The sequence below is a fragment of the Corapipo altera genome, unplaced genomic scaffold (genome assembly GCF_003945725.1).
Source record: "Corapipo altera isolate COAL_440 unplaced genomic scaffold, ASM394572v1 23b, whole genome shotgun sequence".
In the NCBI taxonomy this organism is placed as follows: domain Eukaryota; kingdom Metazoa; phylum Chordata; class Aves; order Passeriformes; family Pipridae; genus Corapipo; species Corapipo altera.
In genome coordinates, this window is record NW_020884885.1 from 13,677,705 (window position 1) to 13,749,793 (window position 72,089).

Consider the following 72,089-nt stretch of genomic DNA (forward strand, 5'->3'; position numbering starts at 1 on the left):
AAAATGACTGAGGGTGCACTTAATCCTCTCATCCAAATTATTGATAAAGATATTAAACAGGACTGGCTCCATTACTGCACCCTGGGGAACACCACCTCTGACTGGCATCCAGCTGAATTTATAGAATCACAGAATATGCTGAGTTGGAAGGGACACACAAGGATTATCAAGTCCAACTCTTAGCCCTGCACAGGACTATCCCCGAGAGTCACACCATGTGCCTGAGAGTATCATCCAAATGTTTCTTGAACTCTGTCAGGTTTGATGCTGTGACAACTTCCCTGGGGAGCCTGTTCCAGTACCCAACCACCCTCTGGGTGAAGAACCTTTTTCTAATATCCAGCCTAAACCTCCCCTGACACAGCTTCAGACCATTCCCTTGGGTCCTGTCCCTGGTCACCACAGAGAAGAGATCAGTGTCTGCCCCTCCTTTTTCCCTCACGAGGAAGTTATAGACTGCAATGAGGTCTCTCCTCAGTCTCCTCTTCTCCAGGCTGAACAGACCAAGTGACTTCACCCGCTTCTCATACGGTTTCCCCTCAAGGCCCTTCACCTTCTTCGGACACTCTCTAATAATAGCTGAATATCTTCGTTATATTGCAGTGACCAAACCGGCACACAGTATTCAAGGTTAGGCCACAACATTCACCACTGAGCCAGTTTTTGAGTCACTGAACCGTGCACCCTTCCAAGCCAGGAGCAGCCAGCTTCTCTGGGACAATGCTACAGAAGATGGTGGTAAAGGCTTTAGTAAAGTGCTTGTAGACAATATCCATAGTCTTTCGCTCATCCACTAAGCAGATCACCTTGTCATAGAAGGAGTTCAGATTAATCAAGCAGGACCTGCCTTTCCTAAACCCACTCTGGCTGGGCTTAATCCCGTGGTTGTCCTGCACATACTGTGTGATGGTGCTCAGAATGATCTGCTACATGACATTCCCTGGTGCTGAAGTCAGGCTGACAGGCCTGTAGTTCCCTGGGTTTTTCTTCCAACCCAAATAATCATTCAAATCACTGAAGATGTAACACATAGGTGAGTCAATGTGGCCCTAAAGGAATAACTGTCCATGCAGACCTGCTGAGCCAAATTATCCACAGGGATCTCAAAAGTAACTTCCTTCAAATTGAGGATTTAAGTTAAGGTATACTTGTTAACCAAAGGATTCAGAAAGGGACTCCAATGTGACATACTGCATGTTCACTTTATATCTCTAGTGAATTTTTGTTCCCTCAATGTCTTAGCATAAGCATTCAGATACTTTATTTAATAGGATATTTTCAATTAAGATCTCAGAAAGAATTGAGTGAAGAGCACAGAATTTGACTCAGTAATTGAGATTTATTTAAGACTCTGTTGCTGACAATCAAAACCTGAAGGGACAACATAATACAGAGCAATGAAACAATTACTCTGAATTTATCTGTGCATGCCAGAGGACCATGCCATGAAAATTGTTTCACTTCCATAACACCAAATCAAATTTCCTTTCAGTTCTTTTTTCTTTTTTCCTTTTTTTAACTTTGAGATTTACACAATAGTTCCGGAAAAGAAACATTATGACTAATACTGTAAATATTGAGGAAACGCTATCTCCCTATTAAACTGCCAGTTAAACTGCCTTGCTAGCAGGTACACACAGTGTACAAACACAGTCAGATCATTGTGTCAGATGAAAAGATCAAGATTTAAAACACAACCAGGAAAGGAGTTTTTCCTTACATATATATAGATAGGAATATGTATCAAGTTGCTTTGAAGTTATTAGACACAGTCAAATTGGATTATTCCAACATACAGTACATGGGATTAAACCTTTAACTAGTTTGGAAGATTTAAATGTCTTTTTGGGAATGCTTTCAAAGAAGGAGACAGAAGGAGGTCTCAAGGTTGTTCAGGAGACATCAGAAGGATTTTCCTAAGAGCATGAGCATTTTTTCATATGCCAAATATCATTCTTTTTCACTATTCAAAATTATCTGTAAATCATGTCATAATTAATTGTTCAGAACTTCCCTTCCATTAGGAATGCCTATCGTGAATTACTGCTCAATTTTATTGGATAATGCAAAATCATTGTCAAGGTCTGGTACAGCTCTCATGATTTATTTGGGGGGAAAAAGGGAATTTCTCAGAAGAGTTGAATAGATATAACTCTGCTAGTTCCTTTAGCATTCCAAAACCCAGTTGTTGCTATCCTCAGATAGCAATATGTTAATGGTTTTCCAGATTTTGCCATCATCCTTAAAAAATTGTTTGTATGCAGAAAATGGGCTCTAACACTGTGAGTTCAAATGTTTTACTCCTGAAATGGTGCCCTTATACACTGTCACCCAAAAACATGACTAAAATAAAAAGTCAAATGAAAAGTGTCAAATGTGACTTAAAAGGTACCCATAGTTAAAAGTGCCATTACAATGCTGCAGGCAAAACTCCAAGAAATAGAATTAGCAAACTGATAGCATATATGTATGTGCCTTTGCACGTGCGCACAGTGTACTAAAGCATCCACAGCTGTATGCAGTTCATCCTTAACCAAGTCTCCACTGTACTAGCAATTCTGCAGATGCAATCTAGGTAATTTTAAATTTCTCCTTATCTCTTTCTCATATGCAGGTATGCAAGAAAAAATTAAATCTCTTGCACTAGTGAAATGTAATTCAAATTTCAGTCATGTGAAGGAGAAGAAAATGTCTTCTCTGTGTTGGAGTATAGCATAAAGGAGATCAATAGAACAGAAATCTGGCTGATTTCAGAGTTTCACTGGTATTCAGTATTTCAGTGAGGTATTGAGGCAAGCATTATTAATTTCACATGAGGTGTGGCACAGCCACAGCTTTCAGGATTGATCTGGCATCTCCATGAAGTGCTTTTTGCATATTGCAGTTAATAGCACTATTTCTCTAAATTACTCAGTATTAATAAATATTAATGATTTGCCTCTTCATTGTCATTACAGTAAAAAAAATACATTGTCATATAATTTAGAATTTTATTGATTATAATGCACCTACACAGCTGTGACAAATTTAGGTCAATCATTAAAACTTACATTCAACAATATTTAACACAAGAGAACTTTAAGTACAAATTGCTATATGACAAAAAAAATTACAAATCTATGTCAGATAGAAGGGTGAGGAAAATTCCCATAATGATTACAGGTGAAAACAAAGTGTGGGTAAATTTAAGACATGCTCTTTTTATGCTTTTGTGAAGAAAATGTTTGAACTTTATTTTTGTAAAGGAATCATCAGGAAAAAAAAAACTTCTCTGGTTTTGTTCAAATGAAAGCCTGGTGAGTAACCTATGTGAAGCCGTTAACTGAGAAAGGTACAGATTCTCTGGTAAGTTCTCCTGGTATACTGCCAGCACTCTCTCCTTTCAGCATGAGCTTTGGTGACTGCTTCTTTTGAAGCTTCTGGAAGTCTTTATCCCTGAATATTTTTAGCCCTGGGTTGGTCCAATCACTGGCTGCTGCTATTGTTCGTCCCACAATAACAATAGCAGCACTTGGCAGTGACATGTGATGTTAAGGTGTTTTACTACTGCTATACATACTTCAATTAATTTTCAAAACAGACTTTTAAGTATTTTTTTTTTTTAATAAGAAGATGAGATACAACACACTGAAGTCACATATCCAAAGTTTATTGTCAACTAAGTACTAAAACTCTACAGTTGCTGTCTGTCTATTAGGCTTTTTTTGAGCTATGAGACCTGCTTTGCTAAACTTGCCAAAACCTTTCTGCAGAGATTTATTTTTCCTCGTTTCCCTGGGAAATTTTCTGTGGAAGGTATTGCAGACAACTCAACACTGAAATAATTTTCAGGGTTGAAAACTTCTTCATCCAAATGTCGAACAAGTCTACATGAACTAAGATAAGCAAGTTTGTATCTTATAGGTAAAGACTGAGCTCCAGTGAAAGCAAAGATTTCTGAGGTGAAGACTGAATTTCATTGAAAGCAAAAATTTCACTCTCACTCCGTATTGTGAATGTGCATTTAGTGCTACACTCAGGTGCAGTGTCATGCACCTCAAAATACACTAATTGGGCTGCCAATACATTTAACTGTTGTGTGTTTGCAGGACTCTCATAGATGGACTAGACCTTTGCAGGAATTCAGAAACCACCAGAACCACAATGCTAAATTCAGACCTCAGAAACTGCTGTTGAAGTTGCTTTGTTTGAATCTATTCACCCCTTACCTCCCTTTTCTATCCTGTATTGATTGTTGTTTTCTTTTGAGCTTCTTGAAATCTTTCTTCTCTCTAAAACAGACAGAAAAATTAAAGATGAATGCTTTCATTTAACATTAAATTGCACAATTTCAGAACAGTGAGAGGTTTACATTTTATTTACATACTTTTTTACATTTGTCACCAAAAAGGATGTTGTCAGGAAATATTTTGCCTTCTGTAATGTGGAGACATGCAACAACAATGAGTTGGGAAGGAGTCAAGAGGCCCCTCTCAGGAGACCTCACTTAGAAAAGAACATCAATCTGGATTTTTAGTGAATCTAAAATGCTTCAACCTCTTAAAAAAGATTTTTTGAGAAATTAAAATTCTGGTCTAGTTCAAAAGCAATTATATCAGGTCCTGGCAACAACCAGTCTGGGATCAGTTTCGGCATTCCTTGGAAGCAGCATATTCTCCATTTCCCGCTCAGCTGGATCTATGAGGAACACCACCAGAACATAAGTACCTGTGTTGTTATTTGCAAGTCTATGGAACAAATATTCAGTAATTCTTAAGGTACACATATTGCAGTTTTGACCTTATTCCTACCTAATATTTAATGGCATCTCTTGATTGATCATCTAATATGGATAGGAATAGAATCTCAAATGAAGGATTAAAATAAAATTACTCCCAAAGCAAACATAATCCTAGTCAATATTTTATAAAACCTTGACTTAAGTGATCATTTCATTTGCGTTCCTTTTCATAAAAGAAGATTTACACGACCTATGATGGCACTAACCTTTTCCTTGGATAGGTAGCACATCTCATATATTTAAGTAATTATCTGATAGATCTCTTGAATTATCACCAGGAAAAAAAGCATGAAAACATGTCAAAACTATTTAAAGGGTCCATTACATGCACTTATCTGTCCTTATCTTGTTTTCATTTTTCTATTAATATGATGTTAAGACCATATTAAAATCTTTGGTCATTTCTTGGGAAAAAAAAAAAAGCTTCTCTTGATTTTTTACATTATAAAAGCAGAAGAAACTCACTCCTGCTGCAAATTAAGCATTTCTTTTATTGCACAAAAACTATTAAGGTACTTTAAAACTAAGTAGTAGATTTTGGTCCACTCTTATTCAAAATCTTACTTCTTCCTCTCTGTTCCTCCTAATAATGACGTTTGCTATTCCCTCTCGAGCTAGATTAACTCTCGTACAGAAGGCTTTAGGAAAAGACAGAGGTGGCCAGAGCTTAAGTGGCATCTAAAAGGAGCATTGGTCAAGCACTGGCCCTCTGCACAAGGTTAATTTAGCACATTAAAGTGTATATTACTTAGCTGGAAATAGACAAAGAGTACAAAAGAAATCTTTTGGCTATGTGACTTCATACACCGTGATTTTGCTTGTAGATGTAGGTACTTGTAAAGATCATAGTATGTTCATTTGGGTTTTTTCTTCCTTTCATCTTCTGCTACTGCTTCATGTTAAGAGTAATCTATGTCACACTAGAGAACAGATGAGGTGGAAAACAATTAATAGAATTTAAAACAGAGAGAAAAGTAATTAGGTGAATTGTTTCCACTTAGATTATCAAAAGGAGCTTTGAATATTCAACTCTTTGATTTCTTGCATCTTTTTTGAGGCCTTTGTAATACAGTTTCAAAAGTGCTGTGAGGCCAAAGGTTTTTTGTACTTTCAGGAAAAAAGGTTGGAAAAGAAAGTCTGTGTGTGCATATAGCATGTGTAAGCATTATACAAACTTCCATTATTACATATATAGGCTGGAAAGCAAAGACATTTAATAGAGACAAATTAAATTTTTCAGAATAAGTACGTGTCATAACAGAAGCTCAATTTATTGTGTTTTAATTATGAAAACTGGTTTATTACTTGGAAACAGCAGTGATTCATAAAAAGATCTATCTGGACATGAAATGATGTTTGATTTTACTATTCTTTTCAGTAAATTGGCAGAGAAAAACACTTTTCATTTATAGTTGTAATATAATAATAGTAAATTTATTTTATAATTTTATTTAGAAAACCTAAGCATAGAATCATGTATCTGGTACCTAACCCTTTGGGTTCATTTAAATTAACCAAACATATTTCAATGTGCTAGGTAATTTGACGCATGCACTTTCATCAACAAGGGAAAGTGTCATGTATATGTAATACTGTATTTTCAACCATAGTAGAGAGTCCATTTTTCCAGTAGCTGCTTAATGTTCTCCACCTAAACAGGCACAATTTTCCCCACACAGCTTATTCTGCAGTAACTGTAATGATAGCAAATTTTGTTTTAGCCAACTGTTTCTATATATTGTTTTGAGCTGCAACTTTCTTCTGCTGCACCTCATGTCAAACAGCACCTGCCATACAAACATGTTGCTGTAGTGCTACATTAACAAACCTGATTGGGAATGCAGCCTGAACACAATTTACTCTAAGTTACTCCTATGACCTTGAATGTTTTCTGATTTGGTTTGTACTCTACAGTTCAGCTCCCCTCAATCCTTTTGCAGGTTTTATTTCTTTGGTGAAATTAAATGCAAATTTGACTCTTCATATCTTCCAACAGTCTGAAGATTGCTTAATTTGTTATGTTGTTCCTTAAACTAGGCCATGCTTTTCCCCTCACTTCTTAATGGAAGCTCATAAGGAAAAGAGAGTTTACCAGCCCTTGCACTCTGGGACCAGGAAAGAGGTCAGACCAGCCACCAGCCTAAGCCAAGCCTTTTATTTCTTTTTATATGGCCTAAAGGACTTGCACTAACTGAAAATATAGGGGCAAACCAGTGATTACATGAACTCCCAGGGATGTTATCTCAGAGAAAGACACATAGAGTAGTGACAATCCCACCCAGCACTGAATCTGGGATATTTAAACCTCGGGGGCTTGGACAGGCGTGGCACTTGTTATTGCAACGTTTTTCTTCCAGAGCAACCACTAGCCCCGCTTCTCAGGAGGTGACTGGACATCACCTGAAGTAGAGAATAAATCTTTTGTTTTCCTTTGATTCTGACCTTTGCTTTTGCTTTATTAAACTGCCTTTATCTTGACACACAAAGGGGTTTTTTCCATTTTATTTTCTCCCTCTCTGTCCTGCTGAAGAAGGAGAGTGATAGAGCAGCTTGGTGGGCACCCGGATTTCAGCCAAGGTCAACCCACCACATAGCCTTATGTAACATAGAATTTGTGGCAGTGATTCATGGTTTGAAACTGAGTACCATCTGTGCTCTCGGAAACTCCCCTAGACAAGGTGAAAGGTAAGGCTTAACAGCTGTATCCTCTTTGCTTTCTAAAGTCTATCCAAAGCTGTCCAAATGACAGCAAAATCCTCACACTAATAAGATTGAGTCTTCCATATGTTCCAGTATCAATGAACTCATTGAACAACTGTCCTTAGTCTTGTCATGTCTGTGCTGAACTAATGAAATGAAGTACGGTCCTGTTGCTCTCTCTAAAATACTCTAATCTCAGCCTTCACCCTCTGACTCACTCTGCAATTCACTGCTTGACTGAAGCTCTTCCCACATTCTGCAGACGTCATGCAAGTAGCTCCTGCAAGAGGTAGAGAAGTCCTACTTCATAGGCTGTTCATAGGCTACTTCTATGAACATACTTCAATGACAGCCATTAGTGATTTATATATTTTAATCAGTTCTCTGACCTGCAGAGTTCATAGAGGATATGTTAAATAAATACGATTCACAATTGATCTTTTATTGCTTTATCTCTTTATACAGAAAAAAACTTCAAGGCCAAAATAAATTTTAAAGAACCACAAAGCCCAAAGCTTTCCTTTTATTATCAGTAGTGGTGATTTTAACTTTTATTTTCCATAATTGCATAATAAAAAGAGAATATAGGAGTTGCACATAAAAAAGCAGTAATGTATCTTTCAGGACTTTAAGAGCCATTTTAAGACATGCATTGAAAATTAAGGAAATTAATATTGTTTTCAGGATGTCCAAGAAACAGCAAGACTTTGCCATTAATATTTCTAAGGGCAGTAAGAATGCAGTCTCACGCTGCTAGTTGAAAATGTCAGTGAAGCTTTACTGGTTTTTAGGTTTAAATTTAAACTGTAACTAATTTACTACAAAAAAAAATAGTAAAACCTCAGGAGAAGCAGGTATTTCATATTCTTTCTTCTAGCATATAGCTGCCAGAGCAGCAGCACAGAGTATACTGCTTATTACAGCCAAGGCTGTATTTCCAATGGAGTCTGATATGTTTTGCAACACTGTTTAGGAGTGACTGGTTCAGATTAAACTGTTGTTAGGGGAGATGGACCTGTGGTAAACTAGAAACAACTAAGAAGAAAAAAAAGCAGAACACTGACCTGTTTCTGGACAGAGTCTGCCACCTAATTTCTCCTGCTTTTCTAAAATGCTATTCCAAACACATGGCTGGAAACATCCAAACTTGTCAGTGTATTGGTGCATCCTTGAAATGTATATATGTGAAAAAAAATGGAGTGAAATTATCTGCGGAAGAAGAGTGAATGATGTATTTAATGGGTTCCTGGAGGCTACTATAGGTGGTGCATAGAGGTTTTGTTCTATGCACCTAAAGTATAGGTGGTGCATAAAGGTTTTGTTCTGTGGTCAGGACAGTTGCAAAGAAATGCAACTGATAGGCCAACCTGAAATCTAACCTCTTTTGTCTTTTGTTTTAGATAGCATAATAAAACCAGAGAGTGCTGCAGAAAAAAGAATGTTAGAGAGCCAAAGGATTAGTTGCTAGAAATCTTAATGAAGAATAGAAATGGTGATACAGAAAAAAATCTTGGATCACATCTTGTTAGTGTAAAACTTGTTTTTATAAATAATGTTTGTTATGTTCTAACTTTAAGTTCCCTGATGAAGGAATTTTCTGTCTCTTCCTCCACGTAGCTGCTCTTCAATGGACCAATGCTTGGTCTGTCAAGGAGTCTTTTTGTAATAGAGACAACTTGAACCTTTATCCTCTCTCTTGCTCCCTTTTTTTATTCTGCATGCTCTAAAATTATGCAAGCAGTTAATCCAGATTCATTTTTCCAAAATATTTTCTTCACTTATAAAGGCACACTATACTAAAGGAAGTGAAATACTCCATTGATTAATGACATGTGAAAAAAGGTCTCTGTGTCCACTGGCTTCAATAAACTCTGGAAATAAATCAGGGGAAACCACTGTCTCTAAATCATTAGTCATCAGCATAAGAAGAGCCATGAAACCAGCAGAAATTAAATTGAGGTATACTCCTTAGAGAAGAGATGAACAATCCTACAGTATTAATTGTGAGGTGGATTGTATTGTTTATTTGTTTGTTTACTTCTAAAAATACCTTTTTTTTTAGAGATATGATTAAATAGACTTTGCACATGACCAATAAGGCAGAGTCTACTTTTTTTTTTGAGATTTTTAAACTAGCTCTATGAAAAGAAAACTACAAATTTGAAAATCTTACTTTTTGATACAAAAATAAAATTTTCAAATCATTTGCTCAAGAAAAACTGACTCATAAAAATATGAGTCCTATCAGTATTTTCAATCCAATACAAAATCAAGATGTACTGAAAAAATCTCATGGAAATGGGCTTTTCCTGACAGATTTTCAACTTTTATTTTTTCTCAAAACTGATCTGAATCACACACTGCTTATCCCTTCACCTTTTAGAGGTTTGCATCCATTATCAAGATTATGACTGTGAGGTTTGCATTAGTATAAATCACTCTGCTAGGGGGTTAAGAACTAAAAGAAATACTAAGTGGAAGTGACCTATTTTCTTGTTATTGTTTTAGAACTCAGCCAGTTGGCATGGCCCCAGGTCAGACTCACCACAGACAATCTTTTCATTTGATATCACTGGCTGTGGTACTTCAGAGGAGAGAGAAAGAGAGAGATTTCAACTCCTTCATGCTGCTTTTAAGCTTCTCTAATCATAGAATCATAAAATGATTTAAGTGGGAAAAAATCTTTAGGATCAAGTCCAACCATAAACCCAGAAGCACCAAGTCCACCACTAACCCACATCCATAAGTGCCATCTTAGTGTACTTCAAGTAGGAAAACAGGTTAAGAACAAAATAGTCTAAAAAACCCTCTTTTTGTGTAAAAAGCTAGATTTTGACCAAACAGAAAAAAAAATTCACAGATCTCCCCCCACTTCCTTAACCACTTTTTAAACAAAGAAGTTTCTATATCCACCAAGCTTGTATTTTCATAATTTTTTTTACCCCATCTTGCATTCCTAATTGAGCAGGAAACTGATGCACATAATCTGAAAATTTATGTCAAACACAAAGCTAACATCCTTCCCTGTGAGAGGAGGATTCTTTGCTTACCATGTGCTACCCTGCATCGTGGAGTCCAGCACTGAGAATGTACCATTAGCATCTGACAAGAAGTTTATTCTTTCTGTTCAAAAGAATGTCCGAAGACTGACTAGAACCAGGCTGAGATAAGCACTGGCATCTAAAAGGGGCAATAACTGACAGTCTAATTGTCTCCACCCAATGCTCAGTGTTCCTCCTATTTGGCAATTGATTTGTTTTCTGTCAGATGCATTGATAAGTGAGACTTATTTGTCAGACTTGATGTTTTCCATAGACCTATCTGTTCCTCAAGATGTAGAGGACAAATAACCCATTCTAGGGCTTTGCCAGATCCCAGGCAAGTGCAGGGAGGAGTAGAAAATTACCTTTTCTCTTGCTGAACTGAGATTGAGCACTTCTTTTTCCACGGTAGCCAGCACATTGCATTCAATCTCCTGTAGCACCTACTTCCAGTCCCTGAGTTGTCACAGAAAGGGTTACTGTGTAGAGGAGGAAACAGTATACAATATGAGAGGATAGCTTTTTGGACCTGAAGGAGAACAATTAGTTTAAGGCAGCTTCTTATTGCCTTAAGCCTCCCTGATGCTCTGCTTCCTGCTACAACCAGTGATACTACAAAGCTGTGTGCATGGAATTCAGTGGTACAAAACAAATCCCTTACAGGAAAGAGTAAAGTAAAACAAATTCAGAATGGTAACAGAACAAGTGTAAACATCCATGACATAAGGCTGTTGTTTGTATTCAGAGGGTTGTTAATTGCTTTGTTGAATACCTGAAGGAAAGCCCTGTCTCTACATGATATAAATTGTACAGCTGAACAAAGCATACCCAGCAGTCTAAATCTATAAGAAACTTAGTGAAAAATGATCTGAGAGAAGAAAAAAAGATGATTAATTGGATTTTAAATATAGAGTTCTATAACTATCACCTCTTTTCTTTGATGAATCTTAGCACCAAAATTAATATTGAAAATTCAGGAAGTAATTGATAAACCTTTGTTATATTTAAGTGGTAGTATTTATTCAGATTCATGAGTGAGAGGGAGCATTACATAAAGCTGCAGGTAAACAAGAAAGTCCTCTTGCATAATAGCATACCCTAATAGCAGAACCTGACACACAAGGACAGCAAGCCATCTTTCTCTACACAAGTCTCACTCTACACATCTGGAAAAGGATATATGTGATCTGCAGGCACCAGTCAGCCAGTGGTAACAGCACAGCCAGTGTGTGTCAGGACCCGGTCATTTGCTGCAGGGATGTGTCCCTCTCTTCCACTTCTACCAAAGGGAAGTGGAAGACACTGTCCTGCTTGCCTGTTCAGTTGTTGGAAGGGCATTCTGAGAGACTGGCCCACTGGTCCTTGTGCTTTAGCTCACTTGCTCAGACTTAACCTAGGGCAGCCTTGTTCACACACCTCTTTTACTTGCCAACTGGCAATTTGTGCAAAGCAGAATAGACCCAACAGATGGAGAAAAGTGAAACCACATCAAGAATATTGTCCACAAGAAACTGAGGAATTCAGAACCAATATGGGAGAGTTATGGTAATTGCCCCGAATCTCTTGTGTCTCGGTAAAAAATCTCTTCAGAGGTTTCCTCTCAGAAAGTCTACTTGACGAGTATGTTATCAAAAATAACACTTTGCCACTAGTCTTTCCAGGTGCTGTCTACTCGGGGTTTCCCAAACAAGTGCACTGAAACAGAAAAACCCCTTGTAATCTCATGCTAGTTTGCAAATTTCCGTCTATTCTTTCCTTACTACCTCTACCCTTCCACATACAGAAAAGTCAGAACACAGACAATGCAGCTGGGGAGTTGGACTTGGACCACATTCAGGAGCCTGAGTGTGTTAAGGAGTTTCCCAGAGACCACTGCATTGAGTGACATCTACAATTTTACCTAAGACAAACTCCTGTACTGAAAATATTCTGATACATATGCACACAGTTCTGCTGACAAAAACAGGTCTTATACCTTTCCTCAAGGAAATATTGAAATAATTTCACCTGTATTAGATCAACATCAAGCATAAGAAGGAAAGTCTAACTGAAAAGCTAGTGTAGCTCATCATGCAGGGGAGTGTACATAACTTGAGCTATAAATGCTCTCTAGCAATCACTTTTCTGAAGAAAACAGCAGCAGGACCATTCCCTGGGGGCAAAAAAAGAGCTAAATGCTAAAATCGTTCAGCCTAGGAATACCCTTGCTGCACAACAGAGCCCTGGCACGGGTACATCTCTGGACATCTCGCAGACAGTGGAAAACGAGTATAAACCTTCCATCTCCTCCTGTGCCGGTGGGGATCGGGGTGTCCCGGAGCCCTCGCCCGCAGGATGCTGCATTGGCGGGCACGACGCTGCCGCTGCGGGGTCGGTGCAGGCAACAGTTGCCTGGCAACTCCCTGCTCCAGCCGCATCCTGAGCTGCTCTGCGCGGCTGCTCGCTGCCTCTTCCACCCATCCACCCACCAGCTGTACTTTAAGCAGGAAACAAGTCTTGCCTTATCGACAGTGGAACCCGTTAAAGATTCTCAGTAAACAAAAACTCAAACTAAATCATCTGCAGGAAACAGTCAGGCTAAGACACACTCCTCCATCTCCCATTCCTCCGTTTTGGAGACAGTCATTTGAAGTGGGGCTCCGTGCTGGAACTGTGCTGGCATTTTCTCTGGAAACCAGAGGTGGGCAGCTCTGACCCAGGCCAGATAACTAATTAGAGCCACAACACAAGTAAGGAGCTGGGCTGAAATAACAGGTTGGGTGGATAAGCATGTAGTTGGGATTTAGAGTTAATATCCAATGGAAGAAATTAAATCTTGTTTGAGTGAGCAGGTAGCTGGATCATGATGGGAAAGGAGGAGTTCAGCATATGAGAGCAGACTGGTGAATCATGCTGAGAAATTAATAGATTTTTACTCCACCACAAAAAGGGCTAAACACCTTCCTCTGATGAAATAGGGAGGCAACTGTTGTTAAAAATCTGTTGTTGAAAAAAAAGATAAAAAGAATGCTTAAGAGTTAGGAGGAGCACCATGAAACTGTGATATAATAGCATCATTGAGTGTTGTATAAAGATTTACTATCTACTAGACACGAAGCAGACTGATTTAATACAAACTTCAGTTTCATGTGATAGCTAGCAGATAATGACATATCCTGAGGTACAAGCATCTGAAACCTTTTTCAAATCACTCATGAACCATCTGCATGCACGTCTCTCTGATGGATGTCCTGACTTTGCCGTATTGCAGTTATTCTTTTTTTGTCTTTTATTCCTTTTCCTCATTCCACTTTATTAAAATGAGAGATCAGGTTACCTTTTATGAATTTAGACTTTTACAGTGATTTGAAAAGTTTTAGAAGGAGTGGCTTTCTCATCACTTTTTCAAAAGTAATGTCCTTGGCATGTGGGTGTTTGTAACATCCACACACATACAATCCTCCCCTCGCTCCCACAAAAAGACCAACAAAAGCCAAAACCACAACCCCCAAAAAAACAAAAAAAAAAAAAACAAAAAAATGAAACAAACAAACAAACAAAAGAACAAACAAACAAAAACCCCCCAAAACAACAACAACAAAACAACAACAACAAAGCCATTTCCTATGCAAGCACCTTTGGGACCAAGAATTAAAAATTTTTTTACTATCAACTTTCCAAAAGAAATTGATTGAGATTCTACAGTCCAAGGGGAAATATCATTGCAGAGAGAGGTAAAACATTAGAACATTGGGTGCTGGTGCCCAGAATCATTAGTAGGACCATATACATTGCACTGTCTCATCTGCAGGAGCACCTGTATTAGTGAGATGGTTGAATAATGTAATACTAGATTCTATTGTCCAGGGAGACTAGCTTCTTAGTGCTCTGCATAAATTTTCATCAAGTACTTTTATTGAGGAGAAGGTTATGTTCTGCTGAGTCTCAAAAGCAGAAATATTGGGCAAACTCTCTCAGATGGAGCTGCTGCTACATTCTGCTAAAGTCTGGCACTGTTTACAGCCTTAGTGAACAGTGGGTTCCTGGAAGCTCCTTTCATTGAATCACTATGACATTGGGACAGACCTTTAGTGTCACTTTCCTCACTTTCTAAAATGAGAATAACTATGTTTGTCTTTACCATGGGGCACTAATTAAAGTTAGTTTCTAAAGACCTTTGGTATTGCTGAGTGAATGGTAGAATAAGTTCTCCTTCATTGGATTTATTTGGTATTATTTTCCTCGTTAGTTAGCAAACAGTGAATGACCATGTAATGTGAGAGATCCTGATTCAGCAAGCTCCTTTGGCATTGCAAGGTCTTTAAGATCACAAGAGGTTTTATAGACATGCATGGTCCTATCAATAGGCACAAACACAACAGAGCTGTGACAAGCCAAAATGATATAGTTTCCAATTAGAGCCCAGAAACAATGCTCATCAGATTCTATATAATGATTTCACATGTGACCTTTGGGGACAGTTTGCCGCATGACTGCTGAGGGAATGTTACTCAGGGAAGCTGTGAAATGAATGACAGTACACAGAATAGAAATTGTAATTAGTTCACTGTACATTTCTCTTATGTGAATACCAAAGTTCAGCAATATCCATTAGTTTTACAGGGCCTCAGTTAGTCCTTCAACTGGTCCAGTTAATTACAATCCATATGATTACATTGCTGCTGAGATTTTGTTGATGCAAAATCCTGTGGCTTTTAAAGACTGACCTCAGAAGGAGAGACCATGATTTATTTGCAGGATGTAGATAGCTGTACCCTGCTTAAAAAGCACTTGGGTACTTTGACAACGCTTTTAAAAGAGGTTCTGTGAAGAATTGTAATGGAGCAGAGGATGAGGGAAATAACATAGTCTTACATATCAAGACTGTGAAATACAGACTAAATTGTGAATTAATTGAGGGTTTGGGTGGGTTTTGTGAACTACTTCAAAGCAGTTTATGGTAACTAAAGTTATTCCATTGTGAAGTATTGGTAGCCACATCCCATGTATATCCCACTGAAAAGAAAGTATGTTGTGGCCCCATCATATTTTTAAGTTTTTTCTTGCTGCAGGAGTTTATGTGCCTTCCTTTATGGAAGGAAGGAAGTTGTTGTGCTGCAGGTTGTCTTCAGCAAATGTTCAGTTCACACCACAAGTAGAAGAAGTCACTTGAGACCTTTACGGTGGCCTTTATAGAATCTCTGAATTTCTTCAAAGCTTTTCTAAATCACACTGAACATTGAATATTTTGAAATTCACCTTTATCTGCTTAGCACAGTACTTTAATTTCTCAAGATACTTTTGCAGTGATGTTTACACTAATTCAACCAATTAAGGAAATTTCTGAGGAGTAGATTTTTATATTAATATATTTTTACATCTACAGCACTTCCATTTTGATTTTCCCCTTTCTTTTACAAACCCCTTGCAACCTCAGACTCAAAAATGTCTGAAGTAGATGTGAGATCTTCTTTTACATATCTGCAGTACAGATCCTGATCAGGACATCTAGGCTTTAGCTCAGCGTAATTATTCAGTGGTATAATGTTTTCTTCTAAAGTGGTATTATCTTCTAGGTTGGTGTGGGATCTGAAGCCTGCAGGAGACCCTATTCTCTTATGGAATTTGAATTCCCTCTATTATTCTTCTTTTAAGAACTTCTGTGGTTGTTAGCATTCTGAGACACACCTTCTGTACTTCACTCTCTACAGAAAAGCATTCTTTATAAAAAACACCTTTTATACACTTACATTAGTTCAAAAATGAAGCTGCAATATATTAAATTCAGATTTTAAATTTCCCAGGGAATATAGAGATTTAGGCCTTTTACTGTCATTAGTCAGAGGCAATTTATAGAAGTGCTCTGTTGAGCAGAGATCCTGAGCTAGATGGGCACCTGTGTTTCAATATTAGCTTTTACATATGGAATATATCCCAGGGAATTCTTTCCCTATCCCTCCTGCCTTACACACTACTAGTTTTCTTCTGTTGGAGAAGTGCACAAACCCATTATTTAGCCCTAGAAATAACCATTACATTTTGGCACTTCAGTTACTCCAAGGATCTCACTGCCATCTTTGGGGAATTGCTTTGTAGAAGATCTCTAAACAGAATGCGAGGTTTGCCATTTGCAACAGAAACAGCAGGAAGTGTACCCTTCTCTTCCCAAGTCTGGAATCCAGAATGATAACTGGCAAAATTTAAAGCAGGCTCAGGAAGGCATTTTACCAATGAAAACCTCACACTCCACCCTGATAAATCCGTCATGATTCTTAGGCGAATGGCTTTTAATCCTACTGTATTTGGGGAAAGAAAAAGAAGGTACTACCCAAGTATTTCTTTGTGTAACAGAATAGCTTACTTTGTTTACGTCTCCTATACTTCTGCATGTTATCAGTTTTGCTAAATCTTTAAACAGATGCACTATTTGTGCTGCCATTTCTACTATAGGACAGTACTCTGTTTTTACTTGGTGTATCTTCCCTATAAAGCTGCTGGTGTTGGTGTTACACATGCCTACTGCCTGTGGCAAGACAAACTGTCTTCTCATTTTCATGCTATATACTTCCACATAATTGTGACTCCCATCTGTCCCAGAAAGGATTCCAGAAGTTTGATAAATATTTCAGTAGAACATATTAGCTTAGGGTTGAAGTTCTTTCCAGCCAATGTTCAAGTTCAAAATATTATACTCGAAAGACAGGAGAGGAGAGCAGAGGAAAGTAGAAAAGTATTGCTTCACTTGAGCTGTGTAGGTTCAAACGAATAAACTTTCTGTTGGTCTAAACTGTCTTTGACTGACTGCTAATCTTACTGAATCTGCCATAGATGCTTCATGTTTTGCATTTGAATCTGTTTTCTGGTTTTGATAGTTCTTAATTTGTGAAGATAAGCAACTTTTGTCACTATTCAATCTTTTCAGGAAGATGCTATGCTAGGAACCTCCTATGTAAAGAAAAAGAGTCAAATTGTGATCTAATCAAAGCAGAATGATCTGTGTGTTAGCTGTGTCAGTTATTTCAAGTAGATCCCTCAAATCAGCTGTTGATCAAAATGGAAGAATTTAAGGAAAAAAGAAACTTCATGGAATGTAAGTATTGCATTGTTTCCTGGGAGGCATTGCACTCCCTTGTGGGAGTTCCAGCTACCTGACTCTTGACTATTGGCAGTCAATTACAGTTTTACAGATTAATCTGCTCATAATTTTTTGCTGTACCTGAGCAGAGCAAAAGAATCATTACAAGTTAGGTGACTGGGAATGGATTTTAGAGAGCAAAAATGAGAAGTCACATACAAGTGGAACTGAAGCGGAACAGAGAGAACAAGAGTTCTTTACCTGGCCTAGAAATAGCCAGTACTCCCACAGTACTTTCTTTATGATAGAGTCTATTGTAGTTCCCTATCCAATAAAAAATGAACAGCAAGCATAAGGATCATTGAGCTCTAAACTTTCCCACTAGGTTACATTTAGAGAAACACACAGCATTTGCACAATCCCTCAGAATGTGAATTGTTGACCCATTGGTGATAAAGCTCTATGGCTTACAGGTGGGGCCATAAATTCAGGGAAAATATAGGAACCTGGGTTAAAAAAAAATAGTGCTAAGCATTGTCTACTGAACTGAAGAATGGTTTGGTGATCTGGTGGCCTGCCTCTGAAAATGAATAGTGTCAAAATACTTTGGGAAAGACAGACAATTTTCATACAGCATATTTATGTAGCACTGTAGCAGACAGGAGGTGAAATGAGTAAAATCCAGGGTTCTTCTGATTTGGTCTTGTTTAATAGTCCTGTTTCAGGCTGGAAATTGAACCAGATGACCTCCAAAAGTCTCATTCAACCAGATATTCAGTGACTCAATTAAGCACAGAGACTGGATGAGCATGTCTTTGTTCCTAAGTAGGTCAATTAACTTCTTGCTAAGTTGTGTGAAGTACAACAGCATATTTGCTGTGTTTCTCCTTTATTCATTAAGCACTTTAGAAGGAAAAGAAAAGCTTTTGTGGCAGTCACAGTGACTTTAAGGAAGCTCACAGCCCCAGATCCTACCATAACTCTCTTTTAAAAACCTGCCCAACAAGGAGCATGCGTTCTTCTATAGACTGGTGTTTCTAACTATCTATAAACTCTTTTCTGGTCACCTTATATAAAGTAGTTAATAAGAAAGAAGAAATCCTAGGCTTAACAGGTGTAATAGAGAAGTCAGTGACTGAATAATTACCAAGACAACTATAAATTACATTTCAAAGCAAAAAATGGAAAGAAGATTACATTCCAGTGCCCTGTGTTATATTGGAGCCTATCCTTCAACAAGGCCATCTTTGCACCTACTTTTCCATTAACACCTCTCTGTTTATGTATCGTATATTTGTATACACTGAGTTGTACAGTCATCTGACTTTAAAAATTTCCAAGTTTTCTTGCATAATGTCCAGTTACTCTTTTCTAAAACTTTTATAATCAGCTTAGGTCTGCTAAATGATACTGATTAGACAACCTTAATGTCTGCTGTTATCTTAATTCTCTGTAGAGCAGACTACTTGCTTGAGGGAGGCTATAATAATGTGTCTCTACTTATTTATGCCTACTTGGCTTGCAACCGAAAACTTCCTAAGGTAATAATTTAGAGTCAGATTTTCAAATATTATGCCAACAGATTTGTAAGCTTATGCTTACCACAAGTTTAAAAAATTTACTGAACAGAACAGTGTTAGGGGAAGATCTTCAAAGGTAAAAATGAGTGATAGAAACCAAGATTACAGTGAAAGACTTGATTAGAACTGCTTGATATTAGCTTCTGTTTAAGGCTTTGAAAATCTCTTCGTTAACAGCCTAATTCCAACTGCCAGTTGTTATTTACACTTGTGCCTGTTCCTCTCTGAGTGCTAAAGCAAATGTTCTATGCTGAGATCAAATAAATCAGAAGTGATAATTTTCAGGCGGGGCAGTATGGTTTGTGTAGAGTTAACTCACATGCCTGAAGAGAGATTTACAGTTGTTTCATCAAAATTTTCTTTCATCAAGAATGCAAGTAAAGAACTTGCAAAGAGAATTGCAAAAAGGCTATGTACAGATTGCCTGTTCACTTGCACTGTCAGCACTCCTGGTTCAGTACCCTGTGCCAAACAGATTTGGAAAGGGCAAGTAGCTCTGCACCAGACTGCCCTGCTCACAAAAACTTTCTACTATTAGGAGCTTATTTCCAGCACTCTGTCAAGCAGAAAAAGTAATCCATGCCCAGTTTATCATCCTCTGGAGACATTATAAGTTACCGTCTAAACATTTTCACCATATCTAACACTACACAATCAAGCTGCAACAGCAATGATATCTGAAATGCACAGTAAGTAAGATTCAGTCAGATTGTAGCTGTCTGAGTCCCTACTGCTATTTATAAAATGCACTAACAATAAAATACACAGTAAAGTTCTGATATTTCTCCTCTGACGGTGTATGTACAGCTGCCAATATACCTACTCTAGATTTCCTTTTGTTATTTTTTGCTGTAGTTCTGTTCTGGTGTAACCTTGAAAGGTTCAGGGTTGGAGTCAAATAGAAGTCAATTGCTAGTCATTGGATAAGTTATGTCTGAATTAAAAGATGATCTAGACAAAAATTAAACAACCTGTGGCAAGATTTGTATGCAAATAGGTATATTGATACATTGTATGTTCAAACAGTATTCATCAAAGCAGAAAGAAGAATAAACACAACTATCTTCGTGCTCATACACAAAAAGTAACTTATTTAGGCCAAGAAGACATGGTGCAATAAAGAGATTTATTGTGTGACTAAAATGAAAATTAAATTCCTGTTAAAATATTTATGTAGATGTAACTAAAATGTTCTGCTTAGAGATAAATCAGAAGGCCTTTGACATTTCACGGACGTATAATTCCAGCATTCTTCTGTTGTAAATTTAGTGCTTACAAAATGTTAATGGAAGTTCACTTTTCAGGACAGTCTCTGCAGACTACTTTTGCTCAGTAGGTGGTAAGGATTTGCATCTGTATTTCAAACATTCTTCTGTCTCATTATTGGCTTCTTATTTCTTTGTGACTTATATCTCTATAAAATCTGGCTTGCACTATGGGGAATGAGATTTCAAAAAGGAAAATTCTGCATAATGTGAACATTTATCATATCCTTTTTCATTTCCTCTTTAGACTTCATTTCTTGAGAGACTGGATGAAAGAATGACAAGGCACGCTTAGTCAAAAATAAAAAAAAAAAGAAAAAAGAAAAAAGAGTCTTTTCTAAAAATTGAACACTTTAAAAGTGTTTTAAAATATTGGGGTACTTTACTCAGATATGATACTCCATGTTAAGTAGTAGCATTATTTGTACTGTTACCTTCCTTTGACTAAACTGAGACCTTTAAATAATATATGTACACTGGGAAGTACGTTTGCTTGGGTAAGTGTTAATTTGTAAGAGTTGTAATCAGTACAAATTCAGTAAGTGCTTTTTGTAATATGACTGAATGTAATGAATTGATTTGGCATTTATGCAGATGTCACATGCAATTTTAGAGCTGTTACTCTGTAATTTTGTAGCACTTAATAGAAATTATGGTGGTGGCAATTTTGTCAGTATAGGTAAGGGGCTCTTAGGGCTTCTCTCATAAATTTCCAGCTTCCTCTTTTCAAGTGTTTATGATATAGTGTAAAGTTAAAACACTCAGACTAATAAAATCAGGTTATTAATCAAACCGTGAAGAAGAGATGGGCCCAAACAGCAAAATTTTAGACCTCTAGTTTAAGTAAAAATTCTGACAGTTTCGGTTCAATCTTTTATAGAAGCAGAAATTCAGATCTACATTAGGGTTTTGGAACCCTTCTGCCTCATCTTATGCCCCTCTGCACACAGCACAGTTTTCCAATGCAGTGGAATAATAGCCAGAGTTTGCTAGCCAGAGCTGGTCACAGTTTGGATTTCAAATGCTTCAGTATCTCTTTCAAAAACCTTTTTCTTTTTGATCACTATAATACTCCCCATTTCTACCATGGAAAGGAAATAACACGTTTGCACACTGGAATTCTTCTTTTCCTTGAAGCAAAAGTATTGAAGGAAAGGACACATCTATTCAGATCGAAAAAAGATCAGCTACAAAAATAAAAAACTGAAGTTATACAATATTTATACTTGGCATTTCTAACCTTTAGCTTTTTGGCCTGGTGTTGCAGGTAAGCCAGAAAAACACCAGGGGGAGAAAGAGGAGGATTTCACCACATTTCATTTTACTCTGTTTCCATACCTATAGACTGTTTGCATTGCCTTCAGATCTTATGTGGAGACTAAGCTGTGCAGCACATATAGGCTCTTAACACATGGCCGCCTCTTTGTGCCCTATGCAAGCAAGGTTCTGCAGAATAAATAAGATAATTTTATAGCTTGTGATCCACCAGAAGATCTTTCATATCCACAGCAAAGCAGAGGAAATGCAAGATGTTCTACACTGTTCATGCCATGCATTTCTATCCTCAACTGGAGAACGAAGTAAACAATTTAGCTCTGCCATCTCTTTTGAGATTAGTAACCAATAAGCACTGAACAGCTGAGCCTAGAAAGAAATTTCTGATGCATTTTACACACTCCACCAATTATTAAATACCAATTTTTTATTTAGTATCAGCTTAATTGGAAGCTTTGTGAAAGCTGTGAAAGCTTTTCCACTCTATTGCCACTCAATAGAAAAACAAACGTTATAAGAAGTTGCTGGAAATCATACATATACACACATATATTTCTCTAGTACAAAATAAAACAGTTAAGGTTCTCCTGAAGTGCTGTTCTGGTTTGAAGTGGATTGTATGTAAACTAGAGTTCCAGAGAGAAGCACGAGTTTTATAATTCTTGTTCTATTTTGACAGCACAGGTTTGTTGCACCATATTTACATGAGATTTTAAATGTGTCCAGACTAAACATTAAGAGTACAATTAGTTTGAATGTAACCCAGAATGAAACCTCTTTTCTCGTAATATTCAAGTCTGATGAAATATAGTCAGCTTCAGACTTTAAATATTATTCAAACACCACTCTACTCATGTGCTAGCAGTACCTGGCCCTGGATGGAAATAAGCTATGCAGCTGTGTGTCATTTTTCCTGAACAGCTTCATGGAGAGTCATGAGATATTCCAGCACAAAAGATTTTGTCAGGCTGTGACTGGGGAGTTTCAACCAGGTGAACAACATACAAATGTGTAATTAATATTTACCACTATATAATAAGACAAGAATTCAGTAATCTCCAATAATGTTTTAATTCAAGTATAATTGGTAGATGTAAAAAACCTCTGCAAGAAGAAATGCTGTACTGTGCTGTTCACTAATCTTCATTTATGCCACTCAGACTTAAATTCTTTGTTGTATAATAATCTGCATTTATATTTTATGTTATTTCCAAAGTTAAATTAAATTCCACCAGGGATTTTAATTTTACATCATGTTCTGAAGAGAAAAAATAGACATAGAACTATCTTCCTTCTGCTGAAAGGTCTGTTACAGAGAAATACCTCTCCATGGTAGAAATTGCTCAGGAGAAGGCAAAGGAGTCTCTCTTCCTCTGTCTTCATCATTGTCCTCCAACATCTCCTTTCTGGAATATATCCTATGGGAAAAGTCTGAAAATACTGAGAATTGAAACCTGATTTCAGTTGACCCTGTGGTAAATCTGGGATTCATCGTTTGTCTTCAGGAAAGGGTTTGAATCAATCATCCACAGGAAATTTAATCAGACAAGTAGCTGAGCATAGTCTTTTTCAGGTTACAACATATGGGACAGCCCAGAAGACTAGCAAACTGCCAGTGTGTTGGCTGATCTCTTCAGGGAAATATTGGTCCAAGCTCAGAGAGAGATAAAAGCCAGCATCACCTGGGCTTTTCTGGTAGAGGAATGGCAGCAAAGAACAAATGCAAGAAGCATTTCTCACTCTAAAATTCATGCTACTTCTAATCCTTTGTTGTTTCCTCTCCATTTTTCTGAGAATATGGAACTTTAAGAAGACTTTATTCATCTGGACTAACACTTTGCTCTTCACCTGACCCATATCCTTCAGGAATGTGAATTCCCCCAGTGTATGATCACTGCAGGCCAGGTTACTTCTGATCTTGATGTCACCCATTAGCTCACTTGCACTGGTCACTACCAAGTCTAGTATTGCTTCCCCTCTAGTAGGGCTATTATCTGGCTAAAGATATCCAGGAGTTTTCTGGATTGTCTACAGCATTCTATGATGCTTTTCCATCAGATGTTAGGGTGGTTGAATTCCCCCAGCAGGTCAAGAGCCTGTGAGCACAATGTTTCCTGTAGCTGGAGCAAGAAGATTTCATCAATAGGCTCTCCCTGAATATATAATGAATCCAGCAAGCTCAGAACCATGTATGGGAAATAATAACTTCAGAGCTGTTTGATGGATATCATAGGAAAAATGGAGAGAAGTTCAAAAATATGAACAAGTATCATCAAGCAAAGCATGACTTATAGCTTCAAGTACTGAATATTCCTGATTCGTCAACACAGGGAGCTTCTTTTCCCAGAACAGAAGACCAAGTTAGGAAAGTGGTAATCACTTAACCAAAACAGTTAAATACATGGACCAAAAATAGTGTGTTTATGTTCAGAAAACAGAGTACACATCAGAATGTCTGTCTTATTACTGGCTTGACATTACCCTCTGAAATGAAGGAGGAACTTTAATTAAAGTTGACACAAACCCACTTAAAGGCTGGTGTCATTCAATCACTAGTGCTATTCTGTGGGATAAAACTGAGCAAGTTTTTCCTGTTCATATGCCTAAATCAGATTAACTGAAAGAGAGGGAAAAAACCTCAAACAAATATTTTCTTTTCAAATGTATTAACACCGTCTGCACTAAATGAATTTAAAAATAAAATAAAATAAAGCCAACCCTACAAAAGACCTCATAGAAACCAAAAGCAAAAAACTTTAAAACATCTGGTAATGAGAAATTATGGACTGGATTCTTATTTCAAAATTAAAAGCAAATAGTTTCTTACACTGCTTTCAAGTTGATCAAACAGCATTTTATATGTTGTTTATAATGTTTGCTCCAAGGTAGTTATGTTCTTTTCATGTATCTAAATCAAATATAATTATATGAATCATCTAAAGTAAGAATGCTTTTCAGTCTTAGTATACATCCAAAACTGACACTTAATAGGCTTTATAGAGGATTCCAGAACAGATCATAGGGTTTAAATGATAGGTGAACATAGTTTATTCAGAACAGTAAGTGAGGAAAAAAAGAAAGGAATTTTATTAGGAAAATTCCTAATTTATAGAAAACTAAGAGATAAGCATCCTGAATGTCTCTGTGGGTTCATTTTCTGAGTGCATCATAACATTTGAAATGAGAAAAGTTGAATTTAGAAAAGTACTGGCTCTGTGAATTAATATTATGAGAATGTATACCAGCAGTATGGAGAAACTTGCACAACTAAGGACAGGTTCATTAGCAGACAAGAGAGGGTGGCAAATTAAAACAGGATCAGAGTCAAAACAAGAAGGCAAGTCAGACAGCCCACTAGAATCTACAAGTTTCTTTGAAAACTGTTTCCTTACAGTCAGAAAACTGATTAACTGAAATTTATCGATAAAATAGTTTTTTTCCACAGGCAGAAGTTGTAGTTGACATTTATTCAGGATTAGTAACCAAAAATATAATCCTTCAGCACAGTTTCTTTATCATTTCATCCATTAGCTGTTGAAGGCAATTGGTCTATTAGTACTGCCAGATGGAATTCCAGTGGGGAATAGGAAAATAATTCTTCTTATATTTACTTCTGCAAAGGCATGCATGTGTTGTAGAATCATGATCCCTATTAAAATACACAGATGTCTTTGTGTAGACTTGCCTCCTCGGTGCAGTCTAACAGAATTTATATGTAGTCTGGGACAGTGATCCAAGTTGTTGTCTTCTATCTTTTCAATGTTAAAAATCTAGCTATTTGTCACCATAATTTTGAACCCAAATACAGAAACATGGAATTAGATTTTTTGAATATGTCCTGTCAGACCTTCCTATTTGAGCTTTTATGTCTTCTTTTGATTATTCATGTTGAATAATATGTGGCATTGAAAACAAATTTAGTGTTTTTGGAAAAAAGACACCACATCTAGATGAAGGAAGAATAATTTTGATATTGCACACATGCAGAAATAAATGTCTTTTCCAGACTGAGCTATTAGATAATACCAGGAAAAATTTATCTATCTTCAGAAAGTAATGTAAAATATTTTAAACTAGCCATTGTTTTGTGCTTGTGATCATGATCAGGAGTATATTGTGATAGAGTAGTAAATTATCTACAGCTATTTGCTATAAAACATTAAGTATTTCATTGGCTTCTAATCAAGATTCTTAACATTTGAGATGTGTCCTTTCATGTTCAGTTCAACCAGGGATGTCAGTAAGGCATTGGAGATGCCCTGGTACGTCTGAGATGCCCACAGCATTCTGGTGACATGGGATGGAAGCCATACACCTTCCTGGAAAGAGGGCTCAGGACACCCCAAGGCACTTCTGGTAGAACTAGAAACCCTTATTTAGGCAACTGATAAAAGCCTCTGTAGTCCTTGGGCAATAAGGCACAAATCACTCTTGAGCTGCCACTGGATGCTCACTGATATGTCAATTAATTCCTTATGTTCATTTGGATTCCTGTCTGTTCATGTTCTGTTTGTAAAAATTACAATTTCTTTTATGACAATTCACTGAAAGTCACAGCCTGACAATGAATTCACATATTTCCTTATGCAGGTAGGCAAGCTGTCGGTTGAAACAGGCCTTGAATTCTTCCATCTAATCCAAATCATTTTAATAATTACCTCTCACTCAGCTTTTCATATTTAATTTAGATTTTAGCCTCAACTTCATGTCACTCAAGTGTTTCCTTCAAAGAGAAAATATCTTGCTAGTAAAAGACTATTTTTTTCCTCTTCCTCAAGCTATAATGTTCTTTAGGCATTTCCATAATCTGATATTCTGCAGCTAATGTTCATTTACATATCTGTAGAGATCGTGGTAGGGAATTGAACAGAGCTTGCAGCTAAGTCATATATTTCCTTCAATCAAGATGGAAAGAAAATTGATTGTGGGACAAGGTCTATTGCCAATCCTCAGAACTATGCCAAATACATGCTGAAAGTAAATGGTTTCCTAATTTTGATGTATTCCCTCATCTGTGATATCCGATACTCTGCTCAAAGCAGCCTGGAAAGGTTAGAGGCCACCTATCAAGTGAAGAGGCCTGTAATTGCTACTGTATTACACTAAAGGAACCTCTGTGGCTGAGTTCTTTATAATGCACAGCAAGTCACATGCCTCCCTGGTGTAACTCAACTAGTATGTTCATTGGCAGAAGGGAATTTTTCATCCGCCATCCATGATGATAATCACAGATGGTGAAATTTGTGTTACTAATAAAGAAATTATAAGAGGAATATATGCCATTTATTACAAGTGTCAGTTTAAAAGGCAGCACATATTACAGTAATATATCATTTCTTGACCCCAAAGTCTATTACTGTGTATGCTAAGAAAAGACATTTCTATTCCTTCAGGCTTTCGTAGCACTGCACCATTGATTTTAACATTAAATATGATTACTTAGCATTTTGCTTCTTTCATATGGCCTGCTGCCAAAACATTTTTATTTTTTGTGCTTAAAATGAAGCAAATCCTACCACATATTCTAAAAGCTTAGCTCAACTTCTTAACCTGGATCTAAGGAATCCTATGTTCTTATTTTTTATGCTAGATTGTTCAAGCTTTAAACTAAAATTGTATTGCAAATGAATGATTGCATTCTCTCTCTTTGTTCTCAGAAAGGGACTGCATCATGGAATCTAGAGAGATAGCCCAGGTCTTTTGGGAGCTAAATCGGGCAAATACTTCCTCAAACACTGGTTCTCCTAGGTTTGGCTTCCCCAGCTCAGGCCAGAGGAAAGGTAATACAAGCACTCTACATGTACTTCACAGCAAAATTACTCATTAACTTCAGTCTCTTCAACAAAGGGTCATTTAATTTCATCATTTTGATTTTGCAACATAGTTGAATTAGACATGCTGCCTCAGCATATGGTAATAATAGGCAACATCATCTTTAACTGATAAAGCAGGTTATTTTTTCCAAAGCAATTTGTGCCTCTGTGTGCATCTTGGGTAGTGGATTCATCTGTTTTGATTTCAGATATAAGTTTTGCATCACTAGTTCATAGATAACCTCCTCCACCTTACCTGCTGGAAGGCCTTTGAATCAGTTCAGAGTCAACCAGAGTGATGTAGTGGCTATTTATCTTATTTGTGGCTGCCTGTTCTGTGGAAAACAAAACCATACTCTCTTCTCTCTGATAAATCTTATAAATAGATAAACCCATCCTCTGAGGTGTTTTATTGAAATCCTGAGAACAAATGAGATTACAGATCCTGAAATTCATGTTGGAGAAAGCAGCACTAAAAATAAAAAAACAAACATCACTGATGGATTTTTCCATCACTAATTACTATTTTGAGCAAACCCTTCATCAGCCAAAGCTCTCATTTCAAGGAGATCCTCAGGATCTGATGTGAATCCATCTGCCCCAGGAATGTGATATATACCTAATTTTCAATATGACATAATATATTTGGGAAGCGGATTATGATCTTAGATATTACCTTCATTGACTTTGGGGGAGTTTTTTACACTGAAAGAAAACAAAACAAACAAGAAAAAAGTATCTGGGTACTTGTGCATGTGTTTACATATGTCTAAGATGGGTTTACTTATCCGTTTGACTTTAAAGTTGCCTCTATACTTTGCTACAAATTCTGCACTGGATTTCTCTCCTTAATTTGGTGCTTTTCAGTGCTTTAAACATTCTTAGACACTGCAAAATGACTATAGAAGCCTCCCTTTCTGCTGATGTATACCTGACATATTACAGTACAGAGATATTCCCTGTATTATGCACTCAGGAGGAGGGAGGCACTGCAGGCAGAAGGAACTCTGCCCCACCAGCTCTTGGCTCTTCACGCCTTTAGAGTGGAGGCATCCGCATGAGAGCCCCACAAACACACTTCAAGTGCAGCTCAGGTAAACTGTTACCTTGCTTAGGGACACACACAGCTGGTACCAAATTAAGCAGTTCAAAAAAGATCATGTTCTTTGTTTTTGCAGAAATAATTTGAGGGTATATTGCATGCAACTACACTGTATACGAGCAAGTAGAGATATGTGCATGAAACAAAGGAGACAAAAACTTTGCCATAGACTTTTGACTGCATTCTATGTGCTTATGAACTTATTTTCTTAATACACATCTGACAAGAGTATGTCATATTCCAGATCAGGGAATCTTGTAATTCCTCTACACAATTTTTAAAATCCTCTACTTCTATTACCTGCCTGCCATTCCTACAAACTGCAATTCTTCCCTTTTAATTCTTTCTTCCAGAGAAAGGAATCAATTGCTTCTCTGAGCAAAATAATGGGTAGCATACATCCTTGGAGTTCTGCTAGGGTTATGAACCACTAATCAGAACTGGTAGAGCACTGAGACTAAAGCAGATGTGACAAATCATTATCGCAGAATTGTAAAATGGGTAAGGTTGGAAGGGACCATAGTGGGTCATCTGGTCCAATCTCCTTGCTCAATCACTGTCCTCTACAGCACATTACTCAGGATTGTGTCCAGACAGCTTTTGAATATCTCCAGTGTCGGAGGCTCCACAACCTCTCTGTCCAATCTGTTCCAGTTCTTGGTAACCCGAACAGTAAAGAAGTTCTTCCTCATATTCAGGTGGAACTTTCTATGCATCAGTTTCTGCCCATTGCCTCTCATTCTATTGCTTGGCACCACCAAGAAGAACCTGACTTCATCATCTTAACAACCTCTCTTCAGATACTCATAGACACTGATGAGGTCCCCTCTCAGTCATCTCTTCTCAAGTCTGAATAGGACCAACTCTCTGAGTCTTTCCTCACCAAAGAGGTGCTCCAGTTCCCTAATCATCTTTGTCTCCCTGCATAGGACCCACTTCAGGAGCTCCATACTTCTCTTATAATGAGGAGACCAGAACTGGACACAGTACTCCATATATGGCTTCATCAGGGCTGAGTAGAGGGGCAGGATCACCTCCTTCAACCTGCTGTCAATGTGCTTCCTAATGCACCCCAGGATACCATTGGCCTTCTTTGTCACAAGGGCACTCTGCTGGTTCGTGGACAGCAGGACTCTCAGGTCCTTCTCCACAGAGCTCCTTTCCAGCAGGTTGACCCCCAACCTGTACTGGTGTATGGAGTTATTCTTCCCAAGGTGCAGGACCCTGACTTGCCTTTGTTGAGCTTCAGACAGTTCTGCTCTGCCCATCTCTCCAACCAGTCGAGGTCCTCCTGAAGTAATGCACAGCACTCCACGGTATCAGCCACTCCTTTCACTTTTCTGTTATCAGTGAATTTGCTGAGGAGGCATTTGCCCCTTCATCCAAGTCAGTGATGAATAATTTAAACAATATCGAACCTTGTACTGAGCCCAGTATTGAACCTTGGGGGACAACACTGTTAAAGGGACTGCAACTAGACCCCGTACCACTGATTACAGCCCTCTGGGATCTGCCATTTAGCCAGTTCTCAATCCACCTCACCATCCACTCATCCAGTCTGCATTTGGTGAGCTTGTCTATGAGGATATCGTGACGGACAGTGTCAAAAGCCTTTCTGAAGTCAAGGTAGACAATATCCACTGCTTTCCCCTAATCTGTCCAGTCAGTTTTTCCTTTGTAGGAGGCAATCAGGTTGTTCAAGCATGATTTCACTTTGATGAGTCCATGTTGACTATTCCTGATCACCTTCTTCTCTTCCACAGGCTTATAGTTTGTCTCCAGGATGAGCTGTTCTATCAGCTTTCCAGGGATGAAGTTGAGGTTGATTGACCAGTAGTTCCCTGGGTCCTCCTCCTTGCCATCTTTTAAGACTGGGATGACTATTGCTTTCTTCTGGTCATCAGGCACCTCTCCTGACTGCCATGGCCTTTTAAAAATGATTGAGTGGTCTAGCAATGATGTCTGCCAGTTCCCTCAGCACTCATGGATGCATCCCATCAGGGTCCATGAACTTGTGGATGTCAAGTTTGAATAAATGGTCTCTAACCCGATCCTCCTCGACCAAGGGAAAGTCTTCCTTGCTCAACCCTTGCTCCATACCTTCTCCCTGCTCTGCTGGGGCAGACATTCCTGAGGGCTGTCCTTGGTATTAGAGACTGAAGCAAAGAAGGTCTTTGAAACCTTTGTTGCAAGGGTCCCTGTTCCACTCAGAATCAGGTCCCCATTTTCCCTAGTATTTCCTTTCATAATTGACCTATTTGAAGAAGCCCTTGTTGTTATCCATCCCTAGCCAGATTTAATTCCAGAGGGACATTGGCCTTCCTTGTTGCATTTCTGCGTACTCTGACAACATCCCTATATTCATCCCAAGTGGCCTGTCCCTTCTTTTATCTCATTTGTATCTCCTGCTTATGTCTGAGCTTTTACAGGAGTTCCTTGCCCAGCTGTGTAGGTCTCCTGTTCCTTTGGCTCACTTTCTTGCCCATGGAGATGCACCATTCTCAAATTTTTATATAACAATTGTTTCCAGCTTTCCAAAACATCAAGTTGGGCTAAGAGTAGAAGAAACTAAGATAGAAACCTACAAAGCCAAGGAAAGATATTGGGAATTTCATTAGTAGATATTAAAACGTCACTGATATTATTGCTGCATTTTGTGTCTGTTAAATCACTATTTTTTCTCACAGACACACATATAAATATGAAAACAGCCAGACTATCTGGTATTTTGTTTAAAAGTTTTTGTCCACAGTGTGTAGTGGAACATGCTGAACATGAATGTGGCTCTGGCATTCACACTGTGCAAAAACATGACAAGTTATTACAGCCCTCGCATTCTCAGTCTGCTTTGTCTTTAAAAGGATAACAATAATCCTCCTTTTCCCTTTCTGAGCCTTAGATTTAGGTAATAAGCTCCTTTTGGGTATGGACTATCTGTTAAATTGTGCATGTTCAACACTGCCATCTCTACTGAGACCTATAGGCCATATTTCTAATAAAAAATAATAATAAGACACTGTATAACAGGCTTATCACTAGTTTGGGCTGACAAACACACACCTTCATACTAACATTATTCCTTACAAGTAATGTAGATTATTATATGTTTATCATGCCAATAACATGTCTAAAATATGATTCATCCCAGAATTATATAGATAAATCCTTCATATCACTCTTCACAAGGTTATATGTTTCATATAGATAGATGTAAAGGCTATTGTTTTTCTTTTTGAATTTTTCATGACAGTTTATGAGTTAAATCCTATATTGTACAAAATCTCTTCCTGGCAAGTGGACAGTAAAGAACCAAGCAGGTGGCATTTTACAGACTTATAGGATTCAGCTGCTGAGCCTACAGTCAAATGAGAGATGAGAGCAGCAAAAAGGCCTGGTCTTCTTTGGTAGTATTATAAATGGATAGAGTTACTCTCTATATGTGAAATTTCTTTAAATCCAGAGAGAAAATCAGATTAAAGGCTAGTATAATTCTTTCTGGATGAAATCACATTCTGCCCATAGAAATTCTATGTGATGGATTTTTATTGCTGAATGCTGCTGTACAGAGAAATTCAGCACTGGTACCATTTCAGGGGAGGCATTTGAAGGCAAAAGCATTAGAAGATGGTGCTGGGCTGGCATAGCCCACCCAGAGTCAGTCTGTTCTCTTCAAAACTGCTTCTCATGTATAAGATGAAAGGCTGCAGAAAAAAAAATGAAGCTTCAAGAATTATTCCACTTAATAATAAGTCAAGCAAAACAATCATCTTATAGGATTTTGTTTGTTTGTTTGTTTATCCCATGGAAGAAAGTGAAAAAAACAGGCTGAGCTGTCAGGACAGTAAATAGGAAAGCTTAGACAGACTTTGGAAAAGTGAGGTATGGAAAAATTTTGCCCTCTGTTAAAAGGGTTTTATCTTTAACATTACTCATTGTTCTTTGTTGAGTAGAAAGAAAATGGTCTGAAATTTTACCAAAATCAAAGTCCTAGGCATTTGAACTGTGCAGATAGCAAATTTCTACCTAAATTGTAGGAAAAATACTGTAATTAAAAATATACCAAAAAGCCTTGCTTACTGTAATCCAGAAATCTTCACCTCATGCACATATTGCATATGATGTCAGTGATTTTTTTTGTTTGTTTTATCTTTAACCAAGATGTTAAAATGATTTATTGACTTTCTATTACGGGTCTATATAATACAAGGTACAACAGATGTACTATAATGTCACCAGGTTCTAAGAATAATGTGAATGTCCAAACTTTATATACATAAGGATATCTTCTGGTCCTTCTTTAGTTTATATGTCTAATTAAAAAATAAATATGCTTTGGAAAAGTGGTGGAAGACAACAGACAATGGACTAAAACTTCTAATTATTACCTGCATTTTTATCCTATTTCCCTCCAGAGAATAGTAAGGATGATTCACCAAGGACAAGTCAGTATAATCAGAGAAAATATCAGCTGTATATAATTATATATACATACATATACATATATCTGCCTTTATTTTTTAATTTTTCTTCTCTAAATTTGCAGAGTAAAGGAAAACAGTCATAAATATTTCAGAATAGTACAAGTTTTCCATTGCTAGAGCTATGAAAATATATTGACAAAAATATTTTAGGAAAAGAACAGTATCTTTTTGAAATGAAAACACATCTCCTGTGGAAATTTTAATTTGGACTGGAAATATGTTCTTTATGACTAAAAGTACAAACTTGCATTTAATTGAAAGGTTTTTAAAATTGTAGAGCTTATTTTTTTTTGCAATAAATTGTATACATTTCAAATGGAAAATATGTTATTCAGATTTTAGCATGGTGCTTTTGTAGCTGGCTCTGGCTCCAGATTGGTCTTGTACTGTATCATAGATGTTTGACCTGAAAGGAGCTGCAAAAGGAAGTTAAGTAAACAGCAGTTATTTTTTCAAAGAAGTTCAATGATGACTTTTACCCTACTTTGTTGTGTGAAAAAGATCTGCTCATTTTTATATAACAACATGAAGCAAATGAAAAAAATTCATCCTTCCTTCACATCTGTGAGCTTGAACGTGAAGCAGAAATCATTACAGACCTGATTTTTCAGCTTATATTCACAAGAGTGACCCCACTATCGTAAATAAGGACTACACGATTAATGCCCATGTCAGGAAAAAGAATGTTTCTAATCATCTCTGTTGTAGCCACTCAGAGTGAAAGTAAGTCTCTGCTGTATACAATGGTGCTTTCTATTGCCTCCCTCTGCATTAAGCAAAACCCTAATTCCCACTGTATTTATATTTCAGTCATCATTTGCTAGTTATGTGGCAACATATTCATCTGCCCTGTTCTTACAGCATTTAAAATCAACAAGGGAAGCGATCTTTCAAGATGTATTAAAATACAACCCCCTTAGCAGCCATCTTGCTATACTTTAGGTATTTGAATAAAGGATGATTTGGTATATTATTGCATGCAGGCAGCTAAAATGGAAAAAGGAGAAGATGGATGTGCCAGGCCACCATGGACAGCTACAGAAGACGGACTTAAACACCTGCTTCTTTCTGCTTAGCAAAAGCCACCATGGAACTGAGGAGGTAAAAAGGACCTTTCCTTGGAAAAAAATTGTGTGATGAGTGAAGTGTTACAGGTGACAAGGATCATTCCTTGGAAGTGTGTCTTTCTTTCCAAGGAGATGGCAGGTAAACTTCTGAGTCCGATTCCTAGATTTCCTCCCCTCTCCCTCACCACCAATGAAAAAGGAAAACAAAAAGGAAGAAAACACAACAAGAGAATGAGGTAGCCACTTCATCACTGTTTATTTCAGTTTTTTCTTCCATAAACTAATAATGACATGGCTGACACAATGTGTATCATATGGTATGTGAGCAAAGCTCACTATAAGAACCTCTGATGCTTTGTTAATGAAAGACTCATTTAAACCTTAAACTGTGCATGAATAAGGAAATGTATGTTTCATGTCAGTAAATAAACACATAAATAAAATCCTCTACTAAGGGAAAAAAATATCAATTTTGACTTGGTGGGGACTTCCCGTGATTACAAAGTTGTAATTAAGATTTTATGGTATTTGGTCTATAGCATTTTCTGGCGCATCTCCGAGTATTCTTGCTTGTGAAGTATTCATTTAATGCCTCAACTCTTTCACCATCCTCTGTGACTTCAGTTCCTGCTCACTCTTGTAATATTGCAAATTCTTTGGCTTCTCACTCACTCTCACAAGAGCAATAAAAACCTTTTCAACCTTCTGCCATTTCTGCCCATCAATTAAAATTACTTTCTTGCTGCAGCAGCTGGACATTTTCAAGTTTATTTCAGTGCAGATGACAGCATTTTGCTGAATCACTTGCAGGAATCATGGGTTAGTACACTGTGTCTAACTGGGAAAAATCACTTGAAATCAACTCCATAATTTTTCAGTGACTTAAGTGAGTTAAGCAGTTCCTAGTATCTTATACGGTATTATGAAAGAAAAAAAGTGCTGTCAAAATGTGTAGTATTAAACAAGTGCAAAATTACAAGACTGCATGAGTATGCAGTTGATATAAGCAACTTGCTGTAGTTCTCTCTCTCTTCTTGAAGGCTAACATCTCTTCGCTGAGATGTTATTTATCAGACCTTTGTACTGCAACCGAAAACAACATTTCTCAGAAGAATCTAGTACTGGTCTTTTCATACTTGTCTTCTGTAACTCAGGAAGCTTGTGTTTTGGAGCAGGAGATAAAAATTAACTTCTGTCCACGGGGAATAGATATTTTATGCATCATATAAGCATAAAGAAGCATGTGATACAGAAGATTTTGTTCAGAATGAACATGACACAGTGATCTACAAGGTAGAATTTCTGTTCCAATAGGACAAGAGATTAATATCCATGAGGAGAATAATTACTACCCATGAAACTCTGGAGATAAATTAGTAACAGCAATTACCTCAAGGGAGTGTGATTTGCACATCACTTTAGATTCAGTATAGCCAAGTATTTTTCATCTTATGACATTGTAGTAGTCACACTTAAAGGCACATTAAAACATCTGCTATCCTTGATGGTGTCTCTCATGATTCCATGTAGCTCTTACAAAAATTAACTCAGTGTTTAAAGAACTTGCTTATGCCCAGTATGGATCTTGCCCACCAAGTATCACTCACAATATCTGAGGACCTTAGCAGCCTACTTGTGGTCTTTTTCATAATTTCACATTTATTTCTTCCCTCCTCTTGGAGAGAAAAAGTTATAGAGATGTACTTACACGTATTTTATTCCCCTGTGTAAATGTGGATATTCACAAATAATGAAAAAGCTTTTTGCTTTATTTTTTTCCTTCTGTCAGAAGAACCTATAGTGCTTTAAGTCCACCATTTGGATTTTTACATTGTTTTCCTTCTTCTTTTTATTCTCCCACTCCCGCGCCCTCCCATTTAGACAAGAATGCAACTATACAATAAGTTGGCAGTCATCCTTGAGCAGTAATGCAGAAAAGTGAGATGAGCTGAAGATCCTTTATGCTGTCAAAGATGGAAAAGTACAAGTAGGTCTCCCTTGTGCCTGATACTTCTTTACTTAGTTGCCTATTCTTTAGGAAGGTGATGTAAATAAAGACAGATAGCAGTTTTAATTCATTACAGCCACTCATGCATTTGGAAGGTCAGTTTCAGACAAGCAAGCACAAAGGATTACTGGGTGCACTTGCAAACACTCAGTAGCCATAGGTCCACTTCAAGCCAATCTGAGCTCCATTCTCATCCTTTCATTTCTTCAAATGAAAGGCAGGCATCTCCCCTGTTTTGCTGTCTTTATTAACAGGCAAAAATGGTGTTGCTGGTGCTCTTAATATTTCTGTGTTCTTATCTAAGATACCTCAGATTCTTCTGGAAAAGAAAAGGCAGAGAAAGTATCCTTCGGGTAAAAAATTGAAACCTTATCTCTAGTATATAAAGCAAAGCCTTGCAACCTCTGTCAATGGAAGGAAAACACCTTTTATCCATTGCAGGATATGTAATGAAGTAAGTATTCCTCTGCTGACCTTCCATTATCTGTGGCAGGTTTAGTGTATGCAGGAGTCAGCTTTGGAAGAGTACAGAATTTCACATTACCAGACTGCCCTGGGACTCAGTAGAGATTCAATGGCATCATCCACACTCTCGTGAAAGTCTTGCTTTAAGGGATGGCCTCATGCGCGGGTCACTGTATAGTGATTCTCATACCTGTCACTCAAGTGCTGTGTAGACTTAGCATTAGCAAACAGGAATAAATAATTTTTACTAGCCATACAAAGAATCGCAGAGCACCAAATATTGGTAGAGGCACCACATTCCTAAAATACCTAACTAGGTACATGGGTGGAGCAGAAACTGGAGAAACATTTAAATTTATGAGAACAAGGATAAGGAAGTGAGAAGTCAGTAGCACAGCCACTTCCTGAGATGTTAACCTGACATGAGTAAACTGACACTCACTTTTCAGATTAAGGGCTTAACAGAAACTGCAAATGGCACAACGTTAATCTTGACTTGAGACAAGGATAGTAATGAAAACGGGAACTGGCTGAGACTTAACCCATTCTTCTAGCTGTCTTAAAACTGTAATCTCAAAATCCTCTTTAGATGATGGAGTTTGTAAGGCTGGAAATAGTAATTTCTAATGGCATTTTACAAGCCATTAAGAATCTGTATACCTCAAGAGAATGCCACATGTCACAGCCTTTTTCCAGGCTGAAAAGTACTTGGGATTATTGTTATTTTGGACATCTTTCTTATTTTATCTCTTTGTCCTAAAATGTAATCTGTTTCTGATCTTTGCTATGTATTTTTTTTATTCCTCTTGGTACAAAAATGTCACATTATAAAAAAGAATAGTCTGTTCAGGTCTGTTCTGTTCCACTTCTCTGAGCACTCAGAGCTTGATCAACATGCTACCAAGGCAATGAGACTTTTCCCAATGACTCTGATGGGAGCTGAGCTGGGCCCTAACTCACTATAGAGCCACAACACCAAATTAATTGGGACAATGGTAAATGTTCTTGATTCCTTCAAGTGCCCTAAAGCTCTTCCTCCAGAGAGATGAGACTAGAAATAACACAAATGCTGAGAATCTTTTAAGATGTTTTCCAAAAGATCTGTGATTTTCCTTTTCCACCGAAGACAAGAAACAAACACTGCCACATAGTCTCCCATCCAGCAAGTTTTCAAGCTGTAGATGTCTTGCTTCCTGTTCTTAGAGAGTTTACTTCCCCATTTGTTCAAGCAAATTTGTATTGGAACCATTTATAAAGTTTCAAATACTCCCACATTTTGCACTGCCATCTGACTCTGCCCCAAGTCTGGGGTTCTTTCACCCTCTAGTGCTTCCCAGGGCTAAGCATCTGCATGCAAGAAAGCTGAAGTAATTAGCTTCAACATATACTTTCATGTGTCTGCACAAATCTGGCATTTGCCAGAAAAAACTTTGACAGGCCTAATGTATGGGTAAAGAAATGATGGGCAAAGAAAAGCTTTGAAATAATAATAAAAAGATTTATTACAGTATTTAAAAAATAACACTACAGTTTCAAGCACAGAATACCAGCTGTTGGTTGATAATACAAGTGGAAAGTTTTAGTAGCTCTGAACAAGAAAAAAAGAAGCATCTTCAAAATAAAGATATTAAAAATAATTAAATTCTATTTTAAATATATAAATGGTACATGTCTGTTAAAGTGAATTGGCAGTGGGATTTAGGTAATTCCTGAATTAACAGCTTTAATGAAGAAGAAGAATGCATCATTCCATTAGATCTGGAGAACTCAAGAGGACTTGTAGTGGGGTAAACCCATTTCAGATTCATGCTTCTGGACTGGAAAAGACTTCATGACATTGTATCAGCAACAACCTACCAAGGAACAGAACGGAAATCTGATACTTCATACACAAAAGCATCAACATAAAATCTCATGCTAAGGTTTAAGTTCCTATAAATACTTTCAGGTTTTAGATGTGCCTAAATTTCAGGAGCATTCATAAAAGAATATCTATGTTGTCTCTCTTGTTTTGTAGGAAATTAAAACCATGCTTAAGCTAAACTCTGTGGCCAGAAAATTAGGTTGGTTTTCTGCTTTTTGGTCTATCTTGTGGAAAGCTTTCTTCATAAAAATGTCTTAAGCTATGTGTGTTCCACAAATCTTGTTTTCAAGCTCCTTCCTTGACATCCTATAGAAAGATTCACTTTGTCTTCAGCATACTAGCATATTTTGTTCAAAATTTATATTCTGGCTAAAGAGTATGATGTCATATAAAGAAGAAAAGATGTCTTCAATCATTCACTTTTTGCCCTTTTTGCCAGAGATATTCAGACAATGTGGCTAAAATACCAGATTATTGTCTTACTAGCATATGTGTTTCTAATAGCCTTCTTTGGGAACAGGTTTTCTAGATCTTCCTTTTCTAAAACTTAAAAACATCCATCCGTACTCCAAGGACAGTGAAAAAAACATTTTTTTTCTTCATTATTGGCAAGTGCAATAATGATTGTTGTTTTCATACTATAACACAGATAAGGGAACACACTTCACTAAACTGTAAAATCTGTGAATTAAAGGATTCTCCCCCAAATCATCTGTATTTTTCTTACTGTTCTTATTTATTCATTGATGTTTTTTCATTTATTTAATATCAAACTTGATAAAGTAATCAAAATATATCTACAGAGAAACAAAATGGAATCTTATACAAATTACTGGAACAATAATATACCTACTATTTACTTCAGAATTAAACCTCCAATGGATTAGATGGAACTGTTTACTATTTTGTGCCTTGTGTGTCACTAAATGCATCTGCAAGGAAATTTACATAAATGATTGGTCATTGTGTTTTTGTTTGTTCTGTCAATACGTGTAAGTAAACTGTAAATGTATTGTCAGAATATTTCCCGGTTGTTCCAGATGACATCACTGCTGGAAAGTTGCTTGTCAGGTCCAATGGAAAGAAGTAAAGAGAAAGAAACATAGCAATGGGATTCCTGATTGAAGTACTATGCAAAGCCAAACTACCACCTCACCATTCATAAATAAGGCTTCTGCTAGTTTGTTATACAATATTTTTTTCTTGTTTCCTTGTTATTTTCCTTAGGAAAAACAAAAATACATTTTGGAAAATTTCTAAATACATTTGACAAGCAATTGTTGAACTGCATACCGGATCTTTAGGGATATAATGATCTACATTACAATGAGCTCACTAAGGACATAATTCCATACTACTCTTTTTACACTCTCAAAAAGGAAAGAGTTTTAGCTTTAGGCAAAGTGAATCCACTAAGCCCTTTATTTCATAGCAATATTTTTTAAAAAAGTGAATAAATAAAAATGTATTTATAGGATTTTTAACATGCTGTTTCCTTAATACAAAAATACAGTTGTAGCACAGTCAACTAGTTAGTGACCCTGCTGGCCTGATAGCCTGCATATGGGTCTAAGACAACCATCGGACATACCATATTCACCAGAAACTATCCAGGTAGTGTCTTATAGCTGGATTCATACTCAGGTTCTTATTGTAGGCTGTTTTTTTCATGTTGTTCCTTCAGAACATGATTAAAGTCAGCTCATTGATGCTAGAACTGTGCTATGGTACCCAAAAGCATTTTTCCAAATATTGACTGGCTTTGGCTCTCCTGCATCACAGCAGGATGTCATGGCGGAGTCTCAGTGCAGGCACACAGAGTATACCACCCTTTACGTCAGAAGTTTTGCATTTTTGCAGGTTTACATAGGAAGGATTGAGATTTACTAGGGGACAATCACATCTGATGAACCTCGGTGTATCAAAAGGAATTCCATCAGAACACAAACAGTTCAACAATCAAATCTCCATAGGAGCCCAAATCAATCTAGATTTTGCAGATTCTTCAGTGCCCATTAACATTAATTAAGTTCAGGGATGACTACTTTCAACGAGAAATAATTCTCTTGTAATTTGTTATGATAATTAAAAAATTAAAAGACAATTTATCTGGAATTATCCTGTCTTACTTCAAACCTGGAAATACTGGTTTCTAAGAGAGGTGGTACAGCACTGGTTTGATGAGGCGGTTATTGAACAGAGTATGGCAAAACTTACAGAAAATAATAGAAGCATGAAATATCTTAAAGGGGAAGGTGTAAAAGCCACCTGCAGACAACTCAAAAATAGAAACACTGGATATACAGCTCAAGCTTCAGCAATTAAGCAATATCATAGATCATGGTCCAATTACTCCAAACAAGAACTCTTTCTGAAAATATTATAGTGAAAGAAAAAGTATTTTACAAAGAAAAAGTGTAAAGAATAAGCCCTTTTTCAGTGAAAGTGTCACACTAAACAAGCAATTATTCTATTGAGACACTAAACAAAGCCATCAATTAGTATTTCATAAGGCATTATGTGTACTGTGAACATTCCTTCAGTTGCAAATTTGAGGGGCATTTATTTATTGTTCGAAAAGAAAGTATGCAATTTATCAAGTATTAATGATACTCAACGAAGAGTTGTTTTAACCTTAGTGCCCTGAAAATAATTGTAGTAGATTAATCAGTATTTGCCAGTGACACTGAATATCCTCAATATTCAAATTGTTGAAGCCAGATCCATATCATGAACTTTATAATACATTGAAGTCCAATAAAGCCAAGTGACCAATATAATACTGAGATTATGAAGAAGCAGGTATTATGGAAAATACTCAGAAAAACAATTAACACACATCTGTGTGTGAAAAATGCATGTACTGGTTCTGGTTGGGGTGGAGTTGAGTTTCTTCTCAGCAGCCTGCATGGTGTCGTGCTTTGTGTCTGGGGTTAAAGGCATGTTGATAACATACCCACGTTTTGGCTGTTGCTGAACAGTGCTTTCACAGTACTGAGGTCGTTGCTCTTTCCACTCTCCCTCCACAGCTGAGGTGGGCAAGAGGCTGGGAAAGACCATGGCTGTGAGCTGACCCAAACTGATCAAACAAATATTCCATATCATATGACGCCATGCTTACCAATAAAACCACAGGTAAAAGAGGGAGAAGAGAGAGGGGATGTTCAAAGTTATGGCATTTGTCTTCCCACTGCCAGTGCAAAGTAGCAAATGAATTAATCTTTTTGCTTTGCTTGTGTGTTCAGCTTTCACTTTCCATATTTAATCATCATCATCTCTATCCACAAGTCTTCTTACCTTCCTTATATGTTCTTTCCCATCCTGTGGGAGATCAGAGCGAGCGAGAGGCTGGGCAGGTGTTTGGTGGCTGGCCAGGGACAACCTAACCCCATATGATAAATTCTGAAGATTAATATACTATCAGCCATCACAAACTAAGAAATGGAGATTTAAAGATTGTTACAATTTATGTTTAATGGATACAGAAATAGAAGATTGCTCCTGGAAGTTAGCTGGGTTACATGATTGACAGCCTAATTCAATAAAATTTTTGGCTGAAATGCTCCCATAAGACTCGGAAACTTTCCCTCACCTTATTTTGACATGACATACCAGAATCAACAGTAGAATATAGGAGTTTCCAGCACTTTCTTCAGGTCATTTCTGTCACCTCTTTATATTTTCAGACAAATCTGAAATGTTCTTTTCAAAAATTTCTCCATTACCCCTGCCTCTTGTCTCAATTAACACAACTGGCACAGACCATTTATTAACTAGTCAAGTAAAAGACTCACAAGAGGATCTGACTTATTTATAAAAATAGGGAAATTACTTGTTTTAGTTTCATTCAGTATGAGGCCCAAAGTTGCTGCATCTCTACACCAAACTGAACACTACACAAACCAGAAAAAAATTAATTAACAATAAAGTATATTTATAAGCTTTAAAAATCAATGAAGAAAGTACTCCAATCTCACACAAATATACTAGTAAATAAGTGTACAATAATAATATCTTTTTGAGATTACTTGTGTTTGAAACATCTGTAAGAAGCAAAAGATCAATATTAAAGTTTTCCAAAATGTAGCTTCTGCGTTAAAAATGACAGTCAAAACAATCAGAGATTGACAACTCACATATCTACACCAGGAAGACAGCAGCAGATTACACACTTCCCACTAACTGCAAGTGGTGTTTGCTTCATAAAGCTACTACTCACCAGGTAGCGGTGAGTTTGGGCTTCAGAACCAACGCATCCCAATGGCTATAAATAAGAAAGAAAACTTTGAAGATGGTGGTACAAATGCAATTTAAAATTTCATCACGTGTTTTTTAAATAATTTCAAAATATCTCACTGCATGAGAACAGAAAGATTGGTCATTCATCCAAAACACTGAACTGGAATGTAGAAAATCAGACCAATAGGTTTCTACCACCTATTTCTTATGTGACCTTAATGTTTCTGCAGTTCTCCTTTACATATGTAAAGTGAGTGTGGAAAAGGAAGTCAAAGAAGAACAAATGTATTCATGTCTTCAAGGCATCCAGCTTCTATCATGATAGAGGCCACTTAGTAGGCTGGTATCCATCACATCTATTTCTTCTAAAAAACCAGACATTCAAAATATAAATGAAGAAGAGGTAATCAAAAGATTCACTCAAAGTTAGGTTCAGTTATCAAATGTGAATTAGCTTAGTTTTGAGATTTTATGTCAACTATCAGTGTAGGAGTCCATAAAAAATTTAGATCTTGGGTTTTCTGCTCTACTCAGCAGAGTTGAGATTATGTTTTGTTTCTAATTTCTTTTTCATAGGGTGAAAACAAGACGATAATAACATTGCAGTCTTCCAAAAGCACTCTACTAGGTATTCCAACAAAATATCACGATTCAGTGCAGCAAAGCAAACTTCTCATTTGTTCCACAATTTACAATTGCTGTTGTTGTTGGATTTGCTCTGTACATTTTTTAATTTGACAGTAGAGTCTGTTTTCAGGATCTAAATGGGGCAAATATTTTCATCTCATTCTAATGGTTGCCTGGCAGTAGAATGAACAAATACAAGTAGAAATAGAATCAAAAACAGACTGGTCACCACACAATCAAAAAGACTAATCAACCATTAGCCAATGTGCAGAATTAAAGGGCACACCAATTGTAGTATTAAAAAAAAAGGAGGGGGGTTGAAAAAGTATATTGTAAGAACCTATGTGAGATTCTTTGGGGTAGTTGAGACTTTACCTAAAGTGAGGTAAATTCTGTGTAGCCAGGAAAGACTTTCTGACTTTTCAAGCCAAGATAAAAAATCTGCAATGAAGAAAGACATCAAGCAGTGTTCCAGCTAAGCTCATAAAAAAAGTTCAAGATTGCACAGCAACATGAGCTCTGGCTCTCCAAGAATGGGCAATGACTGCAGAGAGTGAAAATGAACATACCTTACTCCAACTTGGAGGGTGAAATGGGTTGGAACATTGTTATTTGTGTACCTGCTGAGCCCATGCCAGCACAGCAATAAAAAAAAAATTATCCATTGCCAGTGCATCAGCATCTCGAACTTTCATGTCACTTCTTTCACTGCTCCTGGTACGGATTAGATTATTTCAAAAGAGATGAAGAAATGGATTTGTAACAAAAACAGTAACTGTCAATGTTTTTGGGGGTCCCTATTTGGTCCATTTTCTTTCAGTGAAGTCTATGTTTTTAATTACAATAATCTATCCAACTGTGCTCCTCTTTGGAGACAAGAGAGAACAAAAGAATTTGCAGAAATAAGCTCTAAAATCTAGTTGTCCTAACATGTACACACAAAAGGCCAATTTTTCATTGCCTAATACACTGCACAATCATCTCTGCATAGGTAAAACAAGTGTGAAATGCAACCACTGTCATATGAAATCATCCTTCAAAGTTCTTCCCAGTTAGGAATTACTTAAGGAGGAAGATGTTCGTTTCTGGACTGCTGGTTGACTTTGCATTACAAATCTCACTAACCTGACTGCTACTGAAGCCTTTGAAAGCATTCCCAAAGGCCCATGATCATTGTGAATAAACCCAAAGACCTCTAAGACTTGAGAGGAGAAGACTGCTCCTAAGAAGGTAGGACTGGAAGGGATGCCTCTCTTGGCTAACCACCATTCCCACTGTTGTAGGTACCCTTGTCATACATAGGTCATACAGGCTGAAAAAGGAGAGGAGTGACTCTTGGGGTCCAGAGAAAACACATGGTCCAACCTCCTCCAGCCCTTCTTGCATCTCAGAAACTGCTGTCCTGCAGGCATTCTCATATAAGCTCCTGCTGTACAAGGGTGTTCCCACGCCCTCCACCCACATTCAGTGATCTCACAGTGGCAGAAGCCACTGGAAGTATCCATATGGGGTATATTTTGCTACTGGGGGCATATAGGTTCTTCCTATGGATATTGCATGCATCTGTCTGTTTGGAGGAAGTCAGTGAGATGAAATACAGAGAGCATTGAGGTTGTCCTTCAGGTTCTATGGATTACTTTCATTAGGTATTTGGTGACAGTTTTAGCAATCTACCACATGGATTCATCCAATTCCTGGTGGATTGTGCAAATCACCTCAGTTTTGTGAAAGAGCACACGTTCCCCTCCTGCTGTCTCCCAAGGAGCTCTTATAGCTGTTTTTTCCAGTTCCTGGGAAGAATACCCCAGAGAAGAATATCTCCTCCAGTCCCTTGCAGCTGGTAGTGGGCAGTCACTGTGGGCCTGGTGGGCACTGATGGTGGTTTGACCCTGGCTGGACACTGCTCAGAGCCCTGAGCTTATCATGCTCCACCTTAGAATCAGTTCAGATTTTTGTTTGCTACTCTATTTGGAAACATGAAGTTATGATGAAGTTCATCATAACCACTTTTATAATCATTGTTTCTGTATCAGTATCATCCTTTAGCTTAGACAGTGCCTTCCCTACTACAGTGTTCCCAACAGTGCAGTTGTAGCCCATAAATATATCTCAAGTCTTCATTAATGTTCTGATGCCATATAAGTCAAGTCTGTTAGTGTCTCCCCCTACTTGCTGAAGAACTGTTGAGCATGTTGTGAACAAAAGCATTTGATATTTAATTATGGGTATTATTTTTTTTTCTTATCAAAGTTAGTTATTCCTCTTGCTGATTGTGGAAAAGCAGCACAATACTCCTGCAGATAGAAAAACTTTGTTAGTTCCTCCCCTTCATGAGCTGTGATGGCTACTGAACATCTTGTATCTTTTAGCAACTGGAGTTGTTTCTGCTGTTTTAATCTCTAAGGTTCAAAAGCATATATGCAACATTCGATGTCTTTATTAGTGAATTGAAGTAGGAATACCCAATAAAACTTGAAGTATTGATAAAGTTAGGGAGACACTATGATTTTCTAGCAGCTCATTAACAGTTTAAATGACAGATCAAAACAGAAATACCCCATGTCCATCAAGTCAGTGGGATGCCACGCTGAAGTTAGTGATTTCAGTGAATTTCCATTTTTGAAGAATTGAGCTAATGAAGCGGGTAAACAGGGTAGAATATCCAGAAGAAACTACAGAGGAAATTTAACCCACCAGCAAAACACAAGTAGCCAAATCATAATTTAACCAATGTAACTAGAACTGAAAGTATTTTCATACCTCATAAACCCTACAGAAAGTTGGCTTACACACCTAGAGGCAGCAAGGACCAGGATAGCAAGTACATGGTATAAAGTTTGCTAGAAGGAAAGAACGCAGCCATTGGGAAGCAGCAATGTGTGTGTCATTCAAATGAGACCTTCCCCTCAGTTCTTAGCTAGACTCTGCTTGGTAAGCAGCATCAGACTTCAATGAAGTTAAAGTTTCTTTGGTCTGAGTTAGAATATATGGAGTTTATCCTTCAGCCTTGCTCATTCCTGGCCCTGTTGCATCACTGAGAGTCTTTGATGGGCTGGGCACACCATGCAGCTATGAGCTACAGAGCGCTTGGCTCTGAGCTCCTCCAAACAACATGTGCTGCTTAGGCAAGGGGAGTTTTTTCTCTGCCTACTTACATTTTAATCTGATGTCAAGATTTTCATCTATATAAAAACATGCTTAACAGCTACATATCAATCAGCAGCAGTAAGTAGGACACATTTAGTAGTTATGACTTCCGTTACAGGAAAGAAAATCCAAGAGGTCATTCAACAGCACAGGACTGATGGCTATGCAGAACTCCAGCTCGTCTTCCAAAAATGAGGCTGTAAAATGGAATATTGATTAAAAATGTAATATATACTGCTCTGGTTATTGAAAGTAATACAAAAAAGCTACAGCATGTCTGTTTATAACTGCTTCTGTATCACAGGGTTCCCCCTAATGGTTTATATTTGTGATGTTGGACAATTAGTTTAAAATAAGAGACTTTTTACTTTATGTTCTTTATGTTTAAGAGGAAAACATTTTCATCTTGTGCTATTTTTATTGCACTAACTGACCATTAGGTATTTAAAAATCTCTTTTTTTCAAGACATGACAGAGCACACCTGTGGTCACTGACCCATCCAGCTGGAGTAAGAACAGACACAGTTAAGAACCTGCACTTCTTTCCCTGAGAGTGATGCAAGTACTAACCCCTCAGGCATTTACTTCTTTAAATCCTCTCAAGAAGAAAGATTCACAAAATTTTCATTTAAGGGAAGAATCCTACAAGAACTCACTGAAATTATGAATACAAAATGTGATTGATGGACCTTGTGAGTACAGTTAGAAAACACTTCCACAAAATAATAGTCAATAGACAGTTAATATTCTCCTCCTAATATCCAGAGACCTCTGAAACAATAATAAAAGCGTAAAACAATAATTTTGTGTGAAAACAATAAATAATATGTTTTTACCTCTTGAACAGTATTATTGATTTTTATAGGAAGCATGCCAAACTTTATGGGATACCTGTTTGTGAGATATATGTGGTGGGCAAGGAGGAGTTATATATACACACACATACTTCCTAAAAAACAGTCATGCTAAATTTTGCATTGGATTTGCCTTCCCAAATCTTTTTCTGGTTTATTTTTTATCAAAAAGGTTAGTCTTACCAGATCTAGGACTTAATATTAGTGTGTAGGTCTGAAATTGTTTTGAGTCTCTTATCTCTGCTTATTTTCTACTTTCTTTTTTACCTACTGTGCTTTTAGATACCTTTGATTTAGAAACATCCAAAGAACTGTTGTCAGTTTCCCTTAGGTGAGACAGATTAGCCAAGTATTTTAGTGCAGTTATTATAAATGTTGCTATACTGTTAGAGGAAATCACTAACAATTAGAGGGAAAGTAACTTAAATTCCAAGAGCAGTATAAGTTTTAACCTTTAATTCTCCATTCTTTTATTACACTATAAAAGTCACAGACTGAAATCACCATTTATATCAGTTTATCAGATGAAGATGTCTTCCTGATTTCAATTAGTAATAGGCCTCCTCTATGAAATCTTGAATCTATAGAGATACATTTGTCTATATAGTGATGTATTAAAGAAATAGAGTTACATAATGAGGTTCTTGAAGAAAATGGTTGCTCTTTCCCAAACTGCAAATAAATTTGGTTTTGAACCCTGCTCTTGAAATAATTTTGATCCTTTGGGGTTCCATGGCATGGATTTTCCTTTTAGTTTTGTTACAGTGAAACAAAAAATTCTGCCAAGCCTGAATTAATTAAAACTACCATGATCCTTTAAATTATTACTGGTTACCAACAGCTTCTCATGTTTCACTTATATATTTCAAGTTAGAAACAAGTATACAGTATGGAACAGGCCATATTTTTTAGCTCTTTTCTAGCTTTATAGTGTGGACTCCTGCATCAAGATAATTCATGACTGATAATAGAACCTTAAAGCATATGGCAAAATAAAGTCTCAAGAATGGCAATATGATTAATTACATAATAAAAAGATGAGGCTGCCTTCATAGTACTGATTTTTAAGAGGATGCACTGTCAGTTCATTTATTTATACTAGATAGTAATTTTCATGTTTCCCATTTTTTGTTACAGTTGTTTTACATCTTAAATATTAACTTGCATTGCTACTTTGTTAAATATATTTGTTCACACTCCAAAAGCTATGGATTACACATTGCCATATACACAGCATAATAAAGAATTTTTGGGATACTTACATACAATCATCTTATAAATACAATAGAAAAACTTTACATCATCAACAGTATTATTATTGCTAGAGAAGGAACTGGACTTTCGAGACTTCAAAACATTGCTGTTATTGAGTAACTTTCATCCACAATGGGTTTTTTACACTACATTTAATATTTTGATAATATACCCTCCTTAAGATACACTGAAGAAAATCAGCTAATCAGAAATTGAGAACATATTATTTTAAGAGCAATAACATTGTGACTCCTGTGTTGGAAGGCTATTTTACCATCACTTGTGATGATGGACACTGTAAACAACCATGATATTTAGTGAGACTCCACAAAAGCTCAAGGATACCTAGAGGGAAAATAACCCCTTAAAACCATGATGAATTATAAGTTGGCAGAGAATGCCTGTGATTCTTGTACAGCTACTACAGAAAAATCTTGGAGGGAAGAAAATATTGCCATAGATCTCTTAACAATATGCTTTGTGAAGACTTCAGTACTTTTGTGTCATTTTTGGTCAGATTTCCATATTAAAATTGATTTCAATCACCTCTTTAATGTATTTATATATAGCAAAGATCACTACCTCTGAGTCCCCCATTCTACAACTGACAAAGGGGAAATGAAACTCAACAAATTTACAGTGTTAAATGAGAAGTAGATCACTCGAATACAATACATCTGGTGTGTTTCAACTTGCAACTTGTAATAATTCCAGTTATTTTCATAAAATGATATTTCATATTTAGGTACTATTATAAAAGAATATCACTGTATTGTAGTGAAATAGAAGCAATAAACTATATTGTTGTGAAACCATGGTTGTTCCCAGTAAAGTTTCACCTCTGGCACTGTAATAAATATCTGGGTTGATCTGCAGCAAATTTTTGTGAACCTTCTGAACAAACATAGCACCTACTGTTGTAGTAGAGTTTGCAATAGTATTTGATATATAAGCCTTTCCTCTCACAAATTTTATGCTGTTCCCATTTGATAGACAGCGACAAAAGGTTGTACCTACAGTGTCCTGCAATAGTCTTCCAGTGATGGCCATAGGGAGAAACTGATCTGCAGCAATGGATAGGTGGATTAATTACCACAAGGCCAACAATGAGAAATACTTTGCAAAAAGCCACTCCTGTTTAGTATTGGCTGCAAGAGTTTACTGGCAAGTACACTGCTGTAAAAACATGTGGCTATGCACAATGTTGGAGGCATGTGGTTTTTAAGACCTCTAAATTCATGGGTATTAGTGATGAGAGGTCAGTTTCCCACCACTCATGGTCAGCATCACTTTGATCCTGTACTCTTTCCAATCACAAAACCTTCATCTGTCTACATCTTTTGCTGCATTTCCTGCACAGCAGAACCCAACTTGCCAGGGCAAGAACTTCTGTCTGCCAGTTGCCTGTAGCAGTGTCTGGACCCCCTCTCTGACCAACCCCTTCATATCTCCAAATGTTGGAAGAACTGACCACATTGTGTTGTGCTTTACAGAACCACATCTAAAAAGGGCTGGAGCAGTCCAGTCTTCCTGCCTTGTCAGGGCACTTGTCTCAGGAGGCAAACACATCCTGCTATGAAGATGCACAACAATCATGTGGTCCAGCAAACATGCCAGTGGCAGCAGAAAGAATAGTCCTATTCAAAGCATCTCATAACTGGAATTCAAGGGTAGAAGCTGGACTAGCAGCTGCACTACAACTTTACAGTGCCAGTGCTCTGTCCTACCTATACAGCTTTCCACACTGACCTCTGGACAACACAGAGCTCCTGGAGTCCCTGATAGCTCTGGAACAGGGAACCCAGTGAAATGAAAACACTAACCACTACTTGAGGCTCTGTCCTGCAGAGCTCTTAGCACTGTGACATCTTCAAACAAAATTCCTCAACCTTAAAAATGTCACAAAGATGAAAACATCTTAGAAGGTCTCAGCCATGAGGGTTAATGACTCATAGAACCTAAAGAAATATGGACAAGGATTTAAAAAATCAGTCATCCGGCAGAACAACATAGATCAGTGGCACAGAGAAAAATAAAACCATAGAAATGTAAATATTTAAAATCTTATTCTGCATGCTTATTTTAGAATGGTTTATTACAAAAAAAAATCTGAGAAAAGAGCTTATTGAAGTGCACATCTGTATTCTCAGTACTGGAACAATGCTTGTAGCAGGAATATAAATTTTGATATTATGCTTCCAAAGAAATCTCTAAGTCAATCATTATATTCCATGTCTTTCTAGTCTTTAGCCTCTGTTTGGCAGTTTGGCAGTTGCACTGACCTCTATTGGCCTTTGTGAGATGATCAGCTTGTTCCCAACAAAACTGCAAGCAGAACATTAATTGTCAAAAAATCATCATACCTAACAGATGCTATAAACCACAGTTTCAGATCATGATCCAAAGGTTTAGAGATACCTTGCTTATTTCTGGTCTCCAGAAGACATTAGTTTTTCTCATGAAATCCTCTGTTTATTCAGGCATATTGTATAAGAGCTGTTTCTAGTTGCTTAACACTAGCGCTGGCTTTAAGTACAGACCAGTAGGCACCCAGACCAACAGGCTGCAAAATGACCCTGGTCTCGATGGTCCTTGCCAGATCCCTGCAGCAGCTGCCACTGAAAAGAAATATCTTAGGACATGGTGAGTGGTCAACATTAGGGTTCCCTGCTTCTCATAGCAGAAGCATGAAACAATCTCCTCTTCCCCCATCCTTGACTCCTGTCCAAACACACCCAGAGCGTAATCCACCTTCATCTCCCACTCTTGCAGGACAAAATTCAAGGGAATTCTTGTGTGCACTGTGCCTGGTATCGTTCCAAAGACAGTAGCATATTTTACAAGATTATTCTGTATATAAATATGTTTCTGAATTCATCCTTCCTGAAGCAAAGACATAAGAATATTTTGGAGATTTTTCGACTTTTTTGAGCTGTTAGGAAGAGAAGTGGTCAGAGACATGGAATTAAAAGCTAAAATATTGTGCCTGTTTTTAAAAAAGCTATGGAATTTTCTTTAAAAATTAATGCTGTAATGTAGTACAAAAGCCATGGATTTGAAAATAGCAGAGAAAATGACATTTAGAAAGTGATGGGGTAAATGTTAGATCTCTTGAAATAGAACATGAATGAATTGTCCATGAGACACAAATTGAGTATCTCTCGACATATACCTCCATATACCTCTCCTTAAGGCATGCTTTAAAATTAATACTCTGTGTAATATATAAGGTATTGACATAATGAGCATCAAAGACTTTGAAGACACAAAGAGGATTGATGCATCTCTGTCCTCTTGCAGAAGCAGATTAGTATATTTTAATGTCAGAGGAAGAATCGATATGAAAATATGTCCTTCCAACTTCCCTTAACATCAGCCACAGAATTACATCTTGAAGTCCAATGGGATTCCATGGAACTCTCCAGTGAATAAGGTGCTATTCAACAGGTATCAGGGTGGTAGTCTGTGCTTCTCTTCAATTAGGCTAAACAAAGTTCCTGTCTGATCCTGCAACATAGATTTACCTTTAAGAAAGTTAAATTAATCATCCTTTATCCACTGCATCTCTGTATAGATACTTTTAATTAGCATGTTTCCCCTTGGCTCTTCTCTTCCTTTAAACTTCTCAACATGTTCTTGATGGAACAATTGGTCTTTATTAATGTGTGACAGCTTAGAGCTGCAGCAAGCTGTTTGCCAGATGTTTGAACTCTGGTGAACTGCTGTTCACTTGTCAGACTGGCAATGAGGAGTGAACAAATATCACACTATAAAGCCTCCCTCCTGAGAATTTCAAACAATTTCTAGGGCCAGAGCCAAAGGATGCTGAGAAAGAATAAGGTATGTTCCTAAAGAGATCAGTGAGCCATGACTTTTCTAGAAAGGCAACTTTGTTTTTTATTATCTGCTGTGCATGTGACAAAGTCAAAGGCTGAAACATCAGAAGGACCCACTCTACAGGGAGCTAGAGGCTTTCACAGATTATCAAGTTCTTCATGGACTATTAAGTAGAGGAGGGAATAGAAGCAACCTGGTTACTATAAAGCATCTCCAAACAGGCACATTTGACTCTGAAGATGTTACTATCTGTGAGCAGAAAAGGAAGCAGGGTCTTTTGTGAAGTATCTGCATTTTAATCACTTGTTCAAGGGGAAGGGACAGAATATAAGTTTTGTTTCTTCTTTTTGTTGCAATTCCTTCTTCAGATTTACATATAAAATCCATAGGGGCAAATTAAGCACAAATCTAGCACTTTAAATTTTGAAAGTAGGCCCCCAATTATATCAGTAAATAAAGGGCAGATGCTAAAATGTGTTCCACCAGCTCTGCTAATGAAACACACATATGTGCCCTGCATGTGACCATCTTATTGAAGAGCTGCACTGACTGCAAGAGTAGAACCATGTCCCACCAGGATGTGTTCGTAGTCCCAGTCCAGGACAGTCTCCCTGACGTCAGCTGACTGGCACCTCCTAGCTAAACACACATTTGATTGGTTCCATTATGACATTTAAAATCACGTATTTGAGACCAGCATGTGTACAAAAGGGATGGATTCTTTATATAGAGAAGACTTAATGGGGTTTGGGTAATCCCAGTACCCACTTTTTATTGCAAAAAAGATAAAACATTGTTTGCTGTGTGACCCTAAAAAGCCTCAAGATTGTTAAACAGACTGAAATCACAACAGTTCAGTGTCATTATTTAGTACTAAATGTACTGCATTACATTGTTTATCCTGCACTGAAAGACACTTGAGCAGGATTATATGATGGTTGTCCTACAGGGTGCTTATGGAAACAAAATGTACCTCTCTTGAGTTTATGATAGTAAACACAAATTTTCTTTAATGTTCAGCAGTGATATAAACCTAAAGCCAGTAAAATGGACTAATTATCTTTGCTGCATTTTTTTTTTCTTTTTATTACAATTTCACTGCAGGTTCCAGATAAGAGAAAGAAGATGGACTAGGAAGTAACAAGTCCCTTTTATGCATAAATAATAAAAGAAAAAAAATTAGGAAACACAATGGTTAGTAATTCTTCCATGAGTGTATTCTCTGTCCCATTTTATTTCAAAGTGGAAGTCATATATACTGACAAAGCAAGCACTGTTTAAATTTGTATATGTGTGTGTGTGTGCATGTATGAAAATATCTTTTGTAAAAAAGTGAAAACAGATGTAACAGAAAATGGTTTTGAAGTAGGTTATTTTTCTTTTCATGATTTGCTCATAACTGATTTAGAATAGTTTTTGTAGCAATCACAATGTCAGACCGACAGTAATGCTATGTGCAGTACATATCTAAGAAAACAGAGGCTGTAGAAAATTGTGGACAATATGGTGACATTTGATTTCACAGTGTAAATGAAAGGAGGAAGATAACTTGATTGTGATTGCCAGAACAGAGTTTTGCTAAAGCTGCCATTCTTAGTGTTCCTACCACGTGGAACACTTGAAAATGCTTTCATACAAATTTGAAGGAAGGGAAAGTATCAGCAGCAATTCCTTGCAATACTTTCATGTCTGGAAGTCCAACATGCAGAAAAGACAAAATGAGTGTGCTGAGCCTGTAGCTCCTCTTCTTCATGTGCAATCATAGAATCATAAAATCATTGAGGTTGGAAAAGACCACCCAGATCACCAGTCTAACCTTTGACCTAATACCACACTGCCCACTACACCTGATCATGAACTGCCACGTCCAGTCAGTTCCTGAACATTTCAAAGGATGGTGACTCCACCACCTCCTTGGGCAGCCTGCGCCCTTTCAGCGAAGAAATTCTTCCTGGTCTCCACTGCAAACATACCCTGGTGCAGCTTGGGGCCATTTCCTCTTCTCCTGTCCCTAGTTGTCTGGGAGAAGAGGCCAACCCCCACCTTGCTACAACGTCCTTTCAGACAGTTGTAGAGAGTGACAAGGTCTTCCCTGAGCCTCCTATTCTCCAGCTTTGTCACTCGAGTCATCCCACCACATTTCCAGGATGGTGACTATGTCAAAGCTTTTCTGATGCACAACAGCTTCCAGCTCCTCCTGTTTGTTACCCATGTTGCATTCACTGGTGTAGATGTACTTCAGCTGGGCTATTGATTTCATTCCTGACATACACATGCCACTCCTAGGCTCATCTCTAGCGAGCCTGGTCTTATTCAAGGCTCTTGCCCCTTCAAACCTAGTTTAAAGCCCTGTCAATCATCCCTGCCAACTCATGGGATAGAAAGCTTTTCCCCCTTTTAGACAGGTGAACCCCATCTGCATCCAGAAGCATGGTGCTATATAAACTGTCCTGTGTTCAAAAATACCAAGATTACACTGATGGTATCAGTCTTTAAGCCACATGTGATCATGTGGGTTCTCCTGTTCCTTTCGACCTTCTTCCTTGCTACGAAAGGGATTGAGGAAAACACCACCTGTGCTGCTGTCCCTTCAACCAGTCATCCCTGTGACCTGAAATTGTTTTTGATTGCCCTAGGACTTCTCAATCTCATTACTGTCAACCTGAACAACAAGAAGAGAGTAATAATCAGAGGGCCAAATCAGTCCAGGGAGTCTTCTAGTAATCTCTTACCTTGTCTCCAGAGAGGCAGTAGAAAAATCCTAAATGGAAAATACAAATGGCCAAGAAAGACTTCCATCTTTAAATAAATAAAAAACCACACACATTTTCTGAGTCCAGTAGATTTTCCAGTGTCAGTCCCTAAGCCAAGTTTTGGAGTTCTCATTCTTCAGTGTTTACAAGCTATCCACAGGGTTTTTTATGTTTCACTAATGATGAAAAATTGTTTTCACATCTTTCTAAAGAGCTTCTATACTGTTTAAAAGTGCATAAAATTCCATCCAGTTATACAAGATATGATTGAAGGCTTTTGCCTTTTTTCTCATAAAGTGGACTTCTACTATGAGAAAACAGTCTTTAGAAAACAGTCTTTTACTTTTCTTACAGTTAAGAAGATTGGTCCTTTAAAATCTTGTTTTCTGATACTTTAAATTAGTTGAAGCCTGGTTAGCAACAATATATAGCAGGGACAAGATGTATCAGAGCAAATAAATCAGTAGACAGTATTTTCTTGTGAGTTTTCATCCATTTTTATTATATATCCTTTGGTACTCAGATTTGGCTACTATATGTAGAGCCTTGTTATCTGTGCTGTAATTGAGAGTCCCCCTACAGATGTACATAGCAAACCAGAAGAAACTGTGGGTCGTAAATGAAGTAATTGTGGTCTTCCTGGCTCAGTCTTGGTTTTGATATAATTTAAAGGAGTTTAAAAAACATAATATGCAAGGCTTCATTTGATAGGGAAGAAGTAATAATACTCTTTAATTGTAGTATTGTTCTGCAGCAATAGTACTGCCACAACCCACTCTATTGTGTCTTTCAGAATTATATGCACTCTTGCAGATAGGATGTACACATACAATTAAATGATAAGTATTTTTCCTCTTATATACTGGAATAACCAGGATCTGATATTTCATCTATATATTGAAAATTCAGATATCTGAGAGATCAAAGACTCTTTCATGTGCCGAAGTATAATGACAATAATTCAACTTTGCTGACAATTAAGGCAAAAAGTAATCTTAACACATGCTGCTGAATGCCATTTTGAGTGGTATTTTTCCTCCTTTTTCCCTTGTGTTAGTGAAAATTCTGAAACAGTCCATTCATGGTTTTAAACTATAGTAATAAAATCATTTCATTTTGGAAGAAACCCTTGCAACATATGTTGTGGAATAGCACCTGAGAGAGTGCTTCATGCCTGCTGGTATGTATGCAAGACATAAGGTTTTATCTGCTATATGTAATTTGTTATCCTTCTCATTTTTCTTTCAGTTGTCATGTCATGGCACAATCTCTACTACCCCTTCATTTTAAAACTCCATAAAACACATCGGCTGCAACCTGAACTGCCTTACAATGCCAAGGAAAGAAAATTATTATCTGTCAGCAATTACAGTCTGATTCTGATGCTTTCCCTCCACTCTGCTGAGAGAACCAAAAATAATGTGAAGCTGTCTGTACGATTAAGCAATCAAGGATGATAAGCAATCCCATATTTCAGAATAGCCAGTGAAGTAAGGGGATATGTAAGGAAATTCTAATCAGTATAATTCTAAGTTTCACCCCAAACAGACCAAGTGAAATATAGTCAACATATAAGCAGGACTAATACAAATAATGTCATCCTATAATTCTTTGCTTATAAAATATTTGTTCTTATATGGAACAGCCATTAATCCTACCATGTTATGTACTACCTGTTGCATCTCCCTGTGAGGAACATAGTACTTTCTTCAGCTACTTTGGCCAGAGGGAAAGTCTTGGTAAAGGGCACAACTATTTTCCAAGAGTTAATTTAAGAAGCATAAGCATGAGAAACAAGTATGGATTTAATTAGAATTGAGTGAAAAAGGAAAAGTAATAATGTGAGATTGCCAGACCAAGAGGAGGACTGGTACTGCTAGACCAAGAAGAGGGAAAAGCTTGAATTTTTCTTTAATCAGATTCTGAGACATAACTGTTTTGAAGGGTTTCTATCCACATAGGAATAATATGTCACAGTCTGAGACTGAGACAAGAGAAGCACTGCAGGAGCAAAGTATTAGCAACAAAATCTTAGCATTTGATGCTAAAGGAACAATTTTAAGAAGCGGTTACTGAGTTTTACAAAACTGTAAGTACCTTTCAGAATCTATATTAGAAAACTGGGATATTCACACATCTTTTGTGTACACATCTCTTTTGAAAACCCTGTATTGAGGGAAGGAGTGGATGTACAAAGCAGAAGGCAATTAAACAACACCAGTTTAGCTATTTGACATGTCAGCTAAAGGCAAAATTATAAATTTCCTTGATAAGTATTTCAGCAAAAAGTTGTAACAGGCAAATCAAACAAGAGAATCTGCTTGGGCTTCACTGTAGGCTTTGACAAAGTCCTTTGTAAGACATGGAGTTATTTGAACAGAGAAATCACTGAGTAAATAAGTACAGAATGCTAAATTAGACTAGATGTCTTCTGCCATGAAAATGTAACACAAAATAATTCAAGGACAAAAAGGAAAGTTTCAATGTAAGACAGAGAATTATTAGAATTAAAATAAGCCATCACAGATTTTAAACACTTAGATACCTAAAATTTCAAGCTAAGCAATGTTGAATGCACACAACATTTTCTATGCTCTGATTTTAGTCAAGAACTAGCGAAAACCAGGAGAATTTCAGAATTCTTTTCCTAATTAAGGAAAGTAAACTCTTATAAGAACTTAATCAAGTTCTATGCCACATTGAAAGAGTAGAAGAAAAAGAGTTGACCAATAGGAAAAGAAGCATGTTAGAAAGAATTGTCAGAATGAGTCTAGTATATTAACAACTTCTGCATTACCTAAAGTTATTTAAGAAAAAAAAATGTCAATCACTGAAGAGAGATCAGTGAAGGTCTCTACTGAATGTCTCTACTGTGAAGCTGTTAAAAAAGATTTTGACAATAAAACCCACAAGGATTATGATTAAAAATAAAGCTGCAGTGACTTCATAATATAGATCAGTGGTGCTATTTCACCTTTGTGTAGCTGCCTTCAGTCTGATCATTCCATCTGGAGTGAAGAGATAAAAACAGATGCACCCTAAGAACAGTTCAGTGTAGGTCACTGAGAAGATCTTGAGTGAGGGAAGGTTGGGATTTATAGGAGGAGTCACATAAGGGTACGTATGGAAGAGTCAACTGTTTTCAGGATTTTCAGGATCCAAGCCACCTTGTGCCAGCTCTTTAAAGCAGGCTGTCAGTCCAGAGAATAAATATATTTTTAGTCATTACTACGGCCTTTTTCCATCTTCCAGTTGTTGTTTCACCTCATACTGCTTGAGATGTCTTATGTGAAATTTATCATGATCTCTTTGGCTATTCTGGGCACTACTGCCTATATATTTGCTTCAACAGAAATACAAAAAAGTCAACAGAAGCAAACTGTCATTTTTTCTCAGTCACTGCTTGTCTCTGCACACTAGCTTACATTTTAGTCTAGACTTCCTGCCAATCTTAATGGTCACACTCTGGCACCAAGGGAAGAGCAAATCTGGCAGAATGAGAAGCTGCAGGAGCCAGTTTACCAGCAGGGCAGAGAATTTGCTGTGGTTCTAATTGAAAAAAACATCCTCATTTGGGCTTTTGCCTTCCCCATCACTCTCTCCCTCTCTCTGTTGGCTTCTTGTTAAGTTCTATTGTGTTTTGCCAATGCAGTCATCTTATTCTCCAGATATTTGATTTACATAATTGAAGCAGTCCAGCTTATTTTAGGAAAATTACAACTTTGTGGAAAAAAATAACTTATACAGCAATTATAGCAAAGATGTTCTGCTTTGTGTCAGACACAATGAAATTAGTGGGTTTAAAAATTAAGAACAAGGTCCTCTTAGCACTCCTTGTCATTTTTCAAAGAATGAATACTCTTAAGAAACAGCTTTGCATGTTAATCACAGTGGCTGGGAACATTTCTTGTTAAGATATACGATGTTTGAAATTATTAAAGGAAATATTGAAGGAAGGAAATTGATTTTTTTATAATAAAATTTATCTGTCATTCTGTAAGACAAGTTTCGACAATCTATGTCCATTGAAGAAGACTGTTGTACGAAAAGTCACCTACTTTGCAAGAAGAAATGTCGAGTTCATGTTGATTTCATCTAGGATTTATGCAACCTATTGTCAGCCAAGGAAACAAGATTCTGAGTGGCTTGGTTCTCATTAGCATACAGTTCCTCTGTGCACAAAAGGTGCAATAACAACTGTAAAATATGTATCACAGGAAACAAAAAAACCAAACACCATAACATGTATAAATGTAAAAATCAGATGGTGTTGCAATACACATTAGAGATCATACATATTATAAAGAAGGTTAATGAGTGCTGGTAGCCAAAGAGCAACAGAGTAGTAGGAATCACGGAGGCTAAGCTAAATTTATACTTGAAGATAATTTTAAGGTATCATCTCTTTCTTTTAATAGTGAAGACAAATCCACCACTTGCAATTATCCACTATATCCACAGGAATTTTTTCCCACTGCTGCATTTTTCTTCCTAAAAGAGTTTTTTTTCTGATTCAAGTCATCCCATGTAGGCATTTTAGGAGAAATAGTTGTCCTCATACATCGCTCTTCAGAAACTCCAGGTCATACTCAGCTAAGCTTCAGAATTTATTCCACACTTGCAGAACCCTCTTAAAGAAAACCTTATACACTAGGAACACTTGAGTGTCTCAGCTAAATAGCCAATTAAAAAGATTTTGCTAATCAGCACTTCTTACAAGATCATCTCAAAGCTAAGCTGAAATGCTGAAAGGTCAGTTCATGTCAGAGATGAATCAACTAGTTCATGTTATGTTCATATCCTTTCCCACAGCAAAAGTACAATGCAGCCAGTGACATTAAACAGCACTATGTATTTTACTGGCATAATGCTCAGCAGCCATCATTTCCAGTGAAAAAGCTGTTCACATCTGAAAATTAACTCTTTCCCTGTAAAATCTGCTAAAAAAATTATACAAATAATATTTATTTGAATAAATAAATTAAAAAAAACTAAAATCAAACCTAATTTCAAACACATTCATTTCTATATGTCTATATTTACTTCCCTTATAACTCCTTGTAGCTTCACGAAAACGAATATAACTTTTTTTTTTAATTTTTTTTTCCTTTTCAACAACAGAGAAGGTTTTCTTTAGAGGTGCAGGAAAACTTCTTTGATGATTAGAAATCTTTTTTTTCAGCAGCTTCTAGAAGTAGTTTCAAGTTCAATCCAGACAACACAGATGGATATCAGGGGTATCAGCTATCCTTGTATCTAACTTTATGCAATATATCCAGCTTGCTATTGCCTGTTTTGTTCCTCTTCATCAGTAGCCATTCTTAAGCCCGTGGAGGTCAGCCTGTAGAAGGAGGGTATATTGAAAACATGTCAGAATCTAGCCAAAATGCCCAGTCTTTTTTCCCTTTAATTCAATTTATGATTTCACTTTTCTCCCATTTAAATTGATTCAATTATTTTTATGATGAATAATACAGTGTCCATACTATAATGATATCATTACCTAATTAGCTTATTGGCTAAAGAAAGATGCTACTTTTTAATTAATTAAGGAGAGAACACATATCTCTCTGAAATGAAGGGTAAAACATATTCTACTCAGAGTGGTTAATCAGGCATTTATTGACCTTCTAGGTACTACTGCATAATGTACAAGCTGTAAAATGCACTCTGTTTCAAAACACTAATGCAATCATAAAATTACTTCAAATTGAATTGAACAAATTGGCTCCAAATAAAACCAAAGCTGCTCAGTTCACACGTTTCCAGGCTTACAATGTACTGCAAGTTTTGATATGCAACTGGGAAAGAAATACACGTATATATCTGCCACGGTCCGAGGGGATGATGGGGCCGTGACACAGCACGGATGGGTTCAGAGACAAGGTAGGGTGCAGAGAGATGCTTTATTGAGGCGTGCACAGGATTTTTTATCAGCTCAGGCGGGGGAAAGGTTAGAACATGGGGTGGGGCATGAGACAGACAAACGGGGAACGAATTGGGATAGGAACACAGGCAAAAGGGGGAGGAACGTGGGAGGAGCCAGGGAAGGAAAGGGCGGAGGGTGGCTGTCTCCTCTCTGCAGCTTCTCCGGCCAGTCAGAGAGGGAAGCAGGGAAGCAGGGAGGCGGGCGTACCTGGGCACACCCGGGAAATATAAATGTAAGGGCAACATACAATGTGTATATAAACACCTGAAAACTGTAAAGTCCATAATAAAGTCTTTTCAATTGCTGTATATCTTCCGTCATGCCTGGAACTGTTCCCATCCTGAATCTTGCTCCTTCACATATGCCATTTGAAAATGACAGTATAAAATGAAGAAGATGAAGAGAAGAAAAAAGAAAAAAAAAAAAAAAAGAGCTGCTCTATCTGTATTTACCTGCTTGCAACTAGGCCAACACATAGAAACAAAAGACATTATCTTGGGAATTGACTGACTTTGTGTTATGGCTGCCTGGGCTATACAAATAATTTGAGACTGTTTTATCCAACACATAGCTGAGCTATAGAAGTTAGTGTTTCTGTAAACAGCTTTAAAAATAAAAGTCAACCCAAATAATATATTTTAAAAACTCACCTGTAAAACTTTAGAAAAATAGCTTAAAACATTGCTGAAAGTTCAACATCACAGGACAGAAAGAAGGGGGCAGAAAAGAGATCAGGTTTAAAAGATAAACACAGATTGGATGAAGACCTTAAAATATTTACCTGTAACATGAATAGAATATATCCAGTTATTGGCCCCATTTGTTCACTAGCAATTACAGACAAAAGAGTAACCAGCACTTCCTAGCTAATGTCTCATATTAGCCACAAGGAGGGCATAAACAGCAGATAGTTTGACCTTCACTGTCTCACAATCTTGTCCTAGTTTGTCTTGCTGAGCCCTGACTTTGCAATTTAGATAAATATTTAATCTTGGAAATGAGTTTTTTGTGTTTTCATATGTAGTCCACTGAATATATTTGAGATAAATAACAACTAAATAACAACTATATATTTGAGATAATAACAATATATTTGGGATAAATAATACAAGAACAGTGTATTTCGGACAAATAACAGCTAAATAACCACTGTATTTGGGATAAACAACTAAATTTTTGTTCTCCCAAAGTAGGGAAATGTTTGCTTTATATACAGTATTCTTTTTCCTGGTAATTCAATCAGCAAAATACAAAGCCAGCATACATTATATATCAGCTTCTGTCATTAGGAGTTAATGACAGGTTATCCAGCCTTATCTGGCAAAAACTAATCTCATGCAAGTGTTGTACACAGTGCAGAGATGTCTACATTCAGTGTTAAAGTATTTGATGTAAGTGGATACAACCTGGTGACATATGGTTTAAGGTCTTTTTACATAACCTCCTTCTTGCTGATGCATTTTGAAAATAGCTCAAGGGGGACAATCTGGCTTAGCCAGGAAGTAAGTTCTGAAGTTCGATACAAATCCTCATGTTTACCCCGTGAGCACTAAGCAGTTTGATTTCCTGTCTATCTAGTGTTGATTAGTGTTGCAAAGTGAATACAATGATAACTCGACATTGCAAAAAAAATTTTCAACCTAAAAGGGCGATTTATCCGTATTCACTCTTTGTGCATGCTGATGTCTCTTCACCTCTCCCCACTTGTTCTGTTTTACTCATGTGACTTTAACAGCAGTAGCTTGGGGGGCAGATGACCTTTAAAGGCGTAAGAGGGGATCCCACTGTGCAATTTATCACCATCAAATGACAGGGGACATGGGGAATGACTGTATGCAATTCTTCTACCTCTAGTATATACAGTGAGCTGATCATGTGTCTATAGTTATTTGAGCCAGATTACTTATATTGATTCACTTATATAATGTGTAAAGGACAAATTATATTCCAATAATTTTGATAATTTTTAATACCCTTTCTATGATTCTCACATTATTTTGACTAATTTTTTTTTACGCGTGTGTTTTGTTTATAGACTTAGTGAACAACACCTGGTGGTTAGATTTTTGCCTGAACTTAAAACTCTCTCCTTTTTAGTGACACACAGCTAGATATTAGATTACAGGACTTGTCAAATTCAAAGAAGCCTTGAAACTTTAGATACCAGAAAAAGAAAAATCTGAGCAGCATCTAGCACCAAGTTCTAAATTCTTGTAAATCAACAGGCTGGGCATAAACCAGTAGCACCTTTCAGCATAGCACACCATTTCTATGTCTCTTGCATGCTACCAGTAAAAATGAAGGTTGCATTTTATTTCATACCAGATCTTATTGAAGGCAAGATGAGCTTCCTGTTTTTTAGCTTTCAGGCTAAACAGTGAAGGAAATGAGTGTATGTTCCCTTTAACAAATCCAAAATTGCATAGTGCATTGCAGATTCCAGATACAGTTTATACACAGTGGTAGTCAAACAAAGCCAAATATGAAGTCAGAAATGGTTGTACAGGACCAATACAGCAGTAACTTGGCACACAGTTAACTTACAGGGTTACTGCATTTTTCCACGTGTTTGATACAAGTCTATTTCCTTTCAGTGTGCAACTTTGGTGTGAAAATTACAGGGCTTTTCAGGATTGTAATGTGATTTGTATTGCATTATCATTTATAATAGATTTAATTAACAAAATGTTATTCCTAGCTTCCTCCTAATCCCAAATCCATATGGCATTCATATCCACTTACAGTGTAATTCTTTAAATGTGATCTTTTTCAGTTAGGTTTTTTTTCGTTAATCTTATCATGGGAGATCCAAACTGGCATACACTTCACATACTTTTCATCATGATAGATATTAAGCTTTCCTCAGTTAGTTCAACCCTGGAGAAACACCTGTATTATTTACTTCACGTAACAACTTCACAGGATATTCAGAACATCTAGAATTTAGTAGGCAATCAATCATCACAATATAGGTTTCTAGCACCTACACTCACATTTTTTGGAAAGCAAACCACAATTAAGTTTCTCTGACTATTTGCTCCTCAATTTCTTCAGGGTTAAAATAAAAGTGAGTGTGTATGTCTACTTCAAAGAGACTTGAAAAGCTGACAGCTGCAGACCATGAGTGAACAAGAGGAGATTTGAGAAGAAAAGTGCCACAGACAAACAAGTTGTCACTGATAATTGCTGAGTTACAATACAAGTAAAGACCTGTGTACCAACTGCATTTGGAAACGTTTTTATAGAGCAAATTCTAAATAGGCAATAACCCAAAGGTAGTCACTGTGCATAGGCTGAACCATCCTGTCTTTGAGACATGAGTCATAATGTTCCTTTTGAGAATTTTGCTGGAATGACATTTTGAAGAATAATGAGATTTTGACTTGCATCCACACTTTAAAAAACTCTTAATCCTAATTTGGGTTAATCTTTCATACAATAAAGGTATGTTTCTAGCACCAAGATAATTATCTTGATTTAAAAACTTATTGGAGATAAAACAGAGCTACCTTTTACCAGACTTTTAGCAGCTACATTAATGTAAATAAACTACAGTTCCTTCTTTCTGCTAGAATTTTATATAGATTCACTATTTTGATGCAAAAAATTGTATTAAAAGTTCAATGCAAAGATAAGTTTTTACTTTTCTCCAGTAGAGATAATGTTTAGCTACTGGCGGTTGATGTTATTAAGCCATAATGAAAATCATTTTACATCTCTAATGGATGGTCTATCTCTCAACTAACTATAGATGTGAAAAGACTTGTTAAAAACTGCAGATATGTGTAAATTTGTATTTTTCTAAACTGTTTCTTATGGATATAAGCTCACTAATTTAGAGACTGAAGAGTTCTCTAATGCAGGTTGCCACCCTAGTTAAAAGTAACATCACAAACAACAACTTTTCCCTGGTTTTTCCCTTCTCTTTTTAAGAGAAAATATATTATTAAAGATTATATATAGAATATCTAATGAAAGAACTGATAAAAAAAAAACCAAACACAAAACTGTTTAGGAAAAAATAATGTATGCAGCTGGTTAATAAAGTACAGAAGAGCTGCAGCTTGACATTTAGATGTCTTTAAGTATCAAAGATAACATACAAATTATCTAGGCTCACAGACAAGCTCAAATCCAGCTTGTGTATATAAAGGTAATATAATCAGAGGACACACTATTCAATGAACTGTACTGTCTGATGCAATTCAGTTCTGTTTCTTAGTCCTACCTTACAGTATCCATCTCTTTTATTGTTAGTGCTCCTACTATCATGGGTTTTGTATAAACCATAAAAGATCACAATTGAATTATCCTATTACACCAACTCCTGATGCTGATATAATGTTAGCAATGGTAACTTCACATTATTGCCTGTGTTTTCAAGTCTGTAGAATTACCACTAGTCACTTGAATTATGCTCATGGTAATTTAAAAAAAAAATAATTAAAAAGGCAATAAAATACAAAAACTTCTTCTACAACTTTTTAATCTTATAAAAGATACAAATTCCAGATAAATATTTTGCAAGTCAGTGATATAAAGAAGGATGAAGTGACTCATTAACAGACAATACGGGATAAAAAACCATTAGATAGTGTTGGATTCTGATTCATGAAAGTCCAAAAGGAATACAGATACATTTTCTCTCACACAAGAAGATCCTAAAAGGGAGAGCTACAATATGAGGAGCTACATAACAGTAGCTAACTGAAGACCCCAAAGGGATAGGAACCCCATCTTGGGCTCTGGGAACCAGGCCCCAAATGCTCAGTGTTCCCCAAAGTTTGATACTGGTTTTTTTTAAAAGTAAATGCCTTCTACAAGGAAATACCTAACTGACTGCAGAAGCAAGTCTAACCCTCTGCATTGTCCTACCATCAGTTTATTGTCCTGTTAGAGCTCTGCTGGTTGGGCTTAGTGCTTCTCAGCAGATACGCTCCAACTGCCCTGATTACATTACTGGATTTTCCTTATGTTCCCTTCTCTCATTTTTCTCTCCTCAAACAACCAAACCACCTATTTTTGTTTTATTCTCAGTGACATCAGCTTGGCTGATTTTGCAACCTTGTTTAATAATTTTGGACTCCCAGAAACCAGCAGCCTTTTACTATCTTTTGACATTCGTCACCCAAGGGTAATTCAAGCACTCCTCTTTCACTGTCTATAAAGTCCAGTAGTTTCTCTCACTGTTGTTCTATTTTTGTCTTACCTAATACAATCTCTTTGTGTAAATATAAATTTATTTTCTTTAAAATGCATGATATGAGAGATTTACTCTTGTTAGACAACATTGGTAGGCTACCAAACTATAGGCTAAAGAATGTGGTTTTCCAAGAGTTATAAGAAGTAGTTGATGAAGAAAAAACAAGTGATCATGCTGAAGAGAAGGGACAGGTGTAGGTCCTAATAGCACTTTTTTAAAAAATTACTTAATTATTTTGGCACAAAAAATGTGCTAATAAAATTCACTGCTAGTACTGATTGGGAGAAAATGTCAATACAAAATAAAATTGGAATATCACAAAAGAAGAACTGAAAGTCCTCTGCAACTAAGTATAAGATAAAATGACAGCATACAAAGTCCTGCATGCAGGAGTAAAAAAAAATTTCTGTTATATATTAGAAACAAATTATCCATAGATAATTAAGTGACAATGAGATACTACAGTGATTCAGCTGTAATAAGGATGATAGCTATCAAGAATGCTTTGGGATAAAACGTTTCCAGTAGAGACATAGAAGTTATATGTAGTAAAGGCACACAGAAAAATGTTTATTATAGCAAATTTTGGATACTGATGTTCAAGAATGATAAGTTCAGCCTGCAGAAATTCAGGGAGGAGTATTAGGAGCAGGAGATAGCTGGAGAGCAGAGCTTGTGAGTCTGACTTAGGAGTATGCTTAGGTAAAACAAAGACTAAGAGAAGATATGATTGCTTTATGCAGATAACTGTGGGACATAAATGCCAATGTGAGAAGAGAGCTGCTTAAGCTGAAGGATGTAAACAGACCATGGAGCATGGAGCTGTTAACATGCTATGACTAAATACAGGCTGGAAGCGAGAAGCTTTCTAGCCATTAGAAGAGTAAAACTCTGGAATAGCCTATTTCTACACTATCGCAGCAGCAGAAGCAAAAACCATATTTTGTTACAAGAGAAGGCTGGAAAATGTTCTTGACCATGGCTGTCTGCAGTGGGAGATTCATCTGAAATTGTGCACCTGTTAGCATAAATTCAGTGTAGGTAAAGCCTTATCTTTGCTAGAATGCAACATTGCACTACAAATTTGTCCTTGCCAATGAAAGAAATAACTGCTTCCAACAGCTGGTGTGAGTGTCCCTGTGCTGAAGTTATTGCCCAAACCAGGTAAGGAGCTGAGCAGTCTGTGTGGGTGCTCCCCGAGTCACTTCAGGCAAAAAGTGCCAGGTCACTTTAAATTCTCTCACTGACATACATTGGCTCATTTTGCCTGAAGCAATTTAGGGAATGCTCATGAAAAACACTTTGCTGGCAGATTCAGGTGACTAGCAGCAAGAGATGGCAATTTCTTCCACCAACATAGCTGGATCAGAAACATCACATTTTTCTGCATCTTGTTATACTGGGTCACAAAACTGTACAACTGCTTATTTTGGACTCAATTACATCAGTATAAACATACCTATGCTAATATAGTTCATTCCCAAATTCTTTATTCTACTAGGATATACAGTGATATAAATATTTCAGTGAAACAGTGTCCTTAACCTAAATGGTTATATTGGGTTAAAAGTTATTTGTAGATGAAGCCTATAAGAAGCAGGCACTATCTATCTACTGTGTTGTTCTGACGAGATCAAAGCAATAGCAATTGCATTACAGTGAAGTCCTGACACAATTAGCAAGCATGTTGAAATGAAAAAAATTCACTTTAGTGCCCCTGAAAGCTTTATTGTAGTTAGCAAGTGTTCATTTTCATAATAATATAATTGGAGTAATAGAAAATTTCAGGTAATTGCTGTTGTTGTGACCTTGATCTTTTAGTAATGAAATTAATGTAATTGCTGCTATTTTGATTCTTTCTCTTTCATGGGCAGATTCAAAGTTTTTGAGGAGAGTGATAAGAGCAAAGGTGCTACCTTTTTTTTCTTTTTTTTTTTGCACCTCAGTTAGTATATGGAAAGTATTTCTTCTTTTGATGAAGTTCTCTTTTGGTTTTGGGAGCTTTTCCCTTCAGTTTTTTTCATATTCTAATTTCCCACATGGCTTGTAAGCCTTTATGCAACACACTCTTTAAACACTGTTGACAATCTTGAAAACCAACACTATTAAAAGTCTAAGGAAAAAAAAATCAGATAATTTTGTTTAATGATAAGTATCTTATAACTTCTACAGCAGCTTTTGTAGATTAAGGAATACCTCAGATATTTATTTCCTCAACAAGATAAAAATGCCTCAAAGGGGTGTGTGTGTATATTTATTTACCTTTTCACATAGAGAATAGAAGGTTCAATGTCATTAGGACAGAAAATGCCCATATCCACTGTTAGATACAATCTAGTAACATGGAAGACTCAAAAAAAAAGTCTTCAGCACATGCCTGGGGAGGAGTTTAAAATAAGGACATGCAAATTCTTTTCCACAGCACTCTGGCAGACTTCAACAATTTCCACCTAGGACTTCTTCACCTACCTGGTTTTATATTTAGCTGTTCTTACAGGCTTTTCTTCCATGAAACTATTAATTCAGTTTTTGAACCTAAGTAAAAATTAATCCATGACATCCTTCCTCATACTCAAGGAGTCTGTGCCTCAAATACACTGTCTTACTCTGTGACTTGAAAGGAGTCATGTCATGCCATGTCCCCTAATTCTAAAGCCATTGAGCAGCACTTTCCAATGCACCTTCAGGACCCTATGGACCTCTATGAGATCCCTTTCCCAATGACATGTTTTCCATATGATGTATGATAAAATAGAACCAAAACCTCAGAATCTTTGGTTTCTGACTGTGCTCATAGTGACAACGCACCCACATCTGGACTCAACCATTTTTTATTTGGCTTTAAATTAATTTCTTTCCTTTTGTTTTCATTTTAAGTTTCTGTTTGTTTTATGTCCTGTCTCCTCAGGTTAAGATTTCTTTCATCTTCTTGACAATCTCATCCATTTCTCCATCACAGCAGCAACTAGTAACTCTGAGGTTCCAATCTGCTAGAACATTGATTCTTCCAGACAGATCTCTTGGCCTTGGCTTTCAAGATTACAGGATTACAACCCCCCAAGTGAAAGAAAATTGAGATCTATTTCATACTGCCTGTGTATTCATTCACCTGCTGTCAACATAGCTTCCTCATCTTCAAACTCTTTTTTTTTTTTTTGCATTGTGTTAAAGCAAAATAATTATCTTCTTTTTGTTTCTTTTTTTATTTCTTTTTGGTGAGTCTTTTTTATAATCAAAAAGTGCTCAGAGATGGTGAGAACTCATACAACCAAATAGAGAAGTTAATCAAGGAACAAATGACAAAAGCATATTGGATGTGCAAATAAACCTTACTTGGCTACTATCCCTAAACTTGTCCTCTTCACTTGTCAGTGAAGTCAACAAGAGTCCACACACAGCACAGCTGTATGGTTCCCATTCTACCTGTTTTCTATAGGTATCAGAAGGGATGCAGGAACCCAGACCAAACAAAGCTGCCCCAGCATGAAACAATCACTGAATAGTAAAAGGCTAATAACTTATTCTTTGACAAATAAGAAAATGTCTTTCACCATATCCGGCCAACTTCTTTGTAGCTAAAATATTTCTTTGAGCTACTGTAAGTTAGTAGGGTAGTTTAACAGCCTCGGTTAAACTGAGTTAAAACTCCAACATGAACTTGAGTTGAAGGGCCTGTGATCTGTGAATGAGTCCAGGATGGAGCAGAGATCCACCTGCAGCCTGTGGAAGACCTCATGCTGGAGCGGGTGGATGCCTGAAGGAGGATGTGACCCCATGAGAAGCCTGCCCAGAAGCAGGTTTGCTGGCACGGTGAAGACCATGGTCAGGCAGGCTGTCTCCCTGAAGCTAATGGAGAATCATAAGGTGGCCTTCAGCCTTGTTGTAGCCAAACTGGGGACAAAGGGAGGAGTTCATTGCCCAGTAGCCTGGACCAAAAGAATATATACCTTGGATATACCTTTAAACTGTTGTAGCCTGTGTTTCGAGTTTTGTGTTGCAGGAATTGCTATAACAGGAACCACCCAAAACAGTCAAGGAGAAGCCGTACAAGAAGCAGTGCAAGCGCAACAGCGACTCGATCTGAGCTGGCTTTGATGTCCATGCAACACATCACGTCTGCTGGCCTAGACATTTTGGGGACATTTGTGGACATTTTATGGACATTTTTCAGGGGTGGACCTTAGATTTAAGGGAACAATGTCCCTGCATTATATCAAGGCATGGGAAAGGGAGGGATGGTTAATGAGATTGTTTTGAATACTAGAGACCTGGGCATGATGTAAATGGTAAAGAATAAGGGGTGGAATGTGCTGGTTTTTGTTGGGGTGCTATTAATTTTCTCCACAGTGGCTAGTATAGGGTTATGTTTCGGACTGTGCTGAAAACAGTGTTTTTTATTGCTGAGAAGTGCTTACACGGAGTCAAGGGGTTTCCCGCTTTCCACACTGCCTTGCTGAGGAGGAGTTGGGGGTGCATGGGAAGCTGGGAGAAGACATAGCCAGGACAGATGACCCCAACTGACCAAAGGGATATTCTGTATCATATGACGTCATCCTCAGAACATAAGGAGGAGAGAAGAAGGAAGAAGGGAGGACATTTGGAGTTATGCCATTTGTCTTCCCAAGTCACCATTATGCACAATGGAATCCTGCTTTCTTGGGGATGACTGAACACCCAGTTGCCCATAGTGAATGAATTCCTTGGTTTGCTTTGCTTGTGTGTGTGGCTTTGGCTTTACCTATTGAACTGTCTTTGTCTCAACTCACAAGTTTTCTCACTTTTTCAATTCTTTCCTAGATCCTGCTGGTGGGGGAGGGAGTGAGTGGCTGTGTGGAACTTGGTTGCTGGATGGGGTTAAATTGTGGCAACCGGTAAAAGCTATTTAAAGCCAGTTACTTGGCCCTTCTCTCTGCAAACTGATACTCCCATTAACAAAGAGCCCAGGATCATAATTTATCATAATCTTTTTATGAGTTTATACTGTAAATATTTCCTTATATACTGAGAACTTTATAGGAGTATACTAGGGTGTATATAAGATTATCCTGTGAATATATTCAAATGTCTGTCTTTGCTCATCTGTATGTGCATGTTCAGTCTGAGTTTGTAATCTAAGCCAAGCCTCCTTCTCTTCAGTAGCTAACTCACTGCATATGGAAAGGGCACAGAGAGAAGACAAATGTAATAACCCAAATACTAACTGCCTTCTACTTTTAAGTTGCAAGTGGAAATCATTCAGTAAACAGATTGAAAGCTCTGAAGCTATCTGGAGGACACACTCTAGCCCAAGGGAAGCATTTTGAAAAACCCATATAAAATGGTAAGGCTTTTGTAGAATCCCATCAAGGAAACAGTTAAAAATAAACTAACTTTTCAAAATCAAGGTTACTGTGAGACCATGGATTATCGTGATGGCAGCCACATCCCTTTTTTCTTCTGATGTTGTTTTCTACCTTGATTCTGTTGAAAATATCTAGGGCTTTCTCAGTCAAATATCACATAGTTTCTGAATACTTTTTCTGTCCTTTTTTCCCCGTATTAAGTCCAAACTTCTTGGACCGCAAGCTTTCTCAGCATTCTCTTCTCCCTGTATTCCCTTGTTATTCCTTCTTCCTACACTTCCTACACTTGTAGGAAGGATAACATCTTTATGGCTTTCCTCACTCTTCTTCTTTTCATTACTGCCCTCGTGTGGCATCAAATTCTACCTTCCCCAAGCACATCAAGCAATCTTCTTCAGCACACTAAGAG

General features: G+C 37.2%; 1 long non-coding RNA gene across 1 annotated transcript; it reads left to right on the plus strand.

The window, feature by feature from the left end:
* The first annotated feature begins 20,423 nt into the window (after nucleotides 1-20,423).
* On the plus strand, nucleotides 20,424-34,357 carry LOC113946786. Its single transcript, XR_003527549.1, has 2 exons — nucleotides 20,424-20,494; nucleotides 34,075-34,357. It is a non-coding gene; the product is annotated as an uncharacterized LOC113946786 (long non-coding RNA).
* Nucleotides 34,358-72,089: the final 37,732 nt, after the last annotated feature.